Here is a 72,089-nt window from a genome sequence, read left to right as displayed (position 1 = left end):
AAAGATAAATGCACGTGTGCAAGGTGGATCCCTGCAGTAACTGGGTTCAGACAGTCTCCTGGATCCCAATCTCCCCAGTTGCTGGCACCTGGGCATACAAGCCCCTGAGGCTGCAGCCCCGCTCCAGTTGCTGGTACAGACCATCACACTCTCCCACATGCACACACACAGAGACACACCGAGCTGGCCAGGGCTCTCCCTGGTCCCATAGCTGATGCCCTGTGCTTTCCCACCTGGAGACGTGCGTAGGCACTCTCAGGCTCACAGCTGGCCCTTGCAGTCCCACTCATCCCTTTGCTCCCAGACCACTTCACCTACGCCCCAGCTCGTCTGGCTGATCATCACTAGCACCATGCACGCATTTGCATACCTGCACTCACTCCGGACACTGCAGCACAGATACACAGGACCTCCAGCCCATGGCCTGACTCCGGGTGCTGCACTCATACGCACAGGGATTTAATAAGAGGACAGGGCAGACTGCACTGCCTGAAGGCACAGGACGTAGCTGGAGAAGTGCACCAACTAGCCAAATCGTATATTTTACCAATCTTTTTTATTCCCTTATCCATCTATTTCCCACACTTGCTCCTCCCCAAGTCACCTAAATCCCTCCCTTTTTCACCTTTGGTTCCTCTCTGAAACCCCATAAGGACTCCTGTGTGATCCCAAGATGTGTCCCACCACCAGGTAGCAACTCCCTCGTTAGTCTGAAAGATGATCTGGAGACTTGCTTCCAAGGACTCATGGTAATGGGTTTCACACCTGGATATCCAGGCTGAGGGTCTCCCGGGGCACTGGGGCAGTCCTGGGGGGGGGGGGGGGGTGGGGGGGCGCCAAGGCATTTGCTTCTCCAGAATCCTCCTGCCTCCCATTGTGCCTCTGTGCTTCTCCAGGTTTGTGAAGATGGGTCTTTGCTGGGCTGATGGCTCCTGTGATGGGCCTGACAGTAGCCCAGCAGGGTATTATTTGGGGTCCCCCAGCCTACCATGGCCTCTCTGTGATCTTTGTGGGTGGGAAGATGAGTGTCTATCACATAACCTGACATAAAACAGCATAATGGGACATCAAGCCTCTTGGATGCATAACAACATCTGGTGCATAATAGCAGCTTTTGAGTGTCTCAGTACAAAAGACTGTGATTGAAAATCTTACCACCTTAATTTTATTTCCCCCACAAACATATATATACAGTGTTGTTTGCATGCTAATGCCATTTGCCTCATTTCAGTGTTTAGATTACTAGAAACTAGATTTACTGTAATTTTGACCAGGCTATTTCTTAATTACGAATTGATGCTTCTGCAAGGTGTTCTGATGCTATTAGAAATAATACAAATGCAATGAACCCTGAAGTTTTACTTTCTGTTGTTAAAAGTGAGGCGAGGTCCAGAAAGACTAACGTTCAACCATTAGAGACAAGGAAAGCCCACAAAACAGCTTATGCCAGTTTCGAACACAGGTATATTTAACAACGATCGGCTGATAAGAGGAATATGAAGTGAATCTATAATGAATAGATTATTCAATGGACTGCACTTTCTATTGAAGCATTGCTATCTGCTTGGAATCTATTCATTTCTCTAGATTCTGCAACATCATTATTTTTTCTCATGCTTCTACCTAATCTGTGTTGCTCAGCAGTCACAACAAGCTGGAGCAGCCAAGAGCTCTGCTCCACTTGCCAGCCACATTGTAAATGATGATTTTTATTTAACATATGCTTCAGCAAAGAATAACAACAATTTTTTAATTGGCTTATGGCACAGATACTTAAATTATGGCTCCTTCCAGCTTTCCTTCCCTGCTGATTTAAATTCACGTAAGGCCTGTCAATTCAGTGGGGTCTGTAGCAGTAGGACGAGGGGTTATGGTTTTATACTGAAAGAGAGCAGATTCAAACTAGGTATAAGGAAGACATTTTTTACAGTGAGGGTGGTGAAACACTGGAACAGGTTGCCCAGAGAGGTGGTGGATGCCCCATCGCTGGAAACATTCAAGGTCAGGTTGGACGGGGTTTTGAACAACCTGATTGAGATGAAGATGTCCCTGCTCACTGCAGGGGAGTTGGACTACATGACTTTAAAGGTCCCTTTCAACCCAAACCATTCTATGGTTCTATGAATTAATAAAACCAAATAACTAATATTTGTGACCATACTGTTAGCTGAACTAAAGCGTGCTACAGTGTGGCTTGCAAAGTGCCCTAACTAGCTACCCTTTATTTGAAGGACTCATCCTTATTTCAAGAGATCACTTGTATATCCTTTGTTGGTAGCATGAAGGGAAAAATCACACTTTTCAGGGTAGCATTATACACTATTATAGAGGAAATCAGCCTAAGGAAACCTAGTCCCTTAATAAAAATCAAATGCAAAGCTCTAAAAAATGTTCTCCTTTTATGTTGTCTTAAATCTGTACCTAAAACAAAAACCATTGATGTGGCTCCCTGGTTTGAGACTCTGCATGTAAGAACTTGGTTTTGCCCCAAGGTTCTGGTTTTTTTATATTTGTAACCAAGGTAAGGAAACTGGCATATAAAAAGAAAAAAAAAACTGGAAAGGTTAATAAATCACTGTGTAAACAGCTGGTATGAACAATTGTACATTTCACTACAAATGTGTAGTGAGTATCACATATAGGGTAAAACTTTGAAGAGGCTACAGGAGGACCTCAGTCTCCTGGGACAGCCTCCACCGTCTTGTGTGAAACTACTGAAGAATCAAAGGACTTCAAAACCAGGTACTGGAACCAGGCAAGAGGCGTTCTTTCCTTGGGCTCACAACTAAGACTAAGTGTGTGTTACAAGAGATTTTTAAAGACAATTTGAGATGGAAGACTACTTCCCTCCTACTCTCCACTGTTGCAACTGGTCAAGAACTGACAATCTGGCTGGTGAAGCAAAGAACTAGGGAAAAATGGTGCTGTCTATCTTAAGTGAGGCAGAGGCCCCTCTGACAGGCTGCATCTAGGCTGTTTTAGCCAGTGACTACACCATTTTACAAACAAATATGGTACTCGATATCAAGTACTTCACGTGCATACATCTCTAAAGGACAGGAAACCTTCAATTTCTTTAGCTTTTTTTTTTTTTTAACAGAAATTATTAAATCCATCATTAAAAAAGATTCTTTTAAAGATACATTTCCAGAATACAAATCTGTAAGTGGGATAACCCAATACATTCGGCTAGTTAGTGAGTAAAGATTTCTTTTTTTGTATTTATCATAGGGTAAACGTTATCCATTATAGACTACACTGTCTGGGGACTCTCTCTCTAGTATCAATCAATTACAGAGACTGGCATGGCAGTAAGAATCAAGGTAAAGCCAGTTATTATTTATTTTTATCTCCTCAAGTTACACCATGGATGATGAATATGACGTTGATGAAATATTATGAAGTGATGCCCCAATGAGAAGATATACTTTCACGTGACTATACTTTACTCTTTCAGTAATGACAAACATTTTGTGATGTGTATGGCTATACTTTTTACTGTACTGTATGCAGCAGTTTCACTGTTGCTCACAGGGACTGTTTGGAGTAGGACAGCATGCAGGCAATGCAAATCCTCCAAATAATTCCTACAGCATCAAGGAACAAGCTCTTGGTTTTGTGTGTTGGTTATTGATAAAAAATGTGACAATGCAGAAGCTCACAAGGTGGCTGCTGCAAAAACAACTAAGTTTACCACCATATCATTTGGAGTCATCCATATGAATGACTTGATTATAATAATAAAGTAGCATGGTTTTCTAAGAGCACCCGTGTCCAAAATGTTACCTCTTCATATGACAGAGCTTTCTTTATTGCCAGTTTTCTTTTAACTAAGAAACTCATTTAGAATATTTGAAAAAAAAACCTGTTTTCCTTACTGGATATTGGTACTTCAAACAATAAATCTATCAAAATAATTTCTGATAGTCCTAACTTATTACTATTTAAAAAACCCAAACACCAACAACCAAACCAAAAAAAAAACACACACACACAAAAAAATCCCAAACCAACCACAAATCCACTATTTGATGGATTACTTTCTTAAAAAACTATGAAACTGCAGCTAAAATTTTGAAAAAATAAAAAGCATTGTGCATTCAAATGGTCTACCCTTTGACAGAGAATTATTGTCTCCAGCTGATAGTGGCAATATCAACTCTGTGAGATATCTGCCTGCAAATTAATGGAGAATAAAACCAAATATTCACTTCCAGCTAATTGTCCATTTCCTTCAGAGCAAAATACACCATAAGACGTAAAACGATCCTGACAATGATGCAACAATACATTTCATCTTCCTTTCTCATCTTCCAAATTTTCAGGATAATGGGAGCTACGTCATTTTGTTAGTTTTAGATACTTAGAAATATTGTGCATATCCCTTTATCTCTACGGCTGAAAGCAGCTTAAAAATGTTTTGTCACTTTCTAATATTGCATTTGTGTCATGAGAAGAAACTGTAATTTTAAGTCTTTCTAAAGATTAATAAAACAGATTGGAAGAAACTTTCCATGACTGAGAACTATTCTTATTTCTTTAATGACATAATGTGTTAATTGATGGTTAAGTTCCAAAGGAAAGTTAATGACAAATTATTTTTTCACAAATTTAATACAACTTGAAAAACATACAGAAAAACAGCAACAAGAACAAAAGGCAAAGAGATTTATGTTAGCAATATACAGTAGCTCTCAAACTTAAGATTCAGTTGTTTAGCAAAAAAAAAATTCAAAACCAAACTTTAATATAATGTAACCATATTATTTTAAAAGTATTCAATATTTATTTTACTTCTCATGAAACTATTAGGATTATTATAGGGCTGAAGCCTGACAAAAGGACTTACTATGGATTTTTTGTGTAAGGAATATTTTAACTGTGATTCAGAAGAGTATGAAAATCAGGAAATGAATAATTGTCTATCTTTAAATAAGATTTTCTCAAGTTCTTAAAAAGTTTAAAATTTACATCTATTCCTACCTCAAATGCAGGGCCAAAAATATTTATTTTCCTAGTCAATAGTCCTGGAAAAATTGCAGAAACTTGCTAAATATTAATTGTGTTAAAGCTGAACATCAAACTGATTTCCACTACATGTGAGTTATTAACTATTTTGAGTTTTTAAAGGTTTGAAATATATTACAACTGGAAACCATTTTAAATAGCAATTTGAGAAGTGTGACTTGTATATATAGGAGGAAGAAAAAAATAGATATAAGATAAAAAGTCTTAATACCCTGGAGGAAATGGTGGATTTTCCATAAGGACCTTTTAAACATAATCTAGTCTTCAAATTTCTTTGTATCTTTTCACTTTTTTCTCATCTCCCTGGAAGTCTCCCTGGGACCTCAGCAAGACCTCAGTATCTCTGACAGCAATTCCTAATCACACAGACACTGATTTTCAGTGTTCTGTGAATTAAGAATCAGTCAATGACTCTTCATTACTGCTATATTGTAACTTAGCAACATTAATTATAGATCAGGAATCTGATTTTACACCTTTTTTTCTCTTTAATACCAATGTCCATCTGCTTACTTGGTTATAGGTAATAGGGATGAGCGTTTTACCTCAAAGGACATGTTCATTGCTCCTTTCAGCCAATACAAACCAACCAATTCAAGTCCAATTTTTCTCAAAGTGCCATCAGTATCAGCTCCTGACTTTGTCTCAGTTTTTGGCATATGCATAGGCATACATGTTTTAGTACCGCCATTCATTTGATGTCACAACAGAAATACTATGAATATTATATTTTTCAATCTTCAAGAAAGTTACAGGAATAAAATCTCATATACCTCCCTGCAACAGTGTAGGGATCTCCAGGCTTGCTCTTTTCAGTAAAGTTGCGGATAATATAAGGAGCTTAAAATGTCAATATGGGCTGAGACCATGCTGAGTGCTTTTGGGTTTATACCTAAATAGACAGCTTTGTCCTCTTTCTGACATTACCTAGGGAGTGTACTGATTCTTTCATTTTTTCACACTTTCTTTGAATACCAAAGGCAGCAGACATCTATCCATTAGTTTCTGCATTACAAAAAAGGAAAACCTCCTGAGAACATGAACTGAGAAATTGGAGGATTTCATCGGCTACACTCTGGGGAAGCAACATTTTCACAGCAAGTCCACTACTCTGCTCTTGCTGTCCTTTTGCAAAAATTGTAATCAAATAGTAACTAAGGTTTTGAGAGTCCAGCTAAATGTTACTTCCTATTACAGCCATACAAGCATATGGACTATGAACACAATAGCAAACTTACTATGTAAGTATATATTTTACCATTAAAAAAAAAATAATCTTGTTAATGAGCAAATAAAACTAATCAAAGCTATGGTGTATTAGGTTTATAACATTTATAAATGTTTATTCAGCACATTTGTAAGCTAACCACTAAGAAAGTTTTCAAATCAATTTTCCATATTAATGAGGTTTGGCTGTATTTTCTATAATTTTCACAAAGGTATATGTTTGAAAATACCACATGCATATTGACAAAGGAGACATAAAACTGAAGTTTAAGGATTACTAAACATGATGCAAGATATATAACCAGTGACTTTAATTTACAAATATATACATCAATTAATTGCCTTGGAATAAATAGATATTTCAAGGCCTTAGTCAGAGAAGAAGGTGGTTTAAAAAGAGGCATTTCAGGCTACACCTAACCCACCAGAGAAAAATCTTGTGATAGAAGAACCACAAAGGCTTTTGCTTTGTTAGAAAGTTAATTTTAGTATACTAGTAAAATATGTAGTATTTTACAACTTACTTCCTAGAATAACTTAGCAAATTTCCTGAAGCAGTGAATGTTATTAAGAAGCAGCTGGCCTGTTTCTATGCTGTCTTTATATAGCTTTCTAAAGTGTGTCTTGTTAATGAGACCAAAAAGAAATTGTCATATTTTAATTCTAAAAGTTGAGTTTCTCTGCTTCTCCCCACCACTGAACTTCTTCATCATTATTTTTCTTTATATTTTGGATATTATATTTATCCACATATTTCATTTAAATGCTCCAATAATATGTGTAACTCTACTGCAATAACAAGCATACCTTTTCCACAGTAAACTGAAAAAGTATTTGTGTTGTGGGTTTTTGTCTTTTACTGCACACATTATATCTCTCTGAGGTAAATAGGATTCTTCTAGCAACATGGGCCCATTAATTAAATATGATTTTTTTAAAGCTAGTCTAATTGCTTTTTGCTGCACTGGTGCTAATCTTCCCAAGGTATCTTCTGAGCTGGAAGATTCTCTTTTGTCTATGGTATACATACTCTGCTGACTCTTGTAGTTATGCTACCATTTCACAGACACCAATATTGGCTGATCTTATGTTGATCGGTGTGATTTTGTCAACAGAACTTTCTTGGACTCCAAATTTGAGTTTTCCTTCCCTTTTTTATTCCTGATTCTCTTTTCTGCTTGGGGATACTTTTTTTTTTTTTTTTTTTTTGTATTCTCTCATATTCATGCTACCCAAGAATTTAACTTTCTTCAGTACATTTTCCTGTGGGTTGACAAATTTCCTTTGCTTGGCAAATTTTAATTACTTCAACAAAAATTGGTTCTTTGTGTTTGAGATCTGGGACAAGTCACAACCTGATCTTTTATAAAACCCCCAGCATTCTTGCATCATTAGGTCAGCTGTATCCCCTTTTTCTATCTTGCTTTTATACAGAGTTTTAAAAGGTTCAATTTTATGTATACCATTCTAGTTTTCCATTACCTGAAAAAAAAAAAAAAAAAAGAAAAGAAACCCAACCCACCAAAGTGCATATAAACTATTTTTCCATTTTTATATATGGCATTCCTAGAGGAGTCAACAGCTCCATGTATGGCACCTTTGAAGCAGGAACAGATCACAAATGTTACTCTATACCTCCTAACTTTTCTTTGCTGCTGCCTGCTCATTGTGCTCTTTTACACTGCAAGCTGGTGTGAGGGATGCACCCACTCTACGTGAGAGAACAGCGCTGTGGTTCAGTTCATCATCGACACGTAGGCCTGCCTGAAAGCAGCCCTGCTGTGCAAACCAGGAGAACTGTGCTCGGCTGCATCTTCTCAGGAGCTAATGAGTCTAGGCCACATCCACCAGGAGCCAAGAGCAGAAGCCTGAACTGGGACTAGACAGAATTTAAACTGCTACAGCTGCACACCTGCACGTACACCAACGGGCTGGGTGGGGGGTGCCTACAAGTCAGTCGCTTCATGCTACAAAAACCTGCAGCCCCTCCAAGCCCCCTGAGCTCTCCTGTACAGCAGCAGGCTGTACGGTGGCAACCTCCTCCTGAAGCAGGGATACCTCTCAAGGTTACTTCTTGAGGTTGAGAGATCCTGGCATCTGATATCTATAACAAGGTAATCGACATTTTACGTCAGTCCTAGAAGTATATTGTATGCTAGTGACATTTGAATATATACCCAGCTATAGCTTAATTATTAGAAGTCTAGTAAGTAGCAGAGTGTTTGACTGCTGTCTGAATCGTTGTCTCAGTTATCACCTAATCAGTCTAAATTATCATTTAAATCACTGTCAGCTCATTCTCAAAACATTTTTAAATCACTGTTCAACTAACATTATATTATTGCTTAGTGACCATTTCATTACCATTTGATTTTCATTCATTAATCATTGATTAATTACCATTTGATCATCATTCAATCATTAATAAAACCCTTTTCGTTAAAATTGTAACAATGACTTCTCTTAATATTTACCTGCAACAGACATTTTTTTGAAACAGACTGATAATTTAGCTTTTCTTATTTTACTAGATGCCCCAGGCAAAATAAAACCTTTAGCCAAAATATGAATTTATAGTGTGTGTTGCTACCAGACACAAGGTGTTTTTCATGATTATTTTGCTCCTTTCCCTGAGGCTTTTATACAAAGGTTAGCAATAAAATATAGATTCTGATGCATTTTAAACCTTCAGAATAATAAAGCACTGGATCTACAGAGTTCAAGACAGACAAGGCATCCACTGTAAAAATATTCATGCAAAATGTTCAGACAATACATATATTGTAAATCAAACAAGGGAGGAAAGAAATAGAGCTGCCCAGTCCATTCTAAGAGAAAAAACATGCTATTGTTTTCCCATGGCATTGTTAGAGACAAAGAATGCTAAGTGATGAACTTAGCTTTTGTGTGATTAAGTGCACCAGCTGTATTTCCGAATTTCAACAGTCAACTGCATGATTTGCAGAAACTTTTGTAATTAAACATTTGCCTTAATTCTTCGATGATGTTTTCACACAATGTAGATTTGAATAGCCACATAGAGCAGCTACCTATTCTAGAACAAGTGAGAGGTTTTTAATGTTGTGTTGCTTCAAATCAACATCATTTGAGATATCAGGCATCACTGAAATTATGCTTATGGAATATGATACATCATAAATTAATGCAGAACAGCCTAAAAAATATCAGTTTTCTGAGTCTTTTTATTACATGTTACTGGCATTATCAAAATAGGCTAGGACTTTCCTGTATAAAATCAGGAGAAACAGCCCTTCCCAAAGGGCTATTTCTCTGAACAGTAAATAAACAGAGAAATGGAAGAAAACAAACCTGACTACACAGGAGAAATAAAATTGTCAGGGAATGTTCCCCACACAAATAGGGTTCACAAATTATTCACATATACAGGTACACAAATACTGCATAATATTAATTCTATCACAACAATTTTTTTACTTGCTTAGGTTTAGTTTCCTCAGTTGAAGGCATTTCCTGACAAAGGAAAGAAAGAACACCATAAAGCTCCCTGGTAACTTACAGGGAGAAACATCTTTTCTCCAAGGGGAAGAATGGCTACATTTAATTAGCTGAAGGCCTGCTGGTTCCAAGGCTTGTTTTTCATATGCAGAATGAGGATAGAGATCCTTCACTGTAACCCTCTTATATAAATGTTTCCTTCCCTGAGGCAGTATTCAATTTAGAACTGGAATAATGAAAAGCCAATAGAGGTCTGACAGGGACAGGCACACATGGATAAATTTCTGCCCTGACATTATTTTAGTTTTGGTGAAGCTTTGAGAAAGCTTTTGGAAAAGCTTTAAATTCACACCCAGACATCATATCTATTTAGAATAGCAAGCTGAAGCAGACTTTTTCAGCAGATTCCAAACTGCTGAACCCCCATCAAAAACACAGAAGCAATGCGAATGCCAGTTACCTTGTACAAAAATAAGGACTGGTTCAGGCTTGCCTCTGCTTCCTGGGACAGCCTAAATATCTATGCCAATGCCGAAGTGATGCATTTGATGAAAAAAAATCTTTGAATGATGGAAGACACTTTATTAGCAAAAACAACCATTTGGAGGGGTAAAGTGAGGACCTACCTTCTGATTTGCTGTGCCTTGAAATAACACAGTAATATCATGCTTTATCAGAATTACTTCAAATAAAATCAGACACTTATCTAATTCTTAAGATTTACTAACTAAAATTAAAACTCTTCATACACAATTGGATTGCATGAGCTAAATAAAATGAAAGAACTTCCCACATATTCAGGTTTGGTTGCTTTTTCTTTAAAATGAAGTTGATACAAATCTATTCTGCTACTTAGCCATATACTACAAGGGGGGATCTTATTCATAGTAAAAGTCTCACCAATAGAGAAATCTGATATGTGTTGAAAAAAAGTGATTATAGAAGCCTCAAAAGTTGTGTTTTTAGTAGAAGATAACACAGTTCATAATTCTTCCTTCTTTTTGTGAATTGTTAAAAATTTGAGATGAGATTGGTTCAATAAATTATAAATTCCCTCTATAAAAACCACCTCCCAAAGCTATCACCTCTCTCTCAGAACACTGTTTGAACAGCTTTGTATATCATAAGGAACAAGCACTCAACAATCTTTTGATAACTGTTCTCCATCTGGAAATGAAGACCAGCTCCACAATATTGTCTTTCATTGCTGCAAAAACAGCAGCTGTTGAAAAACTCAAATTTAAACAGTAATGCAAATAGAATTTAGGGTGAAGAAGAAAAACAAGTAATCTTTTGACAAGCATGAGAGTGGGGAAAAAAATCACACACTTAACAAAAAATAGAGTGGTTAAGGCACTCAAAACTCTCAGTTAAATTTCCAGCTTCTTCACAGACTTTTTATTTGACCTTGCTCAAATTTCAGTGTGCTCCAGTCCTCTATTTTTGAAGTAGAAAGAAAGAATCATTTTTTCCTTTCTTCTACCCTGCTGTGCATGAATGATTCAGACAAGAAGATATTAGAGAGATACATATACACCTGTATATACATCATACATACACTAATCACTTTGTATAGCTGCATGAGGTGGGTACCATGGTCTACTTTTTAGTGATGTCAGTGCTGTCAGCACCAGTTAGCTGTTCTCCAGGGCGTAAGATTGAATTACTTTAGAGCTAAGAGCTTCCCTCTTAGCAAGGAAATCTTTCTCTTGAAACTGAAGTTTCATAATGAATATATGTTTGCTGAGATAAGGTTTGTGGGAGAACTTTGTTTCATATACTGTTGAAAATACAGCTAGCTGAGCATATTTCAGAGTATTTCCTTTCTCTCTTCAGTGGGGGCAAAGGGTTGAAGTGTTCTCTGTGGAAAAGAAACATAATGTACTTTTTTTTTTTTCCCTCCAGAAGCTCCAGGTGACAAGTCCTTGAAGGATGCAGAAGTAGCTGTGTGCCAGTAGACACAAACTCTAGACTGAGTAGGGCTTAGGCAAAAGCCAAGGATCTCTGAGCTCAGTCAGGGTTTCTCCTAAGTATCTGCAGGCCCTAATTTTAGGTATACAAGGAATTCCAAGGACGGTCAAGGAGGATGAGTAGTCTGTGGAAAGCCACTCCACCTCAGACTTGAGCAAAATTTAGATACTGAGGGTCAAGGTAAGGCAGAATCTAGGTGACATGGATGTCAGTTTTACTATTATGTGTATGTACAACATCCAAGACATTGTGGGGTCCAGACTTCTTTTGAGAACTCCTCACACTGCAAGAAATTAATAGTTCTCACCAACAAAGACTATCAATGTACTTTTACTTTCCGGTGCATATTTTACCTCACATCATGAATATGTGGGGATTTGTAGTTGCACACCAGGAAATTAAATTTATAATTTTGGTTCTATAAATTAAATTGCTTAGACATTGCCTACTCTGAGATTTAGACAATATCTCAAAGTCTGCCCAACACAGTTCTCTCTCAATGAAGATTGCAGCCATAATGTCAAATGTCTACCAATTAGTCTCTTTTTAGATTAAAAGTACAACTAACCATCTATCTTAATGAAGACTGTTGTAGCTACAAAATTAACAAAAGGACATTATCTGTGCAAAACGTTCACATATAACCAGCGTTAAACACTTAAGGTGTAGAAACGTTGCTGTTGCTGTTTGTAAAAGGATTTTTGTAAATGTATTCATTTTCTGATACAGTTCTTTGACATTTCATAATTAAGCATTGTAAAGCCCATACTACAAATATACGCTCCATTTTGGATGTAGTTTTAATTTTGAAAATGTTTTCTACAGTAATTAAGTGGATGATCATAAGTCTCTTAGAGTCATTTGAAATAAAATAAGTGTAAAAATTGAGAGTTTATCCCCATCTAAGGACAGCTTTCAGCTGAAAAGCCCTGCACTATACTGGTAATAGATCTGCTAAATCTCTGAAAACTCCGATTTTAGAGCAAGCTTAAAAACGAATGGTATTATCAATGTATGCAGTAGTTGTTAAGAAACCAAAGGCAGGGAATTTTTAGGGGAAAAAAACCCTAGGAAAGACCAAGCTTCTGCTTTGTCCTCTGACCACTCTACCAAAATCTCAAAAACAGTATTTCCTCATCCCCACTGACTTTTAACCTGCTGCCTGTGCAATCATGTCCTTTCTTCATTTTTGTGAAGCAGTGTTCTTGGTCTCTTCCCAACTTTTATAGGATGTTCTTTAAAGTAGATTGCTTAACTCCTGTCTTTACCTTCCTAGAGTTCTGTCCTTACTCTCCTTCTGTTGTCCTTCTATATCTTATTTCAACCATGGCTCCATGGTCTCTCTTCAAAACATTTCTAAAATACTGGGGGGGTTGGTTGGGTTTTTTTCTCTGCTTAGCCATGCAATCAAAAATTTCATTAATGCTCTTATGAATTACCACAACATTCTTTTTTGGCTTTGGCACATGCCCTGCTTGTTCAAAGTCAGAGTATTGTTAAAATAATAAACTTTCTATCCCATCACCTTGATCGCATCATTAATTTCTCTGCAGTCCTGTATTTGTGGTTTCACATGCAAACCTTCTAGACCTGAGATGGGGCATCTTTACAACTCATCTTATTACCATCCACTTTCCCTTTCTTTTTATGAAGTCTTTAAAAAATGAGTATTTAGGCTTTGTCTATGTTACAATTCTTGCATATTGGGGAAGACCAGGACTGAATTACCCAACTGTGTTCTACTGTCCATTGTCTTGATCCTTTGAATGTAAGCTGCACAAGAAAACATCTTGTTCTGCGGCTGTTTTTGTACTGTGCCTAGCCTAATCAGATCCTGATCTAGGATCAAAGCTTTTTCATGCTATTCTAATTCAAATCACATTTTTATTGATATTTCTAGCAAAATTCCAGTTTCAAAAAGGAGGTAGTTTTGATTATGTGTACTGATTATATTCTGTTTAAAGAATGCTGAGAACTGTAGTTGCTTATGAAACCAGAGTGAATAAAACGGTCACTTTGGACATCAGCTTCAAAGGTCTGCTTTAGCAAAAGCAGAAGTAAGACACATTTGGCCTACAAATTGCAAGTTACAAGTCTGTGCTATTCAGCCACTTATCTACTTAATTAAACTTTTATTGCCTTGAGATAGCTAGCATACACTGTCCAAAGGCTCTTTTCAGATGGAGTATGCTCTGCTGCTCCACTGTCATATAATTGCATACCGCCTCTGGAAGGTGGATATTCAAGAGTCATTTTATATAATTTTATCTGTCTGAGTGTTCATATCTCTACAAGTACAATGAAATTCTACACAGCATAAAATGTCAATGTTTAACCTATTGTACAATTTTATTCCCCTGTTTATCACAATAATATCTGAGCTCATTGGAAAAGCAACTAAATCTCTTACAGGTTCTTCTTTGGTAATACTTTCTTTCTTGACTGAAGAAAATGTTTGCAGAAGGATTTTGTGAAAGTTGTACCTTCCATTTAGTTCTTGCCTAAATTTGTGCTGTTTTTGCAGTCTCCTTTTTCTTCCCATCCTACAAAACAATACCCCATTAACCTATGGTTGAGAAAGTCATCCCTGAAAGATTATTGTTTCTTATGTTTTTTGACTGACACAGTTCTCCCTAGGAACATAAACAGACAAAAAAATCCACAGTCACAACAGAAAATTGACCTGAAAGTGGGATTCCTATGGAGGCATTGAGCTTGTGAGTGGGCAGGCACAAGGAACAGTTACAGAATCTTCCAACATACACTCAGAAATAAAACAGCAAAACTAAACAACAACAACAACAAAAAAATTACTATCAATTACTTCTCATAAAACTAGTTTTTGGAGGAAAAGATTCACTATCATTGATACAGAATCACTAAATTACTTGGTTTAGGAAATAAATATTTTTAAGCAGAAAGCACCAATACCCCAACTGCATTAATCAAAACCACAGACCAGCTTTGGGCACAGCACTTATAAGTAATGAATTTGCTTCTTTTAGACTGTCGGGGAAAAAAAATAATCATCAAATATACACATAGTACAACAATGAAAATATTTCTCAGTAAACAGGCAGCTGACTTAAACTCAAACTCCAAATGTTCAATGTTGCCCTGACTGCACTAGTCAGGAATTACATTCAAACAGGAAAAGGCAGGAGCAGGGACCTAAACAAAAGTTTCAGTAGATGGTATCCAAAGAAAAAACTGAGAACTCTAAATGCCTTGAAAACCAGGAAAACTGCATATGTTTAACTGCCACCTACTCACCAACATTTAAAAAAACTACAAGCAACCCACAAGCTTCTGTTATTTGGAAAACTATAATTAGCCACCATCCAAAATTGAATATTTTTTTTTTAATTCCGAACTGATAATTGTTACCCAAGAATACTGAACAGAAAGAGATACAGAAAGGGAAACAGGAAGTAAAGCTAATATACAGAAACACAACAGGCATTCCTGAGTTTTAGAAATTGCTTTAGAGAAAGTTTTAGAGGTGCTGGCACAATACCGAGAAATCTGCCTAAAACCCAACTCAAGGGTTGTGCTAGATTTGGGATTAGGAAAAGATGTATTTTCTTTGGTTAGACAGACAGGGCTCTTGTGTTTCTTGGCTGGTTAAAACTGCTTTGGCAGTGAAAGATAAAGTACACAGGATGACTGTGGCACATTTTTTCTGTCAAATTCTCTGCATCTGCAAAGGCACCAGGTTTTGGCAACTCTCACAGTCTGCTTCTCTCTTCCCTGCTATACACTGTAAGTTTTGGTAGTAATTTTAGTAAAAAAAAAATAATAAATTAAAGATCTGTGTTGAAAGAAGGTCTCTGCTGCATTGCAGAATGAAGAGCGGAGAGGACAGTTTTTGGACAAATCTCTGCTTAAAGGTTTGTACATAATAGTAAACACCTGGACTTACTGACTCCAGTCTTAGATGGGTTCCACTCAAAGAGGTGTGAAGGAAAAAACCTGAAAGAAAGTCAGGATTAAAACCTTACAAAATTTTAAGTCTGTATCAATGACAGTCAAAGAAATACAGGCTGTACATTAAATACAAAATATGGCTGCAGGCTGAACCCCTGGGAGTATTAGTAAGACAGAAAGGCATCAAACTAAAAATGAAAAGTGGACATTGCACACAGATATATACTGAGAGTAGCCTATCTATTATAGGGGTTACTCACCACTTTGGACAGGACATTTTCAGTCTTGGTTATAACTGCCCATGTTAACCATTTGACCTCTACATTTCAGAATCGTGTGAGCTTCAAAATGTACTTTAATGTCACAAGAAAATTATTTTTTCCAAAAGTTGTCAGGGTAACTCCAACCAGAATAAAAATAAATCTGATGGGATCTCTTTAGTACACATGCTTTGGATGAGGAACTGAACTAGCCACTGAGATTTAAATGTATTCAAAACCTTAAAAGTCTGAAAACTACACATGCTTAGAGAGAACAGGGGAGCTTTAGCAACAACCACTTCTGAGATCTCATTCTCACAAAGCACACTTCAGAGCAGAACCAGTAGGACTTGTCACTAACTACTTAGCTGGTACCAGCCCTGGAAACCCGAAGTTTTCACCTCTTTTGCTCTCTGACAGCCAACTCTATCTGGCACCAGACTGCATGGAAGAGGAAGATGCAAAGTTCAAATGCAAAGGAGACATAAGCAAGGGTAGGGTTCTGCTGAGAGGAGGACATTGGCTCAGGCTGTTCAAAAAGAGATGAAGAGATATGGTGACAAGCCAAAATTACACTTGGCAGTTTTCAAGAGATGAAGTGAGATTGGATTGAGCCTCTGATTTCTTTGTTCCACCATATATTATTAGAAAGCGGCAAATCCCATGATCCAGAGAGGAGCTATGTTGAATACTAGCAGAAAGAATGAAGGACAACTAACATCTGTGGGGACTGCCATGAGAAACGTGAAGACGGGAATTGGGTTGAAGATCCAAGAGGATGAAAAGATGGAGTTAGAAGAGGGCATGAACAACATATGTCAAGATTCTCCAATTTTTGGTTTTCCACTGTTGACAAATAGTTGTGGAATCAAGAGGTAAAATAATATCGTAGTCATAAAGTGGGTTGGGTTGGAATGGCCCTTTATAGATCAACTAGTCCAACCCCTCTGCCATGGGCAGGAACAACTTTCACTAGATCACTAGATATCCATTCACATAAGTAAACACACTGAAGACCTATGTAGGTATCAGAAATGTCACATGACAGTATTTTTTTTTCTTTAAAATGAACAGATTCCATATACCATAAATAAAAAATGTAAAGAAGCTAAGGCTGACAAGTCAAGCACTCAGAAAAAATTATGGTTAATGCCAGAATTCAAGATGTTAGTGCAATCTTAATTTATTCCCTTATGGCATATGCATTATAATAGCATTATATTATTGCAATCTATTTTTCCTACTTGGAAGGAAGCTTTATATTACAACATTAGTAATGTATTTTTAAGCACAGAAAATGCTACTATGGGACTATTATTCCTACAAAGTTTAGAAAATGTATAAGCAAGCAATGAAGCTGACAGTGGAAAATGAGAAAACCCAAACATGTTGCTATTAAAGCGCTAAGAAAATCAGACTTCTTTGTACTAAGACAATGCTAGAAGCCCCAAGGGAGAAAAAAGGAGAACACATCTGTTCCTATTGACGTCAGGAGGCTAAGGGCCAGGCTCTACCCCTGTACACGCACAACTTCCATTACCTTCAGCTGAAACAACTTGTAACTTAGGGTAGAACTGGGTCTGGCACATAAAAGTCAAAACATCATTGTAGAGACACAAGTGTCATAAATTATTATCAGTGCATTTTGCAAGCACCTAACAACATTGTACAAACTGAAACATTGACAGTTCCTGCCCTGAAAACCTGAGTATCCTAGTCTAAGAAAACAGGCAACTAGCATTAAGAGGAGGATCCTGAGAAGCACTGTCAGAGGCTGTCTGCACCCAGAGTTTGGTTATTCTGAATTGTTTACAACAGGATCATGTTACTTGAAAATGCCTGTTGCTGAATATTAGAAACTAATGTACTGAATGCAGCATGACTTGTTTGCTTTTTAATTCATATTATTTTGACAGTTATCAAGTAATCAATCAGAATTTACTTAAATAAATATTCCCTCCCAAATGGTTTGGAAATGATTGTAGATATATTTTCTTGATGATGGTTTTAGTTATAAGAAAGTCTATTGCAGGGGTCCTCAAACTACGGCCGGTGGGCCAGATACGGCCCCCCAGGGTCCTCAATCCGGCCCCCGGTATTTACAGACACACACCCCCGGGGACTGGGGGGGGAAACCAAGCAGCCGCAGATGACTGCCTGCCACTGGATCCGCGCGCCGGCCCCCTGGTTAAAAAGTTTGAGGACACCTGGTCTATTGGGTATTGTTGACATTGCAGTTCCCCTTGCAATGTTCTTCATCATCACACTGCTTTTGGGTCACTACTTCCACCATACACATTGCACCTTATAAATGCAACCAACTGAAAAAAAGGTATTAATTTACTTAATTTACTTAAACGCGTATCTATACATAACAATCTATAATGGCAATGAAAGAATAAAGGAAGAAAGAGTAAGGAATTGAAACACTGGTCATGCAGAGACAGCTTAGTCTGTCTTTAAAAAGTAGCTGTTGAAACAATACTTCAAACACCAACATTTGTAAGCACTGCTTCTGTTTGATTTATTTAATTAATTTTATTAATTAAGGAAATAATTTCATCTGTGGGACCTGAAATTGTTTCATCTAAATGGTGTCAGACGGATGAGGTGGACATTAACTTATTAAGAGGGATAACTTAGCGTTCTTATGATGCATCCTTACATTGCATTTTAGATTAAGATTGTTCTGATATCCAATAGGGACTGTACTTAACTATATTCCCCATGGGAATTGTAAAGCAATGTTCAGTATTACACTTCCATTACACTGCTAGTGACACATGGCAATTGTTTTTTCTGTCAGTTTTTTGTATGCTAATGTAAAATTTTTCCCCAAATCTTTTACAAAAACTTGTAACATTTCATTATGGCAAACTACAATAAATAAATAGAATATATAATGTTCTCCAGGAAACAGCACATTGGCTTGCGCTGCAGAGACTCCAAAAGCATTATAATAATGGAACACACAAAAAGAACCTAACATAGGTAACTGCCACAGGTCCATAGGAGGTAGGTTATTTAGGTGGCAAAAAGTGGATGGGAGATCAGAGCTCTTTTTTATACTCAGTACAATTGTTTTTCTTTGTTTCAGGAATATAAACTTAAAAGAAGCCTTTGTGCAGTGGTCTTCATATCTTCTTATGTTCTTGTATTACTTCTGGCTGGGGTAGAGTTAATTTTCTTCATAATGGCTTGTATGGTGCTATGGTTTGGATTTGAAATCAAAATAGCATCAATACCACAGAGATGCTTTAGTTATTGCTGAGCAGTGCTTATACAGCATCAAGGCCTTTTCTGTTTCTCACCCCACTCCACCAGTGCATAGGCTGAGGGTGCACAAGAAGTTTGGAGGGCACCCAGCCAGGACAGCTGTCCCCAACTGGCCAAAGGGATATTCCTTACCGTATTATGTTGTGCTGAGCAATAAAAGCTGGGAGAAAGAAGGAAGAAGGGATGACGTTTGGAGTTATGGCATTTGTCCTCCTGAGGAACTGTTACATGTGATGGAGCCCGGCTTTCCTGGAGATGGCTGTACACCTGCCTGTCATTGGCAAGTAGTGAACGAATTCCTTGTTTTGCTTTGCTTGCATGCACAACTTTTGCTTTACTGTCTTTATCTCAACTGTCAAGTTGCTTCACTTTTACCCTTTCAATTCTCGTAAGAGAATCCCATTGTGAGGGGTCGTGAGTGAACACTGTGTGGGGCTGAGCTGCCTACCTGGGCCCAACCACAACAGATCTCCACATAATATATGTACTTCATTAGTACAACGTCTTGTAAATCAGATCTACTTTTACCAACTTTCATGGTCTGTGCTGCTTTTACCACCGATACCAAGCAAAGTGGTAAAAAAGCAAAGTCAGCTCCAGGAGACTTCTTTTTATTAGGAACTTCCTGGAGCTCCTAATGCTCATGAAAAGTCTGACATACTTTCTACATAAGTATATGCTCACATATGTATATGTGAGCAAGAGTATGATGAAGTATTTCCTAACAGGAGAGCTTCAGAAAGCACCCACAAGCTATTAAATACTGCTATACAATCTAGGGCATATATTTTTGATGCATTAAATGCCTAGGTAAAATTGAAATGAAAAGTAGGCCCATGGGAGTTTTACTTTACTCTGTCTCTGAACAAAGACCAAGAACTGAGGAAATAGACACACATTCTCTAAGTTACAAAGACACTGAAGTCAAACCCAGAGGCAATATAAATGAAGGGATCTTCTCCACTTTACTGTTAAAATTCACGGCTCATGTATACATGCATACTTGTCCTGTTTACACACTTCCTACGAATTATTCTGTGAATGGACTTGCTTCTTGCCATTTTTTCTTATTTTTCAAATTAGTGTACAGCTGGCCACATATTTACCATTTGGCCACTTGATCTAAGTGTGTGCAAGCCACTGTTTAATCCCCCCAAAAAATAGCTTTCTGTAAAGCTATTTGTTAATTGTAACACACTTTCTACTGAGAAGTGTCACTGCAGCAAACTCAAACAGGTAAGCAGAGATACAGCTAGGTCAACAGAATTCCGTATCTACACTAGCCTCAGTTGATACGTGAGAAAAATACATTTTCCTTTCCCAACACTTACGACACAGCTAGCTCAGAATCATCCTATGATCATGTAATAGTTCTGAATCTTTCTTTCTTTTCCTTTGTGATTTCCATCTGATGAGTCTCTAGTGTATAGTTAATATTTCTGGCTTTTTTTTCCCATTAAAACTTCATCCCAGTCCTGTGATTTTACTCCTCACCCAGTTAGTATGTTATTCAGAACATCCTGTAGATTGATAGCGTTTCTTAACCAAATTTAATTAATTTCTACTTACTTGCCAAGACTACTATGGCAATGCTAAATAAAATCAAATCCAAGATCACTCTTTCTGAAATGCTACCCCTGATTTTTCTCCAGGATGATATCTTGCCTTAAGAGGACAACTTTTTGCCATCCCTCGTATTCTTTTACTCGTACACTATACCTGCCTCACACCTATCCCTATATTCTGTACCTTATCAAATGAGTTCCATAGTAAAAGCATCCCTGAATTTCAAGGTTACATGCTACCACCAACTACCTCATGTAAATGAAATTTCCTATGTCCGTTCTCATTTCTTAAATACTGGTACTGTCTGACAATTTCCAGGAATAGGCTTACAAAATTTTCTTGAGATTTCATACCATATTTTTTCCATTACATTTAGATGGAGATTTACTCCTCTGACTTGAACACCCTCTTTTAATTTCACTGTGAAAACACTAACATCCATTTTTAGACATTCATTCATTCACCTCTACCCTTTACTACAGCCAGCAATTATCAGGAAAGCAAACTACTCCATTTGAGGGATAGAGCCTAGATTTTTTCACCCTATCCTCACTAAGAAAGACTCAACCTTCTTTATATTTTTACAAGTGATGCACTTTTTACTATTTATTATTTATTTTCACAAGCTAATCTAATTTGAATGTCGGCAAATCTCACCCCACCCTTGCTATTTCTAACCTCTAAGACACAATTTTCTCTTCATTTGTTGGTTGACAGCCTAACTCTAACATTTTGTTTGAAGTCACCCCCTTTGCACTTGTCTGGAGTTCTTCTCACTTATTAAAGAAATTTCCAAGCCTTCCCCATACTCAGCTCTTCAATTGATTTCACTAACTAGTTCCTTCCATTTCCCCGGCAGAGTACCTTTTTATGGTTGAAATGCTTAGATTTCAATCAGTTTGAATTTATATTTGCATTTATTTTAAACTATTGAATCCATGATTAATAAATTTAAGATTATATTCTCTGAGCAAAACAGGGTCTCTGAATGTTGCTAAATGATGCACACCTATATGTTTTTCTACTAAGATAAAATTCTATACGTCTCACCTGTGTCCTTCCTTTTTTTTTTTTAATTATGTATATGGAATAGTGCTAATCAAAATTCTTAGGCCAGGAGCATTTACTTCTCTTAACTCTGGAATTTAGTGCTACCAAAGAAATAATAATAATTTAATAAATTTTTTTTTAAATTTGCACTTTTTGCATAGATCAAGGATTTTCTAGCACATTAATCATTTAATGGATTGTGTTAGGAGTTGCTGAACCATGTAACCCAACAGAAGAGAGGCTGCCATGTCTCCATTTTCCTAGGTCTAGTCAGTAGCAAGTCTGAGCACATATTCGAAAAAGGCACACACACACAGTGTATGTATACACAAATATATATACACATATAAATATGCACATGGCCAACCACACAGATCAACATAGACACAAACCTTCAAGCAAACACAGATGGCATGAATGGTGTAGTCCTGTCCTCCTCTCTGGCATGCATCCCTATGACTTGAGGTGTGACTCTTGCTGCTGGCACTTACTACCCCATACACACACATGCAGTGAGAACAGGGAGTACTCTTACCGAGTAAGTCAGAAACACAGTTTAGGAAGAAGACAGAAGAGTCTGTGCTGACCAGGCACAGGGCATAGCCAGACAAGAGTACTGACCAGCAGCCTGTTTACACAGGGCTAGCCCTATTTACCTCCTCATCCCACTGTTTCTCACACTGGCTCGTTCCCATATCACCTTGATCCCTTCCCTTCCTCAACTTTTCTTCCCCCCAATAAGCCTTGTACAATCCCCAAACGCTCTTCCTATTATGCGTTCAACAACATGTCCTGTACCCTTGGGCAGTAACCCCCTCAATCTGTGAGGCGACAGACACACAGAGCTTTTTGGTTGACTGCTGGGTGTGTGGCCCCCGTCCCCTGGGAGGGGCTTCAGGGGGTCCCTTTCTCCTCTGACCTGGTTATTGGAGCTCCCCCACCTGTCCACATGCCCCTGAGCTCCTCTGTGTATGTGGAGATAAGCCTTTCATCACCTAACCTAACACACTGTAAACAGAGATTAAATACCACTGCTGAAATGCTGCCAGTGCTGTGCATCCAGGTCTGCAATGCCAATCAACAGAAGAGGTTCCAGGCAGGGAGTAAACAGGAGCAGCCCAAAATTAGTGCAACTGTAGGACTGCACAGGCAGGAATCAAATCAAAGACACTGGCACAGTTTGAAGCCTTACCATAAACACTACAAAAATAAACACAATGACTTTCCAAAAAGGAACTCAGGCTCTGAGGGTTTATATTTCATCTCAGAGACAGAAACTAAGATCCTTACCTTAACAGACATTACCCTCCCCTTTCCTGCTTTCCTCCAACACCACAGGCGACCTTCCCATCCATGCCCAGGCCACTGTAGCAGCCTTTCTCCCGTTTCAGACCCCATCACCATGGAAAATACCAAAGTTTCCAACTCGGGTCTACTCCAAAATCTTGCTCAGGCACCACTGGCCTACCCAGTCAACAGAGCAGGTGCAACACCTTGGAAACACCTCTGCTCACAGCATCTGAGTTTTCCCAGGTTGTCCAGTAGGATTTTTCTTGAACAGACACAACCCTGCCTTGCCTGTGAAATACGAAGAGCTCTGAGAGGACAACAATTTGGTGACAGGCTTTATCTATCTGATCGGGCCTGCCTGGTGTTATTTATGCAGCAGCATAGCTGTGCTCGTCCTGCACACGGGATGGGTACATGGGATTGTAAACTGTGACAGGAATCCAGCCTTCTTTATGAGCCTGTCAGTTACCCAGCGCATGCACAGCGCTCTGTGAGTAACAAAAATAGACATGCTGCCTTCTGGTGGACCTTAAAAATATCAGGACGCCCTTGGTAAGGGAAAAGTGTGTCCTGGTGACCTTGAACGCCGTGCCTTTCCCATGGTCTCCCCTCCCAGGCACAGAGCAAGAGCCACCGGCAAAGAAACTCCCCCCCCCCCCCCCAACCCTGGAACAGCTGCATTTTTCAGGGCGACATGCTGCGGAGGGCTTGCCCGCCCCGAGGCCGGGAGGGGAGGGGGAGAGCTGGGCGCCCACACACCAGCACGGAGCTTTACAGCGGATTTTCCTTCATAACAGACCCCCACCCCCGGGGGGAGGCTCTCCTCTGACTCCGGCCTTGCGGCGCTGCGGGACCCGGCCGGCCCCCCCGTTCCTCGCCGCTTAGCCCGGTACGCCCAGGTGGTGCAGGGCGGCCAGGCCTCGGTCCGGGACACCGGGACGGCGGTTGGCGCTGGCCGTACGCCACGGGCCGTTGAGCGGCAGCACCGCGCTGCCCGCTGAGGGGACTCCCGGGAGGGGAAGGCTGGCGCGGGGCGGAGCGGCCCATCACGCTGCTGCGCCCAGGGAGAGACCCCCGGCCCGCAGCCGCGCCGCCGCGGGTCTGTGCCGCCCCTCGCGGCCTCCCGGGCAGCAGGGTACGTGTAGAGCAGCGGGAGCGCCGGTCCCTGCGGCGAGAGCGGAGCGCCAGGGCCCTGCGGGGCTCGGCCGGGCGGGCGGCGGGGCCGTCCCCCCCTCCGCGGCGGGAGCGGAGTGCGGCGGCCCGGGGAGGGGGCGGGGAGGATGACTTCATGCCGCCGGAGCGCCGTGAATTTAGTAGCAGCAGCTGCCGCCGCGGCCGGCGGCGGGATGTGGGGGTGAGGTGACAGCGGGAGCCGCCGCCGGCTGAGGGAGGGGCAGCGCCGGGCATCCCGCTCCGCCGAGCCCAGGGGCTCTGGGCCGCCACAAGCAGCCGCTGCGGGAGGGAGGGAGGAAAATGCGCTGAGCCGGTCACTGGAAAGGTGAGCGGGAGCTGCCGCGGGCGTGTGCGGGGGCAGGCGGCGAGCGCTGCGGTGCTGCCCGGCTGGGGGGCCGCGATGTTGCCGCCTTCAGCCGCCCGCCCCGGCTCGCCCGGCCGCCGGGGCCGCTGCCCGCCCGCTGCGAGCGCGGGCAAGGCCGAGCTGGGGAGGCAGCCGCCGTGCTGCCTGCGCGCAGGCAGGCTCTGGAGCCGTGCTGGGGCATGTAGCTGCCTTCTCCTGCGGTTCCCTCCTAAAGCAGAAGGGCTGCCCTCCAGGAGCGCCACGGCGTTGCGTTTTATCTCATATTGCCAGGATGTGCAGTGGCTCGGCGCCAGCGCTCCGCTCAGGGCCGGGCTGCTGGCTCTGCGCCGGCTGGAGGGGTTCGCCGCCGCGGCGGGGCCGTTCGCCTGTGGCGTAGCGCAGGCCGGGCGCCAGCGCGGGAAGGAGCGCGGCGACAGGTGCGGGACCGCGCTCCCGCGGCCCTCTTGCTCCACCCGGCCCGATGTGCGTCCCTCAGGTGGCGGGGAAGACATCTTAGGGCAGACGGGTTTCGAGGAACGGAAGCAAAAAAGCATGTCGTCTCCTTCGCGTTTCTGGATTTGGAAGTCGCTTCGCAGAAAACTGAAGGGAATGTAGAAGTTGGAGGACCAGCCCTTATACCAGAATGGATTCTGTTGACTTTTTGGGGGGACTTCTGTGTCTGTGTGTTTTCCCTTTTTCCGTTTTTATCATCTAGCACAAGGTTTGGGGCAAACAAAATAGCAGCAAAGTTCAAATGCCTTTTTGTGCTAAATGAAAGAATTAGTAAGTTGCTCTTCCACCATATCACCTGTAGAAGTGGAAAAATTAGTACTTGCAGCATTGTAGCTTGGCCATTGACATTGCACATTGTTTGTGGTATGTACACAGGTCTTAACATTAGAGGAATGGTCTTTTGAAATTGAGTAGAAGGGAAGAATCTGCCTGGCCTATGTCCCTGTCTAATACGCTGGTGATGTTTGGGTCTGTTTTTCTAGAGCAGAACAAAGAAAAAGGTTGTTTTAAAGCAGGCATGTCAATACAGGAGGCTAGGGTTGGCATGCAGAGGCAGATCATTAGAACAAGCACTATTTGCGTGTAGTAATGGTTAACGGCTCTATGTGGTTTGGATTGGAAGCAAAAACTGGTTGTGCCTTTGTAAGAAAAGGATAGGGTATTAATGTGTCTTTAATGAAAAAGGAAGCAGGATATTGGAAGCTGAAGGTTATTTTATTCAGTGTCTTATTTGCTTATATGTTCGTCTTAAAGGATCCTGTTATCCCATACATTCACAGAGCAGCTCATGTAGTTGTGGGATCCCCAGTTGCGGTTGAAGCCTCTGGTCATGGTGCTAGAGCAATAGAAGTAATACTTGAGGAGGTAACTAGCAGCTGTCTGGCCTGTTGTCGTTATTTATGGGAAGATTTTTAATTCATTTATTTGCCTCAGTACTGTTGCTGGGGATACAGAAGGCAAATGATGGCTACAGAGGCAGGAAATATGTATAAAAGACAACTGAGGCTTCACAAGGCTGAAACAGAGTGAGTGGTGAATTGCAGTGTCAGGAATCAGTTCAACAGACAGATCTTTGCTCATTAACTATGAGCCTATATAAGCTTGTTCCTTTTAAGCGCTCTAGGGCACATCCTATGTATTCATTTCAAGCTAGAAAAAAAATCTCTTCTATCAAACCTGTATCTTTTCTCTACCAAAGATTTACTTTGTTCCTGTAAAACACATGGGAGTGTGAGGTAGGACATCTCTACCACTGTTTTTTCCCTCCTAGAAGAGAGCGTGACTGGATGTCTCCGCAGTTGCAACGTTGTAGTCATTTGCTGATTTCTCCTCCAATTGCCTTTGCCTGGAAAAAGAAACCATGTAGCTGACTTCAGATACTTCTCAAATTAGTCCACCCATTTTATATAAAGTAAATTTCTTCACTGAAGACTGCATCAGGTAATTGTCTCCCATTCTACTGTTGCAAATACAGGGTAGTATCAACAACTAATGTTGATGCAACGTTAGCCCAGTAAAGTTAGCTGTTTGGGCTTCCTGGCAAACCTAAATAATGTTTCAAAAGACTGTTGGTTAACAGTTTTTAAAACAAGGTAGTGGCAGGGGTAAAGGAGGAGTTGACCAAGAGCCATGCATTATCATAGATACGACTGTACCCCTGATCGGTTTGACACTGAAAACTTGAATTGCTTTTGTTTTTATCTTATCTGTCCTCCAAAGATAGATGGTATAGTCATGTAAAATGCAGGACATGTGCACGTGTCCATAGAAAAAAGTATATATCTAATTATCAGTGTGAATTTAATTCAATGGAATAACTGATGTAAATCCACTTCCTGCAGACTTCTCTCTCAGAACTCCTCTTCCTCCTGTTACAGTAACTTCCATACCTCTGCCAGGCAAAGTGTCTTTATTGTGGTTAATCTGGGGCAACAGCCCCGCTGACTGGAGGAACAGCCTAGTTGGCCAGCTGGTTGAAGCCAGACAGACTGGGTAGCAGCTGAGATTTAGTTGCCTTTTCCTCAGAGGGTCTGCTATTTTGGAACTCTTCATCTGGGTTACTACTTCAAATTTGTAAGAGCTTAATTATATTTGAGAATTCTAGACTGCAGTCAGCCTTTGAACCATCAGGTTAATTTGACCAAATTTATGAGTGGGGGCCAGATGGGTATATTTGCGTAAGGCTTGTTTCCTTAGGAGAACAAACTGGAAAACCCAGTAACCTTGAATGCACTTAAAGTTGCAGAGATTTGATTTCACTTGTGGTCCTTTCCAAGGGTTGAAACAAAACAGTTCAGTTAAATATATTTTCTATTATTATGAGAATGTTTAAAGTTGATGTTTCTAAGCGCTGGTTGAACTAGCTGAAACAACCACATTCCAGAGCAAGCATGTAATTTTTCAGTTTTGTTGTTACTAGGTTTTGAGTTGGAGTGTTTTCCCTAAATTAAGAATTCCTTAAAGGAAGGCTTGAGCAGGGTGTGAGTGGATAGATATTATACAGTGAACTTAAAACTATGTACTTCAGCATGTGCAAACAATCAAGAGTATTTTAGCAGTAGTGACACCATTTTTTCCTTCTGAAGAGCAAGTGTATTGACACTTTCCAAATGCATGGCCTTTATGTGCAGTAGCTAATATTTCTAGGTAAGAAAATTTCTGAGAAATAAATGCCAGGCATAAACTTAAATTTCGGCTCCTACTATCAAATGGATTTCATGTTGGACTCTTTCGTTATTGTCACTAGAAGATCTTTGTGTGAGTGGCCAGTCAACTGCAAAGGTAGCAATTGTTAAGGAGAACTAAGGGTTTTATCCATTTATAATGTATTAGTGGTGAGAACAAGACAGGCATTGAGTATCTTTTTATCTTGAATTCAATCTAATCAAGTAAGTCAGCACTACAACCAAAGTAATGAGCCCCTGAGTTGAATACCTGAAGTCTGGAGATAGAAGGGCAGAGTTCAAGTATGCTTCCTGCAAAAGCAAGCTGATTTAAGCCCTCCTCTTGAAGAGGACTGCATGTGACAGCAACACAAGCATGAACCCATTTATATGTATTAGTTTCATGATGCATTGAGAGACTAGTTTCAAGACAGTCATCATATTGTATATTCTTACAAAATGACTGTATTAAAACATGATAAAAGAAAGGATCTGATTCTTCAAGAACTGTAAGCTAATAGTATATTTCCCTGTCTTTAAATATGAACATATCAAAGGAGAAAGTAACACAAAATGGACCGTCTCATAGGAGAATTGCTGCAACTATCCCACCGAAGTGACAGATCAAATAATTCCATTTTTTTTCCTTTAATTTTTATGGTAGAACCAATAAGATATGATAGTGGGTTTTGTCCTCCCTAACATACTGATGGTACGCTGCATTTCTGCATTGCTGCAGTGGTAAAATAATTCCAGGGTATCTCTGCCCTTCTTCCCTGGGTGAACCAATCACAAAGCGTGAACTCCGCAGAAGAGCTGTAGTGGAAGAATTTCCAGTCAGCCAGGGTGTAGTTCTCTCTAGTATAATATGTTTTGTTTTCTGACCTTTATTAAAATTTTAAAATTGGCTACTTTGCCCATGAGTCCTGTAAAGCCAAAGAACAGCAATTTAACCTGCCTTGTGTTCAGAAGTACTTTAAAGCGACTGGTAGGTCTTTGCACAGTTATGCATCCCTTTATGCACTCATGTCCCAGTGATTCATCAGATGTGATAGGCAAATAGGTCTAATTCCAACATGCAATTTTTGTTTCGCTGACTACTTTTTTTGTCACATCTTTGTTCTAGCAACTATTCCAAAGGTATATCAAAGTTATATTGGCAGCTGTTAACTAGCCTGTAAAATGTGCTGCAGCTTTAATGAGATCATATACATCTTAATATATCTATATAATTATATATATTATATAATATATATATATTTGCTAACTATTCACTCATTTGCCTTCTACCTCCTACAGAATTTCCACTTACACATATGGTGAGCACATAACTGTGGTGAAACGATCTCACCACCTGTTGTTTTAAAATAGCACAGATGCTTATTAATGGTCCTTCCATGATACTGTTTATAGTACATGTTAAACCTCACTGAAAATACTGTGGATCATATTGGTAAGGGATATTATTACTCCAGGAACAGCCTTAAATTGGTTCTTGTTGAGCATCTCTACTTGTTGATTGTTTGTAGATAGGAGAGAGGTAAACTTCATAGGAGAGTCAAAGCTATGATGCTTAGTGAGAAAGCTGTCAGTGAATCCTGTATAAGGTGTTCCGTGAAAATGGCTGCTGCTGTTTGGATAGCTGATCAACCTGAAGAACCTGAAAAAGTATGAGTGCATAGATTCTTTACACTCAGAAGTCTTGAGCTCAGTTGATGTGAACTCCTTGAGGCCAAGGCTCAAAAGCAGTTTTCTCACACTTCAAAGCAAGGGAAAGTAAATAATAGCAGAAATTGAACCTTGATCAAGTGTGCCTCCTAGTACTTTTCTTTTTTTTTTTTTTTTAATGGAAAACTCAGTTTTAAAATGACTAAACTAAATTTAAGTAAACAAATGTTCTATTAGTTACTGGGGGTTTTTGTCCAATTTAAAGAGTGATTTGGATTCTCAGCTTTGCTTTCGAAGGATTTCTAGAGTTCTGCCTAATATTTCTGGACTGTAACTCTGGATTTGTCTTCAAGTTATTTTTGGTTTTTTTGTCTACCCTGGTCAAAGTAGAAATTAAAAATGTATTTCTACTTTGAAATAGTCTGTCCACAAGTGGACCAAGAAAAACAAAGACAAATTATTGATGTTAAGTGGCAGTTCACTATCATTGTCACTTCACTGACATGTAAATTTAAAAGGGCAATCAGGATAAACAGAGTCCACTACTTCTAAACTTCCCAAGTGCTTCCATGAAGCTGAGAAAGTTCTTGATATCTGCCTGTTGCTATTGAATTCTAAGAAAACACTATTATACACTGCAAAAAATACATAACAAAAAAAGGAATGAAAGATGTGTCTTATTTAAGTTTTTAAGTTTAGCAAAAGCTCTTAGGAGCATTTTTTTGTGATTTTTTTTTTTTTAATGAAATACGTGTAGAGACTTTATAATTTTTTCCTGTGGTCCATGGAAAGTGTCATTGGTCAGTTTTGTTTAGTGTAGCTAGTAAGTTAAAAAAGTAGTTGCTTGCACTGGAATGATGACTGTCAGATGCCTATTAAAACTGTACAGAATGGACAAAACCCTCTTATTCAGAAAAGATATGTGGCATATTACAGATGTAGCCTGTAAGAATATAATCTGCTATTAAAATAAAACCACTGGTGAAATTCCAGTAAAGGAAGCTTAGAGAAATAATGCATAAATTAAATGGAGTCATCATCTGTTAATAGAGTCTCCCAGTGTTTGGTGCTCTGCATTGCTTAGGAGTTCCCTGAGCATAATGTTTGCGCAATTATGTTTAATTGCAGGGGGCATTGTGTCCTCACTGAATGTGTTCGGTTGATCTTATTTATATTCTCAGCCTCCACTGTACCTTTGGCAGTTATATGATTCAGTGTATGTGGAGCACATGTCTCTTTGTTTTGCCTTAAAATTTGTTGCCTAATGATTTAATTGGGCACCCTTTTAATTGTCATCATGTGAGAAATCTTAAACAACTGTTTCCTTTTCAGTTTCTCACAGGTCATGATTTCACATATGTATCACATTCTCTTTTTCTTCAACAACAGAGTTGTCTTGGTCTACTTACTCTTTCTGTATATATAGACTCTGTTCCATGTCTAATCCATTCTTTGCCACTTTTTTATATACTTCCTACAAATTTTTCTGATGTGCAATGGTCAGAACTTAGGAACTCGGTTTAGTAGTATTATGATTTCTATTTCTCTTCCATTAGTTTCCCAGGTTTCTTACTATGCATGTTTTTTCCAGTTACTAATTACATGTTTCATTTGGGCTGATCTGTTGTGTCCCTGTAAGGTTAATTTTCATTGTAGGATCAGTACAATAATGTGTTTGTATGACTGGAATGAACTGGTGTCATTAGCAGGAGACATAAATGTTGATAGCTGGGTATAAAAAAAATGTGTAATTTAAATAGAAGAAAGACCAAACTATAGTATGTAGCTTTATAGATCAAGAGGGATTCAGTCATAAACCCTTCCTTTGTTTTGTGTTACTCTTGTTTTAAAATAATGGGATGATGGCAGCTTTACTGACTTGGGCTAGTGTTTGTGAGTTCAGACATGGCAAGTAGAAAATAAAAGAGAATAGGATTTGTTAATGTATATAAGAATTGGAGCATGTGAAAAAATTTCAGACTCTAAAAGGCAGGCATAATGTGAAACACTTTGTTTTGTTGGGTATTTTTTCTAATAGAAACAACAAAACAAACAAAAACCTCAACCCGAAAAACAGACTGCTGCATTTTGAGTAACTGTTACTTGTAAGGTCTCATGGGGTCAAATCGTGATAAGAGATGTGAGTGGAGCATGCATGAATATAGAAGCTGTGTGACTTGAGAAAGAGGCATAGTTTATCAAAATTGATTACAGCATGCCTTAAAAGCCTAAGGAAACCACAGCTTTTTGTCAGTGAAGTAAGCCCATTTTATCATATATTTGTTTATGTACAGGCTGCTAATGTTTATGTTCAGTTCTTAGAAAAACCTTTCCAAGCAAAATATTTATCCTGAGTGGGGGGTCCTCTAAGTTATCCTGAATAGCTAGAGGTGTTGTTGAACACCGTTTTAGTTTTTCTTTTTCTTTTTTTTTTTTTTTAATGTTTATTTGCCTACAGGGAGTTCAGGTGTTTATCTGTTGAATAGCAAAGGTAGTAAAGAATTGTATAATAGCACTGTCATTCACTCTTGAATGACAATGTGCAAAAATAATGCCACCACTGCTGCGTGTCCTTTTAGAGTGTAATTTTTGTAACTATACCTAATGTGGTACTACTAGGACCTGACTGGGGCAATGACAATGTTCTCTTTAATTTTACAAAAGCAAACCCACTCATAAATGGTGAAAAACAGATGCAAAGCCTTCACCCGTCCCCAACACACACACAAAGCATCTCCAGAACAAATGAAGTCTGCATGGGTATTTATAGAATATGAACATGATAACCACGCACTCAAAGGAACACAGATACTGTATAAAAAATTTAAGCATGTCACATCACTTCCTCACTGATACTTCGGTATTCATTATATGTTCGTGTAACAATAGATTTTTAATACATAGAAAGCTAATCATGAGGAATGATTTCATTAGCACATAAGGAAGGAATTGCATGAGAGTATTTTGCATGGTATGATACATTACCTAATTGTCACTCTAGAAAAAGATACTTTTCAATTGTACACTCTGCACATTTATACAATTGCCGTACAGCCCAAAGAGCAAGAAGCAGCATTTCTGTTACCCTCTTTTTCTCAGATACTGGGGAAATTTATTATTTACGTAGCACCTTCCATCATGGAAGACCTCAAAACACTTTAAAGCACTTCCATATTCATTGACAACATTTGCAAGTAAGGATGAAAGCTGTTATTTTTGTGTAGCTGATAAGACTGCAGATAAGGGAGTTACTTGTTTATGCTAATCTCTAGAAAAAGTTACTGGTTTCTGATCACTGCTGCAGCACACTGAACCATGCTGTTCCCTTCCAAGCAGAAAATTCCATTTCCTGTCACTTTTGTGCCTCATAGAAGCAATTTTTGAAGGCTGTTCATCCGTTACAGACTGCAGCCCTGCTTCTTAAGCAGTGTTTCTAGTGGGACAACACACTGTGCTGTAAGTCCACTCTTTGTTAGCATTTCTGTTCTTCCATCCTCCTCTAGCCATCTTGGTCTAATTAAGCCATGCATTTTGCAAGTTTTGCAAGTGTATTTTTTTTTTTTTACTGAATTTTGTCGGTTTATAGTTTGATGTCTCTTGGTAGCACAGTATTTTATAAATATGTGTTCTTAAATACTGTCATATGTTTATTTGTAGACTTAACAGGTTGCATACCTTAAACAAATGCATGTGACTTCTTAAGCAAAGTACAAGTCAGAATCTAGAAAGAAAATTTTAGCACTGTTCAGGGTTCAGCATCCACATGACAGTCTGTCTTCTTGTGGTGGTATGTTGCATTGATTTCCTACTGCAATGGGAGGAAAAAGTGTCAAAAACATTCCAGTTCTCCCCTGCTTTCCAAGCAGTGTAATATGAGCCAATTACTGAACATGGTGTGTTCTTTGAGCCTTAGGCAGCACTTGAGCACCTTGTTTTGGTGTCTAGGCATACTTTGGGCAAGTATGCTCTTATATCCAGCTCCTCCTGAGAGGAGCAGTTGCATGTGTCTCTGCACTTAGTAGTGACGCGTTACATTTTCCTCTCAGGGCTGCTTTTCAGCATCTTCTTTAATAATTCTATTCTTGTATGAATTTTGTTGACAAGTGTGGGGGATTTGGGGGTTTTTTGTTTCTATGGAATGGGTATCGGCAGGATCAAACTTGCAGTCTTCGCTTTAAGGTAAAACAGTGTCTGTGAATACTACTGAGCACTGGAACAGTTTCATATACAACTTGTTAAACCATTGCCAAGGATTTTGGCACATTTTTGGCTTGTGTCAACTCATTCTTCTGACCAAGTCCAAAACTTGGTCTGGGAATTGGTATGGGTTAGGTGCTACTTCCTGGGGGGTAATTTGACTGTTGTTTAGAAAATAAATTCTTCTATTGGAAGGTTTTTAGTTTACCTGACTTTCCCTTGATGTAATTGCCATTGAGGTAGGCCAGATTTTCAGTGAATTTATCTGGCTTTTCTCTGTTCAAAGTGATGGAAACAGTGGAAGCTTTCTATGTGTCCTGTGAGAGATGTTCCTTCTGTGACGCTCTTCTTGAACATGTACTAATCACATCTGCTGTTTGTTCTGTTGAAGAAATTTCGGTTTCCCATCCCCCTTTCTGAAGTATTCCTGTCCTGCTCAGAGAGCAGTAATTCTAGTGAAGTGTTCTAATTTAACTCTAATCTCTGAGCACATTTGAAGGCCTTGTCAAAGAAGGCAGATATACAGAAATAATTTGGAGTATCGTGGCTTTCATAGTAACCATTGTAGAGGCTTTCAATAGTTTTACTGTCTACACATGTTAGTTTTATGTTAAGGATGATGGGAAAATCCAAGAGAAGTCATAGTTTAGCACCTCGGTTTTGTTGATTCTCCCTTTGTAGTGGTAATTTATAAAAGTAATTAACATTCTGATAACAGTGGCCAGAATATACTAGGCTTTTATTTTCACCAAGGGTTGTCTCAAGAGATTCATGTCTAAGTAAGGACATAGATATGGACAAGTTGGAAAGGATAACACAAATAGGAGTTAACTGCTACCACAAGAATGGGAGGGTGGATCTAGTGAGGGTCTTTCTTGGTAAGTCAAATACAGAACTTACCAATATTAGTATGGATATACAAATAAGATGGTTTTATGTCAGTTGTTTGTTCAGTGGATAAGTTTTTCCCTCTTCCACACAAAGTGCCTTCTGTGTGGAGCTAATGACTGTGAGACCAGTATAAGGGAGTAGTAGTTCCTTTTATAAAGATTAGTAATAGCAAAATTCCAGTAACCAAAAGTAAAGGTAGCTGTGATCTCTACTCTGAACTTTTCTTCTCCTTTTTCTTTTCTGCATGTGCATGTACTTGGGTAATAGTCAGGTTCTTCTATCTTACAGTTTAAGGATTTCTTTACAAACTGAGGAACAAAGGCTTCTGTGTTGGACTTTGTTTTGTTTTGTTTTTTTCTTTTAGTTTCCCACTTTCCTCCCCAACTAGCCAGCTCATTTAAAGCTAAAGTCTTACACTTGGCATGGAGGCTGTTTATATTCAACTCAGCTGATGTATTGCTAAATCAAAAAGTATTCAGGGAAGCATGAAAATATTCAGTAGGATTAAATAGAAAAGCATAAGTGTTTATTCCGTGCAGGAGCAGCCTTTGAAAGCTAAAAAGTAAGCTAAAGAAAGGCATTAATTGTGAGAGGTTAACATGTAAAATGGGAATCAGAAGAGAAGATTCTTCAAATCCTTTCAGCTACTGAAAGCATTGAACCGGAGGTCTTCAGTTTACAAGTGATCAAGTGTAAAGAGAGACAGAAAAGAAGCCTAATAAGGGTAGAGCAAAGAGAAATTGCTGAAGTCGCTATTAGGTACCTCCCCATAATCATTTGTCTGTGAAAAGGGTCTCTTCTTTCTTACCCTGTGGTGTGGTTTTAGACATATTTGATGAAAATTGTTTGTTATTTAAGGTGGTATGGATGACAACTGAGAGTGAGACACAGATGAAGTCAGTATCCATGTGCTTCTATAAATAAAGATTGCATGCAAGGCCTTGCTGAAGGCTGTCTTGTCTGTCAACTGAAAGGGCTAACTAATCACAAGTTTGATCCAAGTCTTCTTCCTTCAAGTGCTTTTGGTTGTTCAAAACCTAACCAAAGCAGAACATAGGTCACTTTCTCTTTGTTTCTCTCCTTCTGTATTTACTGACTGCTTTGAGACCTTCACATAGAACTTAATGAAAACACATTCTGTTTTTTGTAGTCATGCACACAACTATATCTGATAAGAACCAGTTACTCCTGAAGGATCCTTTTTTGTCCTCTAGAAATCCTTTTGTCTCTGAACACAAGAGCAATAACCCAAGACTGGAATAGGCTGTAAAATGCCAAGCAGAGTGCCTCACCATCTGCACTTGAATCGTCCACAGCACACCTACTTGGACTGCACAAGTAAATTTCCTTTCCATGGAAACTGGAATGGTGATGCAGAGAATGGGAATATCTAGGGCTCATCCTGACATTTAATCATGACAAATCTGCAAAGTACTTGTGAAACATACAACTTCAGTGTAACTAGGATCTCTTTTTTTGGTTTCGCTAACTGGCATGTTTTGCTGCTTTTTCTACGGGCAAGGTTTTTTTTAGTTTCTTCTCATCTCAAAATGACAGGAGCTACTCTACTACCTGCACCGAGCAATTAGCCCTTTTATTTGCAGGAGCAGCTGCAGCAGGATCTATCAGACAGTATGGCTTAGCCCTAGCCTTCTGATGAAAATACCTGTTTTGGCAAGTGTTTTCTATTTCTGCAGTTGCTTGGAAGAGGATGTGCTTGGTGTTTTCTCATCTGTCTAAAGCAGAAGGAAAAGTACATACACATGTGAGGCTTGTCTCAACATGCAAATGTTCTGCCAAGTGCTTTGAGGGAGCTAAAATAGCTTTACTTCAGATAACTGATTTTGGAAAGAAACTGGTTTACCAACTTGTCATTTATAGTCATCACTATTTGAAGTGCCTTTCTGACAAGATACTTCATGTAATAACTGAAATAATTTTGACTCCCTCATTAAGCTTCTTAGGAGAAGGCATAGGCAAGAAAGAATTTTTATCTCCAAGGGGGACTTTTCTACAAGCCTTTGATGAAGTCCATTTATTTTTGTGGAACTTCTATGGCATCCTTCTTATTTTCTAATGACAATCTGCTAGTCTATTTCTGTTAACTATGCTTGTATAAGCTACCAAAAGAGTGGAATTAGTTTGTCCCACATTGTTGGGTACAACTTGTTCCAAAACAGCCAACAATGCCACTCAAATTTAAATTAAACCTTTCAGCATTCCTTCTTCCATGTTCCTGTACTCTTCGCTCAAATATTTTGGAATAGCAGGGGAATTACAGCAGTCAAAAGAAAGCTAATATATATCCTTTAATAAAAAGGATAAATATAGTGACTTAGTTACTGAGGTCTATTGATCTGTTATGAGTCCCAGGCAAAACAGTTGAAAGTGTGATATACTTTTCACTTATAGCTTTGAAGGACAGGATTATAATTAATGCAAACCACTGATGATTAATGGAAAAGAAAGGTCCTGTCAGAGACTCTGACATGCTGGATTTATCTAGTTTGGAGGTTACAAGTTTTGCTAAAGGAAATAGGCTTAATAGTGTGTTTGACTCAATGAAAACTGAAGTTAATGAGATTTCATGCCTGCCAACTGAAACACCTTTTGTATGTTACCTGCCAGGTTTGCTAGTCAGTTCCAAATGCCAAGCAACATGGTCATAGATAGTCACAGCAGAACATATGTGTTGAGTTCATACCTACATCTTACCCACTGGAACTGTTTTGTACCTGTCATATAGATAGGTGTGATGAATGTTTTTCCCAACAAAATCATGGTAGTGTTTAGATCAGTACTGGCCCAGACTGTAAGCAGCTGCTTCTGAGTTCGCTGTGAAAAGGTTTCTAAAAGATGGAGTAGTTACAAGAGTTTTACCTGCTCAGAAAATGCCAAAAATCTTGTGACAAGTATCTATCTGACAAAGAGTATCTGGTATTCCCTTTCTTGCTCAGTCTCTGCAATGGTCTGCAATACTTGTGGGTGTTCTCTTACCTTCCTCTGTCCTCCCTGACCTCCCCACACACCAAGAAAGGCAAGGGTGAAGTTTTTCCTATAGTTGAAAGTAGAAATGGAATCCAGAAGTGCTCTAAAGAGCTGTGAGTTTCTGGAAAACTACATGATTTCATGCAGTTTCCATATTTTGCCAATGGAAAAATTTGTTTTCCTATTGATAACTTACCTTGACACATAAACATTCAGTCTTTCTCCTAAAATAAAACTTTGAAACCAAAGAAATGCAAATTAAATTTACTTGTTCAAAAGAATTGGTAGTCAGAACGTTGTTTATATGTAGCAAATTTGTTAACAGTACCCTGGAATACCTCTTCATAAGGCTCTTAGATTAATTCAAAGACAGGACAAAGAGGATTAAGGGTTCTACCATGCCATCTTAAAGACCTTTCTGACTAGTGCTTTTTTGGCTGTTTATATGCAAGGCATCTGTCTTCATGTTCACTGCAAATTTATGTGTGAAATCCACTGAAATGATCACTTTCTTGCTGGAAGACTATGAAACTGTTGAAACACTGAAACTGGGCATTCCTGTTTCTTTCCGTATGACTCATCACTTTTGTTTGCCTCATTTAAATGAGGCAAAACCTCATTCATTCCTTGTGATTACATTGTGTGTCTTGGTTCTTTCTACTTTGTTTGTATTGGACAATATGAACTTTGTCTTTTTGCATTTTGAACTTTGGTACATACTGTTCTCCGTTACAGCTCCTTTTTCCATCTACAACAGGGTAAGGTTCTTCCAGAAATCAGCATGTTGCCTGATAATCGAGAAGGGAGGTTTAATGTGACATTTTCTTCCCTACTTCTCTTGTGGTAGATATAATGAAGACTTGACTGCTGTGAAAACAGAAGACTGCCAGCTGTGCCATGTGCATGTTACCTAGTAGCATTAAAAGAATATCTTGTATAAGTTTCAGTCAGAGGATGCTTTCAAGTTAATGTCTTTCAAGTTAATTATTGAAAATGACATGAGAAACACAAGGTGAAGAAATGCAAAAAGAGGCCACCTACTGTAATGAGTAAGATCTTTTGAGGAGTCTCTGAGAAGCAGCTTTTAAATATAAAACAACAACAAAAAAACCCACTCTAATTTATAAACCACTTGTTTTTCAATGCTGTGGCAAGAACTCCATGTGTGACTTGCCTTTGTAGTATCCTTTGTCTTCAGCCTCTAGCAGTTCCATCTCACTCTGTTCTTGTACCACTCCCCTTTCTTTTTGTTTTCTCTCAAAGGACAGATGTGAAAGTCAGCTCTGTGCTCTGGACCATATGTCTGAGTGGTTGCTTCATACTATACATCTGTTGGGTTTTTTCCTAGTTTATTTACAAATTCATGGTTTAAAAACAAACTCAGAGGCTTTAAAAGTTCATAATTGCAATATATTGATGAGGAAACATCACTGCGAAAATGCATTATGATATCACTTTTTCCAGATGCTGCTAACAGATAGAATTTCTTACTGCTTTTTTATTTTACTACTTCAAAAATTGATTTAAAACTAAGATCTTATCTCAATGACTGCCTGCCCTGTGTATTCCTAAGGCTTTCTCCTGTGTGCCCATTTATAATGGAAATCATCATTCTGCCTCCTGTAGTATGGTACCCAGCTTCTAGATAAGGTATGCATATAAGACTTTATTAGATACAATATGTATATGTGTTAGTAGCAAAGTACATAGCAGTGTTTCTCTTTCGGCTGTCATCAAGCTCAAGGCCAAAGAATGTGTGTTCTTGCAAATCTAGAAGTTAAATATGCAAATCTTCATTTTCTCTTGAGAAATTAAGTATTTTTGACTGTATGGATAGAATCTGATGAGAATTCAACCAGTGAAAATTCTCCAGTAAAGTTAATTAAAGCTGGTATCCTGAGAATGCTCTGCATTAATTTTGTATCAGATTATACTTCTACTTTCTGCAACATTAATTAATCAAATCTTATTGGTTACTTAATCTGTAGCACTATTTTGAGCTTAAAAAATATCAAGGGACGTGTTCCTAATTGAATATTCGTATCTGGGGATGGGAGGAGTAGATATTGGTCCCCGTCTCCAAAGGGGAAATAGACTGAAGTCTGAGCAGGGGGGAGAGAAAGAAGGAAAGGGTGGCTTGTCCCTCAGGACAAGAAATAGCAGCAGAAGGCAGGCAGGAAAGTAATTAACAGGTCTTTCTCCAGAAGAAAAGGTGATCTTTACTGTGCCCAATTACAAAGACTTTAATTTAAAACACGCTGTCTCAATTGCACAGATGGATCTTTCAGTGCCTGGTTCATGCAAGGTTTAGGCCTGTGAGCAGCTATCTAGGTAGTCTTTACCTGAGATCACAAGCTGAGAGGACAGATTGCCTTGTGAAGAGTCAGAACTCTCATCCTTTGGATTAGTGTTGTGAATTAATCCTTTGTAGATTAATGGCTTTGGCCTGTAATGTTAACATCTTGATTTGTACCAGGATACGAAGGAGTATCAACTTTAGACTAAACCTGAACTGTTTTCCTCCAGCAATTAGAGCTAAAATCTGATTTTATAAGCTCTGTGCAGATGTGTGATTAAAAGGAAAATATTTGGTTACTTGTATTATATATGTTGGGAACAAGCAAGTCTAGAGTAGGCTAAACTAATGTCAGGGAATCATCTTGGCAAGACTCCGCTGTGTAAGTTGAGGACTGTATTTCACCTACGACATGGTGATAGTGACAACTTTTTAAACTCACTCATCATGGATTAGACAATGTTTCTGTCAACCAGTACCCTCTGTTTCTACAGTGCTTTTAATGAGACTGGGCTCTTGAGCCAAGAAAATATCTGGGAACTACACATACCTTTTAGGAGACTGAATTCAAGACTCTAATCTTTCCAGTTACTTAAAAGCTATAAGCATCTAGAACTGCTGGCCAGACTTTTTATGCACGTACTGTCTGTCACCTAAGACTGTTTATGGTATGGTAACTAGAACTCTCTGATCCTAAACTCACTGACAATGAGGCAGCAATGTGCCATTGCAATCATTTGAACCACTGGGTATGAAAGGGGTATTGACACACCAGCTCAGGTTTAGTGGAGGCTACCAAAGCCAATATGAGGCTGGAGCACATGATGTATGAGCAGGGACTGGGGGAAATGTATTTGTTGAGTATGGAGAAGATGCTACAAGGAGATAAAATGGTACTCCGTAAGGAGGAGTTATGGAGATGATGTAGACTTTTTCTTGGAGGTGTACAACAAAAGGGTAGGTGGCAATGGTCACTAGTTGCAATGAGAGAAATTCTGACTACATGAAAGGGAAATCTTTCACTGCGAGAATGGTTTAGCACTGGTACAGGTTCTCCAAAGTGCCTGGGGAACCTCCGTCCTTGTGAAAGATTCAAAATTTATCTGGAGTCCCTGAGTAACCAGACTGAAGTTTGAAGTTAGCCTAGCTTTGAGCAGGTGGTTGTTGGACTTGATGGCCTCCAGATGTCACTTCCAGCCAAAGTTTTTTCTATGATTCAGTGGGATTTGTTGACTTACTAGCTGTGCCTATACAGACCTATCAGTCCTGACTCAAGTCCTGAGTTGAGCTTAATACCTTCTGTGTAGAGCTAGGGAAGAAGAGAATCTCATTGCTCATCTTCCACATAATAGTCTCATGTCAAGGAAGGAGGAGACCTTGACTGCAGACTTTCCTGAACCTCAGAAAACCTGAACCCCTGTCCAAGCAGAGGACAGAACCACAGTATTAAAAGTATGTTGAAACTGGTTCATTGTGTACAAGCACAACTTCTTTCCTTCTGGTCCTGTGCCGTTTTGCAGAGAAGAGGATGCCCAACTCTGTAGTCTTATGATTTGTATGCTAAAAAATAGGAAGCCTCCATTTCTGGATCACGAGCCTGGATTACTTCTCTTGGTTTTAATTGACTCTGGAGTGAAATATGTGAGCGGTTCTGAAAGTCCTTCTAGCTCTCGGTGTTACGTACAAGACAAGCTTCTCTGTCACTGAGTGCTTATTTCACCAGAATAAGCTAATCTAAGATCATGCAAGAGACAGAGCTTCGGTTAGACCTGCCCCACAGAAAGTGTCCAAATTCAGCAGAACAATACTCAGGTGCCTAGACAATATGGTTCTCAAACTTCCACTTGAGGAACTGAGCTATGCCAAGCTGGTATTCCACTGAACCTGTAAGACATGAGCACAGTGTTCTTTGTGAAGAAGTGTCTTCTGTTTTCCTTATGCCGCTACGTGAAATGAAATTCTAACTAAGACAATGAGATGCAAACAAAATAAGCAATTCCATATTTAGGTGTTAATGATTTTGTCATTGTTTAATGTACCTTACTCTGGTGCAGAAAAACACAGATATGTGGCAACAGGCACTGAAAACTAAACTTACCCTTCTATCAAATCCACCCACGTAGAAGGTATTCAAGGAAAACTCCTATCACATGGTGCAATCTGAAGCAAACCTGGGAAGTAAATTTATTTAAATTAATAACTGTATATCATTCAAACTGTACTGGTGTGGGACAAGAAACTACAGAAATCAAGCGGAATGTAGAAGTTCACAGCTTTTGCTGGCTTTGGTGTTGGATGTTTTAAAACTGTCAGTGTTGCAAACACTGTACTCTAGGAGACTTTGTAGCTTCCTCTTCTGAAACATATTCATTTTCAACAACTGCCAAGTCTTTCTGCGCAGGCTTGTTAAGGAAAGCTGGTGAAAAATATTTGCTCTGGAGAGGAAAAATAACTTTTTTTTTCCTGAGAATCAGAAAAGAAGGTATATTTGCCAGTATTGTTCCTAGTGTCACAACATGAAGTAATCACTTTATATAAAGCACAGTCTGTCTAATCATCCTGCACTATAATAGTTTATACTTTGCTTATAAATATTTAAAATTCTTACTTTCTTGTAACAAAACTAGCATAGGATTGTAGCTGCTAAATTCTATGCCAATCTGTTTGGTGTTAACTGTGATCAATACAATATTTTTAAGATTTCTTCACAGCCAATAGAAATAGCCTTGCAACATAGCATTTTTTTGCTGTTTTAAGGAAAAAGATGTTTAGCCTTGTAGTATACGGAGAGTAATTTTCCTAGTGAAGCGTGTGAGTTGACTTAAAGCTACTTATTCTTCTAGATGTACCTCATCAGCCTTTTGTTTCTAAGAAAAAAACTTCTCTTTATGCAGTATCAGGCATGGTTCTGCCTCTGGAGCTCCTTTGCCCTGTCACTGTTTCTTGGAGTGCCAAAGATCAATAGGAAAAATGCAGAAGAAAGAACCTAGTACAAAGCTGAATGGAGGCAAAATTGTCTGAGTCATAAAGTTTAGCTCTGAAATTATTGATGTGTCCAAACAACTGAAAAATGTAATGCTGTGGACCTTCAGAAAAACTTTATATGGTTAACATTAGAGCTCACTGGAGTATTTGATTTCATGCTTAATAATCAGACTAAAACAGTTTACCTTTGTTGACAACATTATCACCGTCTGTACTTCATCAAATTAGAGTGGTAGTTTGTTTTGCTTAACTTATCTGGGTTGTTGGGGGTTTTTTTGTGTGGTGATCTTTTTGTTTCTTTAAGTTATTTGACTGGAAAGTTGAAACTTTCAGATAAGCTTCATTGGATAAGAAGCTTTGGTGTGTGTGTGAGTGGGAGAGGTGTGCTTGTGTTTTTACGGGGAGTGTGGGAGTTTTGTTTGTTTGTTTTTAAAAAACAAACCAACCCCCTTCTTTCTGCTTATATTCCTAAGGCGAATATGTTGTCTGCCTTTTTCTATACTACTATTATTCACATGAGGATGGTATGGCTCTTCATTTTAATCCTGTCTTCAAACAATATCCTCTTTGAATTGTCAGACTTGGAGAATCTGCACAGCATTCGATATATGTTCTCTGCAGTCCAGTTGTATGTTTTTCAAGAAAAAAAAATATCTTCTCTATCTTTTTGTGGGGGAAATTTGATTAAGTTTGGTTTTACTCACTGTTGAACCCATTAGCTTTGGTAGTCCTTTAAATGGCATACTGAGGTATGCCAAACAGGAGAACAATTTACTTTAAAATAGCTTTAAATGTGATGTATGTGGAGTTTCAGGCAAATAGCCAAATTCCCATTGACTTTACAGATAAGTTTGCCTCGTTTGGCATACAAGTCAAATGGCTAAAAAATCTGTAGTGATTCCCAGAAAACATCTTGGCACATGTAGATCATTGCCGTCTGGATACAAATGTGCTATTGCAATAATGACATCGTGCAAAATAGCTCTGTGGAAATGAGGGAACACATGTCAAGACATGGATTCAGCAGTGCTTCACACAGAGTTGAAGTGCCTAGCATGTGTGAGTTTTCAACCAAAGGTCAGCTCTTGGGGAAATAGTTTTCTATTTCAATTAGCCCTCCAGATTTTTGATTATTCTTTTCCTTTCAGTGTTTCCCATGTTTAAACTTTTTTAAAAGTTTGTATTTAACAGTTAATAATAGAATTAAATATTTTAAGTCTTGATTTATCTTTATATATGAATAATCTCTGTAGGGGGTTGAGCAAGAAGAGTGGCAAAATACAAAAGGGGGGGAATATCGCTTGATTCTGAAAATCATGCTTAAAGATGTTCCTGACAAAGCGTTAACAAGCACATTGCTTAGGAGGAGGAGCTTTTTAGAAAGCCTTAGAACAGAAAGACACTGAGGCTGAGCAGGGTATAGTTAAGATCTCTCTCATCTGAATGTTATTTCACTCAGACTGTGCTGAAAAGCTTTTCTGAAATGAAGATACCTCTTCTCTTTCTGTTTTTAGTTCAGCTGTGACTTCATTGGAGTCTGTGGTGAAAACAAATATAGAATATTATCTGTTATGCAATTATCAGTACTGTTTGAAAATACTGGTGCTGTTTTTGTTGGCTCATGATGAGGAGGCTGTAGGTATAAGGTATGTAGTAGCAATGGAAAATTTTAAGGGAAGGATAGAAAAGATAATTTTTGGTGGTTGGGATGGCAAATCTAAAAGATATTGCAATAAAAGTTAAAATTTACTTACAAAGATTGGCTATGAAGCACATGTTCAGTGAAGATTTTAATCCAATGTAAACAGTCATATTGGAGAATGTAGGCATTAACTGCTGAGTATTAGAAAGAAAAATGTCTTTGTCTTTCCCCCCCAACCTTTCTTCCCTTAATGTTCTTTACGGTATGGGTAGATTTCTGACTCTGCTGAAATAAACGTGTTTTTTTCATCAACTTCAGGTCTTGAAGTTTGCGCTGCATCCTCAAATTTCTAGTGTCTTACATTTCAATAATGCATTAAGTAAAATTTTCAGAAGTGATAAGAGGCTTGGGTTTGCTGGTTTCTTTCTGTACTTATCCCAAGATACTTTTTAAAAAGGTTGGTTCTTACTAATTTCTGAAGCATGATGTCCTTTGTGGTATCTCAGGTTGGTCAACTGAAGCTGAAAATGAGTGTCTACTTGGTATGTCACTTGCATATGAGCACATCTTTTTGCCTGTGGTTCTTCTCTGTTACTTTTTAAACAAGCTAATCCATGCTTAGGGTAAATCCACAAACAAACATGTCACCTCTTGCAACATGCTTGCATCCTTACTATTTGCTCTTCTGGAAGGCATTAATTCAACTGAATAATGCGGTGTGATCTTGAAAAAAATTCATTATTTTCTTTATAAGGCAAATGCTTTCTTGGAAGTAGTCTATAGGCTTGAAATGCTGGTATATACTCCTCTTCTACCTTTCTTGGTACAGAAACCTAAAAATGCCAAAGCTAATCTCATGTTTAATTATTTAAAATAACAGAGAAAAGATTCCTTGTCCTGTGTTATGGAAAAGAAGGGCTTCAGTCTTGGGGAAAAGCACATTGCTTCTGCTGTCTAAAAGTCATGGCTAAGTGATCGTGATCTTTGAGAGCACTGAGATTTTCTTGGTCTGTGATGTGAAGAATGGTGGGTAGAGAATAGTGCCTATTATCCATCTCTCACGGTATTAACATACTTGACATATATAGCCTTTGCTTGGAAGGAGACTGCCTCATATCAGCTGTGGATATCAGAGATGGGTAATGGAGGAGATCATCACGTGCCTGCAACTTCCCAGTCTTAAGTGAAAAAGGGCAGTCTCAGCAATTAAAAAGTTTAAGGAAGACACTGGAAAGCATAGTAAGTGCTTCACCTTGCCATTTATGTCCACCTAGTACCTTTTGATGAATGTGAATTTTATTGGTGGGTATATCAGATGTTGGTGTCCAAGTGTTGGCAGCGGGGGCTGCAGGGCAGTCTCTGTGAGGGGCTACAGGGGCTGCCCCGTGCTGGGAACTGCCAGCACCAACAGACTTATCACAGGGCACAGCTGAGCCCCTCAGCCGGGATGGTGGTGGTGCCTCTGGGAAAACATACTTAAGCAAGTGGAAAAAACCCACCACAAAGGTAGAGGAGGAGGAAACAGAGTGAGAACCAGTAGAGGGAACACAAAGGTTGAAGGAGGAGGAAGAGGAGGCGGTGCTCCAGGCACCGGAGCATAGATTCCCCTGCACCCTGTGGAGAAGACAGCAGTGGAATGCCTGCCAGTATGTGCACACCAGAGCTGCCTGCTATTTCCTGAAGGACCTGCAGCCTGGGGAGAGCCCACATTGAAGCATGTGGGAAGAGCCCATGGGAAAGGACCATGCTGGAGCAGGGGAAAAGTGGCAGTGAGGAAGAAGGAGCAGCAGAGAGAAACTGTTATGGACTGACCTGACTGCACCCTCCCATTCCCCATCCCTCTGGGCTGCTGGGTGGTGGGGAGGAGGTAAAGCAGTAAGGAACTGAAGGAGTGAAGTTGAGCCTGGGAAAAAGACAGGGTGGCAGGAAGGTGCTGTTTTAACTTGTCTTTGTATCTCGCTATACAAACTTAATTTAACTGGCAGTAAATTAATTTTCCCTAAATCAGTTCTGTTTTGCCACTTCTGGTAATTGGTAACAGGTCTCCCTGTCTTTAGCTTGATCCACTGGCTCTTTCATCTTATTTATTCCTTCTGTCCTGTTGAGGGGTAGTGAGAGAGCAGCTGGGTGGGCATGTGCTAGCCAGCCACATTCAACACACTACAGGTGTTCTTTGAAACTCATTATTTTGGGTACCAAAAGATTTTTTTTATATATATATTTTTTTAATAGACAAACATTTGGAATATAAGGCAGTTCTTGTACAGCTTACAGAAAATCTACTAAGCTCACAGACTCTACTAGTAAGTATGTCTACATGCAAGTTGTTATGCAGATGGAATGAATATTTAATGGTACCCATCTTGGCAGGTATATTTTCCATGGATAGATGAAGTAATTTTCAAAGTTCCCTGACCAGTCACTGTTGTACAGGAAACCTTCCTGGTATCTACTAATTTTCTCTGGTGTTATGGTCATTCTCATGTTGATCTAAGTCCAAGGATGGGCAGTTTTAGTTGGGATGAGGTAAGGCTTACAGCTAGCTGTCAGCATCCTAAGGTCTTTGCCAGGAGGAATAGCAGTTATAAAGGTTTCTTTCTCTTCTTTGCCAGGAGGCACTTAACTGATTGTTTGTTTCTTCCTGCTCAGTCTTAAGAGTCCACTTGAGTTTATTTTTATGCACTTTCTTACCATGGTCTGCCTATATGTCTTTTCTCTTCATTGGTTTTCAATTACGTAATTTTTTTCTTCTATTTCCAAACTTTAGATTTTTTTTGAACAAGGCACTTCTGTAGTGACTATGAGATGTATGTGTGTTTTTCTGTTGCTTTAGATTTGGAGCAACATCTTTTATATACTTCTTCCTCTTTGAGGTTATACCTGCAGCTTGCTTTTTATGGAAAAAGTGCTATCTAGAAACCTCACATCTGTGGGTGATTCTTGAGAGATTTTTTTTCCTTTTGCCAGGATTTCAGAATTGGAAGACAGGAAATATTTTGTCCATGAATACATTCTACCTGTAAGCAGACAGCTGCTACTTCCTTTCATTATCCATAACACACCAGCAGATAGAAAGAAGGAAGGATTCTATGCTTTGCACAGCCTCTGAAGGATCAGGTAAGGTATTCAAGCCAAGTATGGAAGTACTCAGGTAGTCTGACAACATGGAATTCTTCTCAGTAACTTTGTTACAGGAGTAAGGGTTTCTGTAATTTCTTATGTTTCTGCTCATACCTGTGTGTTTATGCTCATATCCAGAAAACATGGCTTGTACTTTATTCCATTTTGTTGTTTTTATGCATGTATGAAGAAAGAACTGTATATTCAGCATCTTCTTAGGCTCTTCTAACATTTCTTAGTACTCAGCAACTGCTGTGAAAGGGAGAGTTATGAGCTAGATTTAAGAGTTTGAGCTGCAGAAAATATGTGTTTGGTTGGATAACTTTTCTTGGCATGATTATAAAATGTCTACTGTATGCTTTTTTAATAGGCCATCACTTAAAGTGATTGAGCAATTTGTTATGGTTGGCTGAAATCAATGAGCTCTGTGTGAGAGCCAAGGAATTTCTGCTTTATGTGCTTCCACCACCCCCTCTTGTAAGTTACCCACCTGTTACTTTCCTCCATTTGGCCCCTTCTTCTCTTAGATGAAGAATTGGGACATTAGAGAGATAAGAATTAAGTATTTGAGCTTTAGTTTGGCTTGAAATTGGGGACAAAAGCAGTATTTGACCCTCAGATTCAAAGCTGTAACTAGCACTGATTTTAAGTAGCTTTGGTTTGCAGAGCCTGTATCTTCCTCAGTTGCTGTTGGGTATCATATTCATCAGGGTACCTGCGTTTGCATCTAGAAATTAATCTTAAATCTGAGTGTCATGGACAGATTTTGTAATGCAGCACAATTGCTAATTAAATATTATTATATGCAAGCCATTTTTTAGTTTCCATCTGGTACCAGCACATGGAAACTTGTCAGCATTGTTAAGGACAGCTCTTTGAAGTTCACGTTTTTCAGTCCCGAGTGGTCAAAATGATCCTAAGTCACAAACGATTATTCAGGAAGAAGGGTTGTTTTCTGTTTTGCTTTTTTCCTCTTTGGTTAATTAGATTATTTTTTAAATGAGGACATGCAAAAGAGGTTGGTAAGGTTCCAGTCTTCGAACTTATGGCAAATGTGAGGGCTTTCTTTTTGTCTTTCTGTGTTATAAATTATTTGACCTGTCTTTTAAATGTCCATAAATACTGCAAAGTATAAAATGCAAACCGAACATACTAAAGGATCTCCTCATAAAAATTCCCTTATTAATGCTTTTCTCTCCTCTAGCTGATAATGCATCAGTTTCAGCTTTCAGACTGTTTGCTTACCATAAAGGAGATTATTCCAAATGTTGCTGTTATCCAGGTCTTGACCTCTTTGCTTTCAAAACAGTATTGATACTGATTTGAGTCTGAGCTGTACTTTTTATGTGGTTTTAAAGAGTAGAGACTTGAAATGCATCACTCCGGGAAAGTCATACTCATTAAACCTTGCTGAATCATATTCTTGGATAGCTTGGCTACTATGCATGTATGTGGCTACACATACGGATATGGAAAACAACCCCTTTACACCACCTCATGCATTTGTTTTTGAGAAGCCCGTTCCTGTGTCCACCACAGTCTACTCGGTTTAAGAAAAAGTCATCTTTAAGATTTAGGATCTTAACAATATAAAATTGCTGCTCTCTTCCTGCTCTGCCTTTAAAAGACTGCAGGTGGACTTGCCTCTGCAAAGGCCTTAATTCAAACCTTGTTCCTATTTTTTCTGAGTCTGGGAAGCATCCTTCCTCTCTCTACCTCAATTCTGGCCTGACACACAACTCTCCATATACACAGCTGCTGCTGAGCATGCTAAGGTAGACAAGGAAAAGAAAAAAGCATGAGGTAAAATACTTCCCTTCATTAAAATCTCTTTTGTACTATTAGATCTCCTTTCTTTGATCCCTCATCCTGGCTGCATAGAGGCCATTTGGCCCTCTACTGTTGATGAATGCTTTAACAAGAGCCTTGTTGTTTATATTGCTATACATATTGTTACAGAAATGAATTAAGATTCTCAAATAAGTCAGAAATAAGAAAACACACATTGGTCCATCCTTGTAGCAGCAGCACTACAAGGTTGTTAGAACAAGAATGCTGTCTGAGGCTGGAAAGACTGAATGTTTCACAGAATAGTTTCTCAAGGGCTGCTCGAAGGTATCTCAAAAAGCAAATGCAGCCTCAGTTCATGGCATCTGTAATATGATTTTAAAAATGTGGAACATTGTCCTAAAGAGTTCTGAAATCAACTTATTTTATACTGAATTGCAGCATAGAATATTTGCATATAAGTTCCTTCTGTTGAGCTGATTAAATTTATGATAGACTTTCTATAAAGAGGGTTTGTTTTTTCCTGACTGGCGGCATATTCTACATCAGATAGATAACTTTTTTCTTTTTTTTTTTTTCTTTTCCCCTTAAATCAAGTTGAGTAAGACAAATAACAATTAAGATATTTGTTCCTTATAAATACATGGCAAACATGTAGCAATATTTGAGATATTTACCTCTCTGTGCTAGTGCAGGAGCTATGTCCTTAAATGTGCAAGCAGTAACGTCATTTTTTGCCATCTTAGGTAGCTACCAAAACTTCCCAGGTGAACACTGTCTAATATTGTGGTAAGATCATCTGTGGTCCATTATAAAGAAACAGCGAAGTATTCCTTCTGGAAGCAAGTCTAAAAAAAGCACGTTTGAGACAATTATTTCAGGAAGCCCTAAGTAGGCTATGCTGTTGCATAGCAACGCAGCCAGGCAGTCCTTAGGCTTTAAAGTAGTCAGTGTACACATGGGAACAGAATGCAAAAATGGTGGAAACCTTGAAAAATGTGAGGCTGAGACTAAGAGAATCTGAAGTGAAATGGTATGCAATATAAAATGTGAATTTATCATATGAGGTATAATGTATTGAACTGCTTTTAAGTTACAAAACCTGAAAGGTGTCAGCCAAATTGTGCCTTTTTTGTAGCTTCTAGATTATAATCAGAAGAAAGGCAGAATGTCTGGTAGCTGGAAAAACAAATTCAAATGTAAAGTAGATGTTAAATACCTACCACAGGAAAAAATTTGCATGGAAAATTAATTTATTATTTATGAGGCAAAAAGCTGACCATGAATGAAAAGCTGATTAATGTATTGTGACACAGTTTCAAATACTTACATTATTTAAAAGCTGCTTGTCTTATATTTATGGGTCTCCAGGCTGGCCCAGTGGTATTTATCTTTGTAAACAGTGAGAGGTATGGTGTGATTTGGTCTATTATTGGCGAACTCCAAGTTTGCACATGAAATGTGAGATCTTAACAGAAGCATATTATACTATAGCAGCTTTTTTTTTGCAAGAGGTAATTGATTTTATTAGAAGCAAACACAGGAACCAATATTTGGTAATACACAGTTGTGGATGATCTTGCTATCAAAAAAGGCAAATCCCTTCCTTCCAGTACTGTTTTTGCCACTGCCAAAGAAGAAACAGTAATAAGCTCAAGCTCTTCTGTTCTGGATGCTGCAACACATGATGAGTCATGACTGCATGATTTTAAAAGGTAGTCACATGCAGACAGTTGAGCTATTCCACCAGAACTGCTGAAAAGATACGTAATACAATAAATATTGTGTCTGTCCAGTACCTTACAACGTCTTAAAGATTTGAGGAAGGTATCCTGGAGGGGACTTTTTTTTATTAAATACTAAGGAATAGTTTAAGGCTAGCTAAACTGTGGAGATACCTTGAATACTTGATAGATAGACTACATGTTGCACTGAAATATTGAACAGTCCTGGCACATAGGTCCGGAAGAAACCTCGTGAAAATGCTGCTGCATCCTCCTGTCCACACAGAATAATGTATAACCTGAGTTTTAAATGTTCTCATGATACTGTTATCTAGACACTTTCTTTTTGCTGTTCTAACTGCATGCTTTCCCTTTGAAATGCCTTTGTTACCTACAAACTGCTGTTGTAGATGCTGTAAACATATCAATCAAATTGTCAGCATGCAGAACATTGCAAAATACAAACTTTAGTTAACTTGGTAATGGGAACAGTGTAATAGCAAGGATAAGTCTATTAAGCCAAATCTCTTGCAGTGAGATAAGAAGAAAGGAGGTCTTCTAAGACAGCCTCATGCATTGCAATTTCAGAGGAAAACGAGTAATGTAGTGGGAGGAGTATTGCCTGGAAACAAAGTATGCACCATAATTGTGTTACATATTGGTTCAGCAGCAAGTGGTGGAAATACTTGCTGTTCCAAGGATAGAGAATTAAAATGTTTAAGATGGAATCCTTCAGGAAGAGTAAAGTGATACCTGTTTTCTTAGTAAATAAGCTCCACAAAAGCAGTGTTTTTAGTGACTAGTACATACAAAGATGCCACACAAAGAATTAGTATACTATATTTTTGAGCTGACCAAGTTATCTTTCCATTGTAAGATGTCTGAGGCTTTCATCTCCTTCCCATAAAATGTCTTTTCAGTGAGCCAAACCCCTCATTCAGATCAATGGCCCTGTGTGAAGTCATTGAGTTCAAGTTAGCCCACCTCTTGGTAGAGCAGCTCCACCACAGTGGAAGCTGCCTTTCCGTTTGTACAGGCTTAACTGGTTTCTGTAACTGAACTGAGTTCTCTAAGGCAATTGCTGCTTCCTCCACGTCTCCATCTGCTTCTTTTCTTCCTGGTCTTGTCTTTCAGACAGAGTACCCTTTTTGGATGATATCTCCCCACCTGAAATCTGATTCTTCATGCCCATATTGTGGTTTTGTAATTCCATCATATTCCCCCAACCCACCACATGCATAGATAAGTCTTGGCAGCGCTAGCTAATACCTTCTTGCTAACATTACCTTTACTCACATTTTAAAACAATGAAGAGCAAGGCTTACATTAGTTCTTATCCTAGCATAAAAAAGCCAACGTATTTTATCAGATTGGGCATGTATTAACATGGAAGAGCTGGTGTCTATGTTTCTTGGCTTGTAGCTGGCTAAAGATCATGAATCTTCACGTTAGTTTCGTAGTTTGCTGTTAGGAATTGCAGCAACTATAATAAATTACTTAAGGACGCTTAGCAATTGAAATCTATAGTTCAGTTGAGTATTTCATCCCTTTTACATGAGTGGAGGTTGCCTTGCACCATGGAGCTATTTCTTAAAGACACAGCTGGTTCCCATTTAACTGGAAAAGTATACGACAATGTACTGCATACTGTCAGTGTGCCATTTCTTGTTTGATTTTTTTTCTTTTGAGAATGAAGTCTTACTTTGCTCTGACCTTGAAAGCATTAGTACTACTAAAGTAGTATCTATGAAGATGTTTACCTGCAGGGAAAAAAATAATGCTGAGGGGAATAGGTCTTACATGGATAAGAATTTTATATATGCTGAATTTAAAAATTCATTGGGCCAGAATCCTTTTAGGTCATCTAGAGTAGGATTAATGTCACCTAACTTAATGTATATATAATTAAGATCTCTGCTCACCTTCTAGACTTTTCTTTCCTATTCAGTAGGAAGAGATAAACACATTGAAGTTGCTGGTTGTGTTCATTCTAAAACAAATCCCTAATGTGGATTGGATGATTCATCTCATATAGTTACCTACCTACATATGTGTACACAGGGATTTAAAATTACTCCAATGAATCTCATTCTTAGTCCCTTCCATAGCATTAAGCTTCTGCCAAAAATTGGAAATCTGTCTTTATCCAAGTGGCTTCCACAATTATTGCCTTTGTACCACTTAATTGTTTAGAAGGCTCATACTGGTATGCAGGTAGTTGACAGAACTATTCTGGTATCACGCCTTAAAAGTTGACTAAATCTATAATTTTTTTCAGTTGAAAGTTTTCTATGAAGATTACAGTGGCTTACAGCAGTTTGGCCCAAAACTTTTTCAGACTATTGATTGTGACTGTTCAGTTTTTTGTTCTTTTTTTTGCCGTTAAGCCATATACATGCTGTTGTACGTAGCAGTGAATAGACATGGTTGTTACAAAAAATCACTACAGTGCTTATAACAAGTTCTCTAAAGAACAGACATCAGAGGCCCAGCTGTATTTTCTAATAAGTACTGTGTTGATCAGTACCTTTAAAGCACTAGCTGTGCAGGCTGGTGCTTGTTGACGGAAGTGTCTGAGAGAAGAAACTTGCTTATAGCATGAACCCTGAAAAGGGCAAGGCTAGGAACATAGAGATGCTTTGTGAACAAAGCCCACATAGCTTCCCCCCCACCACACACCCCTACTAAATGTCCTGATGCTTAAGCAAACATCTACTCAACATTTCTGCAGAAGGCTTCTCATTTTTGCGCTACACATTTCCAAACTGCTAGTCCATTGTGAATCCTCAATAGACTGGGCTTTTCCAGTAATTCAACATTTGAGGAAGAACTCCTCTTTCCTGTTGAGGGGTGTATTTTGTGTCTTCATCCCCTTCTATGGACTTGCCTCTCATGTCATCTCTCTGTTCTGAAAGGAGTGAACAAATGTATTTGTTCAGTGTTGTATTAACCCTGCTCCTTCATTCAGAGCACCACACCATCCTAACCAATTAAATTACAATGCTGCATACCTAGCCTCATCCTCCCAGAACCCTATAACATTAGTCACCCCACAGCTCAGATGGATGTGGGAATGCTCAGCTGGTTGCCAGATGTGTGTCACATGAGGAGCTTGACAGCTCCCATCTCGCTTGAGGCCCTTCTCCGTCTTTATGGTTACAAGGTGCTATAGCAATAGATTTTATCGTTCATAGAGAGTATCAGTGCATCCTGAAAAGTGATGACTTGACTCCCTCCTTTCCTTCAGAAGCCAAGAGGTCCATTCACCAACTGCAAATGAAAAAGTCACACAGCATTAGGTACCTCTTTTCTCAAACACATTTTGTCTGCCATTCAGTATTCTCTTTAGGTTGAGCGGTGACTAGTGATGGTATGTGGTAGCTCACCCTCTTCCATTCCCTAACATAGAGTCCCCATGTGGACACTTGCAATGTTGTGATTTGTTTCCTCCATAGGGTGTTAATTTCGAAATAACAGAACGTTTATTGTTACTTACAATTAATTCCAATAACCTCAATAGTTGTCTGGGAATGACAACTTCTGTACTGTATCTTTTCAAAGAACCAAGGTCTCTGTAGTATTGCTTCATTGATTATGTTTGCTTTTTTTTTTATTGTTTGCTACTGTAATTTCACTGCTCATTTTTATGCAATAATGGAAGATAAAACTGAATTATTGAACTAAAATTAAGTAGTAGATGAGATAAATCCTTATGGTCATGGGCATAATGAAATTTGCCTGAGCAAGGACTTGGTAAGAATTTAACTATTTGGCTTTTGGTTCTTTAGATCTCTTTAGGTAAAATATAATTTAGATAATGCAGAAAAAACATATTAACTGTCTTAGTGAATGATCTCTTTGTATAGGTTATGAGCTGAAGGATAGCCAACTTTATAGTGCCTTTTTTAATGCATATTTAAAGCAGCTGCTTAATTTTTTTTCTAGTTAAAAAAAATCTTAGGTTGTTATTTTCTTTGTTCTGCTTCATTGTTAAACCAGTTGAATTTCTCACTAATTTCCATTAAGATCTTACTGGTACTAGGGGTACTACATATACTGTGTTCACAGTAAAAATATATTAACTGTCAGAAGGTGCCCTGTTCTACATAATTATTTTATAGAGCTGGTCACTTCAAAACATCAGACAGACAAAAGTACATAAGGGATTTTCAAAGTGCAGATTGAAATACTGTTCAACTTGCTAGCTGGCATGAACATTTATATTTCCTTTAATTGGCTTTCAAGAGTTAACGCTATTTTTTTGCTCATCTGTGTCTGTGCAAAAGCAATACTGTTGAATAGCACAACAGACATATTCTCCTGTGGAAGAATACATTGTAAAAATGATTCCTCTGTTTCTGCTTTCAACATAGCAGACCATGCATAAGGTGGGAATTTTAGGTACAGGTTGCTGTGGAATAGAGCAATCTCCTCACTGGAAAGAGCCCTCCCTCTAAGCTAAGCCTAGATTTGGAACTGAAATTTATTTTAACAGCATAATTATACACCTTCTCTAAAATAGACATGCTATTAAATGGCAAGTTCTCTTTTTTTTTTCTTCCTCTTTTGTTCCCTTATGAAAGCTGAATATAGATAATTATATTTAAATAATGTGCTGATCGTGATACAACATTTAGCAGCCAAAGCCTGGGAGAGTTTTATTTGAAAATCCCTTGTTCAATGTCACCATTAAGCACATATGGAGAAAAAGGGGGAGTAAACATTGAAGGATCATGCCTCTTAGTTTTACACTGCAGGTCTGCCAAGAAAATGGCAGCTCTCCTGTACTAGCCAGCAACATATGCCAAATCCCATAGACCAGTCATGCATCAAGTGCCCATTCTTATTCTGTCTTCCTTTTAAAATTGTAATAAATTCCAATTAGTGAAAGTACTTTAAATGTGTTTGGGCTTCTTTTAGGTAGCTAGACCCTTAAATAAGGTAAATGCAATAACCCTAGGTACCTTTAGCCCCTAAACTATGTGTAGACACTGATTTTTAATTCATGCTGGTATGCCACATAATTTCTGTACTTTCACTTCCAAACTCCTAAGAATTATGGCACTGTGTAACGCTTGGTTTCACTGAATGACTATGGAACGCTGTCTAATTGGGATTTTATTTGTGAAGCCATCACTAACTTTTTAGGTTTTTTGAAGAGTTCTTTCAATAAAACAGAAGTACGTAGAAGGAAAACAGAGAAATTTGACAGTTACCTTCAGGAACTTGGGGGATAGGATTTTTTATATACATCATGGAAATGGAAAATTTAACACAGAAATTGGATTGTGGAGACCAAGGAGTATTCCAGGAATTCTGATTCTTTTTGTACGTATTACATTATACTGTTCTTGTCATCCTTATTTTCTCTTGTATTCTCTGGGTACTAATTTACTCCTTATGATGCTTACCTGTAAAACTTATTCAGTTGCATTAGATACAGAAGTAGGCCTTTTGTAGGTGTAGCAGTATATGTTATCCAGAATATTCATTAATAATACAGATATCTTGTTAGACTCGATAAAATCCAAGATAGCAACTGTGCCTACCAACCTTCCTCATCCGTGCTTTCAACAAATTTTCAGCACAACTTTCTTTGGGAAGAAGGAGTTGGGAGGGGGAAGAGACAGGAATATAAGATACCCACATTTCTAGAGGTTTCATGAAACTTTAGAAGCTGAGGAAAGGAAAGGTGCCGTATGAGAATCCCCAGGGCTGTATTGCAAACTCTAACCCATTATCAGGCAGAGTGACTCTACATGGGGGGAAAAGACAAAGCACAGCTGGGGGAGACTTCAGATGGGATAGTATCTTACCAGTTACCAAGGAATCCAATCCTGCAACAGCAGGTTTCATTAGTTCTTATGGTCACAGAACTTCTTTCTTGAGTTTGCTGATTAAGTTGGCAGAAGCAGTAAGGTTTGCAGCTGCCTTATTTCAGTTTAATACCATGTAGCAGAGTACTGGTTTTGCAATTAAAAAGAAGAAAAATAAATTAGTAGAACTAGAGGGACTGCAACCACAGCCTTGAATGCAGGAATATCCTTTGATGCAATTAGTTAAGAAATTCAAATTCTCTTTCACAGAATTATTAGCAAATTCCACTCCTTCCACAGAGACTGAAGGAAAAAAGGTTTTTTGGAGTGAATGGTAATTTCTTAATGACTGGTTCAGTGAATAAGTACAGACTGCTGGGCACTGAGCCATTCATTGGAAGGGGAGCTCTCGGGTGATGTCAGTGGAGTTCCATATTTATGTAGTAATGTCTCAAGATAATGCCAATACAAAACAGAATGGTGTTTGATATTTAGGAGAAGACGCAGAGAGGAAAACTTGGAAGTGTTAATAAATGGATGTTTGGTAACATTCTTTTTTGATCAAAAAGTTGTTAGTAATGCCATATTGAGCCTATAGAAAATGAACATTTAAAGTTCAACACAAACTCACATTCCTGTGGCTTTATAGGTTGTTTCATAGCTAAAATTAAATAAGCTTGAGAATTTCCCCTGGTGCTGTCCGTGTTTTGTGGAATGTTTCAAGAACAATATAATGTTACAGAGGAGTATTCTGTGGAGTGCAGTTTGTACAGTCCAGGAAATTGCTCATGGAGTACAACATTGCTCATTTTGCCAGTCTTGCAGCCCTGTAGCAGTTCCACCTTGGTGATAGTCTTCTCTGCTTATTCTGTTCCTGATGCACTGATATATAGCTTCCAAAGTAGCAAAAGAATATTTTTTTTTCTCCGTGGTGTTTTTTCTATGCTAAGATGAAATTAATGTCTCTGTAGGAGTGATAGCTATAATGACTTTGGAGTGGTGCTACACTAATGAAAAAATCCAAGCCTGTACATTGATGACTTTCAGGTTTTGCACTTCCTTTTCTACAGGCCCATTGCAATAACAGGCATGAACAAATTTAACTCATTGAAGTTTCACTTAAAATCTTTTTTCTTCTGATCTTGCTGTGAACAGATCAGATAAGAAAACAGCACAAGTTTCCAGACTTACCTTATAACATGTGTGTGTGTGTGTGTGTGTATATATACACACACCTTATAACTGTCCTCATTGTTACCTTTGCAAGTTATGCGTCATTACTATATGGTTGATACACTTGGCCTTGTGATGTCTGCACCTTGGGCAAAGAACAAATGGTTGACTTCTCATTTGCTTCAGTAGTCTTGCAGCGTTTCAACAAGAGGGCAGGCATTTCATGGGAAGAAGTGCACGTGCTCTTATGTAACATTTGTTAATTGAGAGGCAATGTACCATTTCATGTGTCAGGCAGGCTTTCTGACCTCTTTCCATTCCCTAGGTGTTTTTTGTTAGGTTCTGTGGGTTGTTTTTTGGGTTATGTTTTGGTTGGGTGTTTTTTTTATTTTGGGTGTATTTTTGGGGTGGGTTGTTTGTTTGTTGTTGTTTTTTTGAAGTAGTTTCCTGTTTCATAGTGGTTGTTCATAGGAGTCAAATTATCCTGTCATCTATTCAGCATTTGGCATGGACACCGCAGTTTGATAGTAGTGAACTTACCTTAAGTTAGTCATTCTTGTAATGATACTTGATATAGTTATATTTAGACTAAATAAAATATGGTGTAGAACCCTTTTCTTGGCTTCTCAGATATATTATACAAACACCCTCATATAGCTGACTGAAGATGGGAAGGTGAGGACTAGAATGAAAATGGACAGGATTTCTGAAGTTATTCAGAACTGAGGGTGGGGAAGGGTTAGCTGTTGTCTAACCGAGTATGTATCTACTTTTAAAATAAAAAGTGTTTATTAAAGGTGTGGTGGTTTTATTTTTATTTAAAGAGAGAAAGCTGAATCTCTTGCTGCTTTTAAGTGTTTGTGATGACTTCAGCAGTTTCCTCGGTGTCCAGCAACTGCAGTAGGAACTGATTAAAAGATGTGTACGCTATACAAATGTGAAGGTTCAGCTACTTTAGCAATGATAGCTAAAGCTTCTCACTGGATGCTGCTGTGCAATGTCACCCTTATGGCCACGTCCTCTCTTTGCAGTGTGCAAACCCACAGAAATATTGCTTAGAAAAATGAAAGAATGGAAGCAGCATACAACAGGGGGGTGCTGGCTTTGTTTAGTGGTTCCCTAGTGCTGCTTTTTGTTGTAGTACTGCCCTAGCAGAAAGCTTCCCAGATTCCCCTACTACATCCAAATGTAAAAACATAAGGGAAGCTGCATTGGAAGGATGGTAGCCTAGCTTTCTGCAGGAAATCTTAGATGAGTACAAATAGAACTACAATAAAAGCAGTGAGATCAGCAGGAGAAAGTGTGCCCTGCCCCCCACCCTGCCCTGTTTACAGTTCTATAAATTAAGAAAAAGAAAACAAAATCCAAATGAGGTAAGATCTATAGCAGATACAGCAGATCTTCAGCAGGGATCTTTCCCTTACTGAGGTCAAAATAGGAGTTTCCTTGTATCATTGGCAGATCTTACATTAATGTATTTTATCACGTTCTTCCATCATAGCATGAGAAATATTTTTTTTCTAATGAAAAAAAAATTCTGAGTTTATATCTAGCTTACCAAGCACTGCTTTTCTAAACTCTGCATTACAGTTTAGCCGTTCTGCTTGCTGTGTTTAGCATGTCACTCATTTCAGTGACTATGGTAATGCATTTGCTTTGGTGCAACAGCCATACCAAAATAAATTAGTTGAGTCTGAAGAGGGCTATATACAATACCAAAACTAATCATACTAACAGAAACATAGCTGTGCCTGTGTATGAGCACGGTGCTCTGCATGCAAAGCATTATCAATTTGTACTTTCTTACTCCTTATGCTGTGGTTTTTGTGCAGAACTTTGTTCCACCCCCTACCTACCTCCTACTTCCTAGCTAATATTAAAAGCAGAGATGGCTCTATAAAGAAATTATGTTGCTGAGGTCATTGCTTTTATGAAGTACTCACTAGTGCTTTATGAAGTATGAAAAATGAAGTTGTTTAAAATACTGTTGAATACAGATTGCATAAAATCCATATACCTTTTTTTACTCTCTACTCTGTTTCTTCTCTACTTTCTCCAAATTTTGAGACTGAGGCATCTTTTGCTGCTTACTGCTATCTACTCCACAAGAACTTTTTATTTATATTCCTGTTCTATAATGTCATCTGTTTTTCTAGTGGTCTAAGTGTTGTTGTTGGTTTTGTTTTTTTCTCTCCCCCCACCCCATCCAGGTACTGCTATGTGGATATTTGTTAGCAATGACTGATGTGGAATCTACATATGCAGACTTTATTGCTTCAGGAAGAACAGGTAGAAGAAATGCGTTACATGACATACTTGTGTCCTCTCCGGGTGGGAACTCTAGTGAACTAGCCTTAAAGTTATCAGAGCTTGATATAAACAAAGCAGGTGAGTATGTTTTGGTCTTTTATTATACTTATTTAAAATTAAAAGTATAGTACACAAAACATGGTTATATGCACACATTATTCCCTTGTCCCTCAACAACAATAATACTTTTTCTGATCAGCAGGGGCTGCCTGCAATAAGCAGCCCAGACTTCATAAATGGCAAGGGTGGTTATTTGCAAGTAGAACATACATACTACTGAAAAAAGAAAAGTCATTCTGCAGTGAGTGCCTAGTGGCAGGATCTATATCAGGATAAATTTTATGGAAAATCAAGTATAAGGAAGAAAATAAGGAAGTTTTTATTAAAATCCAGCTCTTTGTAATATCCTCTTATGGAAGCTCTGGTTTGAAGCCTGTAGGAGAAGCCATGTGTCTGCTTGAAAGCTTATTGTGGAGATGAATTTTGTTTTCAGCTGCCACAGGACAAAGCAATAGCAATTAACTGTTGTTTGTTTTACTTGGATCTTTTTTTCTGGGCAGATTGTCTCTTTCCCCTTTCTGCTGATACTTTGTCCTTCTTTTGAGGTGACTAGCACTAATGCAATCATAAATCTTACTTCATCTCTAATATTACTAAAATTTTAGCTAGTTGTGCACCTTCAGTTGAGAGGAAGGAAGGACATTGTATGATAAAGAGCCGTACGTTAAATAAAAACAGTAATATGACTATGTAATTATTTTCATGTTATGTGGGTGGGGATTTAATAAATGGATGTTAGAGATATTTGAAAGCCCTTTTCAGATCTTAGGAAAGAGGTCTTATGCTTATTTTAATAATAGCAGAAGAAAACAAATGCAGCAAAGAGCAAACTTTGTGCCCTGATTGTCCACAGATTTTTCTCAGAAACGAGTTCTGAGAGGCAGTCTCATCACTGGACAATTGGATGGGAGCAGTGTGATGTTTGGGTGGTTGTAGTGCTGTTTGGAGGGGATGATTCTTTTTTTGGCTTTCAAACTAATGTACATCCTAAGCCTTTCCTTCTGCAGTTGCCAGTTTGGGGCCTATAGCTTCTAGATGTGTGCAGTTCTAGCTGTGCAGGATCTTAATTTTTTTTTCTATTTAAAAATAAAAGCTTTATTAGTATGTGTGTAGATGTGTCTATTTTAATGTGGATATACATGTAAAATGTTGCAAAAATATAAAGTAGGTGGCATTTGAAATGCATAATGCCAGCCTTCCTTCTTGCTTTAATTTTCTTCAGTCTCAGATTTACACTTATCAAAATTATCTTTGATCTTGTCCATTTAGAAGATATAAACAATCCCTATTTTTAAGTTAAGCTGTGGTGTGACTGTAAGCCAGAACTGTTATCTTTTGTAAGCTATAAAAAGAATGTGACTTTGTGCTTGTGATATATGTTGGTATACATTTTATATGTGCAGTTAGTTCTGCAGCAATGAGAATAGTTTAAATTATCGTTAGCCTAGTTTTTAATACATAATTCAGGAGTTTTACTTGGTTTTTCTTGAAGACCTCTTTTGCAGCTTGGTAGATTAATCATTGCAGAAAAATGTACAGAGTTGCTTACCTTAGGTAGTAGATACATAAAAATGCCTGCATAGTTCGTCAGGAGATTATGCAGTTTGAATTAGATATACTGAAAATATATTTAAATTTTGTATTATTAGTACACCTAGGTGCCAGATAAAAGCCTCCAAACCACAACTACTGGAAAACGCATTGTGTTATCATTCATTTATTAGTGTTGGTGTATTATCCTGTCACATCTTTCCAAACCAAAGAGAGGCTAAAAAATATTTTGCATTCCAAATTCCAGTTGAGAATATACTAGTGCTTGTGGGATGCATATATGCATCACACCTGATGGGATTAAGAGGAGAACACATGTTTGGAGTTTATATGGTATTTCTTGCAAGGTGCATGTCAAATAATTTATGCTAAGTACTACATAATTATACAAATATGACATCACATTTCAATTATTTTTTTTTCCTCCTCGTTACAGCTATATGCATTTTCTTGCAAAAGTACAAATACATTTGCTTTCAACTGCTTGGTGTAATGACACAGTGAGATAATGCAGATTAAAAAAAAGTTTTTTATAAAACGTGTAAATTAAGCTACCCAAGCATATTTAGTATTTTGATTTTGAAAATCTGCAGATACATTTCCTGTAAAGAACAGGAACAGCTTGGAACAGCACTAGGCAGTGAGACCTTGTTCAAAGACCATATATTTTCTGTCATGCACTATTTGATACCTGAAGTGAGTGCTGGTTAATCCCCTCGTTGATGAGCCAAAGACAGATAATCAAGAGTTTACTGCAATGTTATGTATAATAAGTATAATTACTGTATAACACTCTCCCGTAAAAATAACTGCTCAGAGTTTTTGTTTTTGGGTTGGTTTTTTTGTCCATAATAAACTAATAACTTGCTAATATCTATGGAATGGATATATTCACCAAACTTGAAAATACAGGTTCCAAGTACTCTGTGGCAACTCATTTTATCTAAATTTAGTAAAAGCAACACTGTGTACATCAGATAAGTAGAAAACTTCAACAGAAATTGTAAGACAAGAAAGCAAAAGAAAGATTTTTAGTACAAAAACCCGCAGGTGTATCACCTGCTCAACCTTCTCAAGGTAACCAATGCAATTCCAAGAAACTTTATATTCAGATCATCTTTCAGGTGATTGTAGCTAAATAAAGTAGTAAGGAAAAAGGATGATGAAGAACGAGGACCAGTCTCCTCTGCAAGTCTAGTTTCTAAAACAAAATGCTGCTTTCCTAGGTGTCTGTAGATACGCCACAGATTCAGTGCTGAGTGGAAAGGAGACTTCTCTGTCAAAGTTGTAACGGTCCAACCATCTACAAAAACCTGGGGATAGGAGAATCATGGAAGTCATACAGAACTGGAATGAAAGACTGATTATAGAAATTTTTGATTAAAAGTTATTTTAATTCATAGAAATGTTTTAGGTGTAAGTATTGGGAACAGTGATAGACAACAGTCAGTGATGTTACAGGAAGAATAATGAGAATAAAAGATGCATGTTAGCAGAACATGTAACTGTTGCTACCTTACCAACTCACACAACTGTATGCTATGTAAGAATCACAGCTCTTAAGAGCTTTTAGCCATCATGTTTTGAAAGAAGAATAGTTCTTGAGTGTGCGTAGGCAATTTTAGGAGTCTCAGAGCTTAGAAGAAAAGTTATTTCCGTAAACATATTTTAAGGCCTTTGGTAGGAAAGCTCTGCCAGCAGAAAGACAAAGTCTGTAGTAACAAGACAGGGTGTTATAGATTAAATGGGTTTAGGCTGGCGAGTTTTTTTCAGTGAGTTGAGAATTCTTTTAAGAAGTAGTATTAGAACTTCAGTGTGCTTTCTCTGAATCTTTGTGTGCTGTATTTAACATTTAAGTAGTGAAATGTTTGGGCTTCATGTCCAGGGTGATTTTTCTTTTAAACGCAAATACCTTGCAAGGTTTTTCTCATCAGTTCTGTCCTTTTTTTGTCTCTCTCTTTGTTTGTTTGTTTGTTTGTTTGGTAAGAATTATTTCAGGAAAACTTGACTTGCCCTGGTAGTATGAGGGGATATTAAAGACTTTCTAGTAGTCAGAATAAATGGAGTGCAGAGCAGGCAAAAAAGGAATAAAAAAAATCAGATTCTACTCATGTGGATTTTTGCAGCATCAGAACAAATGTAGGAGGCTTTGAGGAAAGCGTTTGGATGACTTGGGGCTTCTGTTCAATAGGAAATAACTGCATGTAGATCCATCCTGATAGCATCCTTCATAATGTGGGAGATAAAACTGAGAAATAAAGAGTTTTCTGAGAAAGTGCCTTGCAAAACAAATTTTTATTTATTCTTCAACCCATAATGAACAGAACAAACCTCACTGTTTAGTATGTTAATCAACCTTTCGTACAAATTTTATCAGGTTGAATTTGGTAATTACCAATACCCTCGGAGGCATTTTGCTGCCTAAATACTCAGTGCTTGCACAAAACACAGCTATCACGTCTGAGCTTTTTGCAGTATTCATTGCAATGCAAAGAACTTTTTTTCATTAGCAATGTGCCATTTCTTCTAGATAGAGAAGAGAAGGTGTTTATGGTGCTTATTTCTATAAACAGAAATAAAGCTGCAGATGTATGGTGTCATCTGAAATGGGGGAACAATAAATATCTGTATTGAGAACCCTTTATTCTTAACATCTGTAGATTAAAGTTAAGAGGCACTCCATCTGCTTAGACCTTTACAACTTAGTACATGGAATTTTCTTTTCTTTACTGTGTCAAGCCACAAGTTCAATACAAGTTACTCAGAAGGCTTGCAAGTTACAAGAAGCAACTCTATGTTTTAACATTATTCCTTACCTAACGTTATTGCTTATTATGTACCTATAGCTAATTAGTCAGTGTTCAGGGACTTCTGTCTTCCTTGCCCTTAGCTTCCAGCTTCTGAACCTGTTAGCTCTGTAATCGTTAGGTGAAGTACAATACTTTGCATATAGGTACTAACAGACCATTGTCAGTGAGCTTCTTGGCCTTCTTTAAACAGGCTTTATGAGTTGTTTACTCAGTGTGCCACTGCAACATGTTTTCTATTCCTCTGATGGTTCTGTGGTTTGCAGTGAGACAGCTGGACTTAATACCATGGGGCATGGTACTGAAAATGGATGTACAGAACAAACACAGCTTTAACAAACTATTGCTTTTATTGGAGTTGCACCTCTTTATAGTAAACTCTGTTCAGGCTTGGTGTAATGAGCTTTTTTTTCTTATATTGTCATAGTGAATAAATTGTAAAAAATACTGTACCATTTTTGTTAAATTCTTAAATTTTAATTTAAGAATTAACTTTTATCTTAACTTTTGTTAAATACTTAAAATGATAGTGAAGATTGCATCTAGGAATTTGTTTTTGAAGATGTCTTTTGAGATGCCAGGTCTGGCTAACAGTAGTAAAAGTTTTCATATTTAATGTAAGATTTCAGTTTCAGTTTCTTTTTACTTTGTTTTTGAGACTGGTAGATGAACAGTTGGGATTCTGGGAGTAAAACCTCTTTGTTTTAGGGTACATCACTCATCGTTTTCTTGTATGTTATAGAAGGAGAAGGAGATGCACAACGAAATCCAAGTGAGCAAACTGGGGAGGCCCAAGGGGAGGCAGCAAAGCAAGAAAGCTGACATCCGACTTTGACCGACTGAAGCAGCTGCTGGATGTTTTCAGACTACGAGAGCATGCTGGAACAAATCTGTTTCCATGAGCAGGCTGGTGGAAAAGAAAGTGCATGTGTCTTCACTGCTGGAACTCACTCAACACAATGCTAAAAATGGGGGTACAAGCTGTGGCAGAAGACAGAATTTTCTCTACCTCTGTCATTAGCAATGGTTGAACATGTATTGATTTTTTTGGGATAGTGTCATCAGATGGATCCCTTCGTAATGACTACTTGATGGGAACACTTCTAGAAAGTAGAACAGGTAAATCTTGTAGCAAATGGCCTTTGAATTGTCAGAGGATCTAATTGTGTATCTTAAGCAAAGGCTTGTGTGATCCTCAGAGTTTAGAATTCTGTGGCCAAAGTGTTCACCCATTAAAAGAACTGTAAAGAAAGCACTGTTTTTAGAACTTTGCGTCTGTTTTACAGCTCTGTTATTTACAGTGTTTTTTGTATTGTACAACTTAAATGCTCCACACTGCCCCTTCTCAACTGCTTATGAAGAATATTTCTGTTACTGTGAATTTTTCTACCACACGTTTTGAAAGGGCTGGTTTTTTGCATAATGTGGTGATGTGCACATGATGGATTTAAAACGTCAACTGCTAAATTGATTATGCCTAAACCTAAATGACTCAGCAACACTCTAATTTGTTACTAGATGAGCCTTCAAAACGATTTGTTAATGTGAATATTTCAGCGTGTTTTGTGTCCTTGGTACAGTTTTGCCACTTGCCTGTAGTTAGTTGCATATCAGAGACTCAAATTGAATCTTTTATGTTACTCTTCCCCATTTTTCTAATTTTGCTCCCAATTTCTTAATCTTTCTCCAAGATATTTTTTAAAAATGTTAGTCCAAGTATTTTATTGTTATGGTAGTTTTAAGAATACATTTATAACCTTATATGGGTTAAAATTCAAACAAATTCCATGGTGCTAGAGATTTTCCTGGTTCACATTGTTAAAGATGGGCCTTGTTTACACACGGGAAAACAACTGGCATAAGTTATTGCCAGTTATGTGTTCTGGAATGAGTTTGAGATTGCAGGATAGTCCAACTAGTGGATCATGGACTGGATCCAGCCAGGGGGCCTATTTTTTCTATTCCTTGCCTTTGCCTCAGTTGATCAGGCTGTTGACTGCACGTAGCCAGTAGCTTGTTACAGATGCACCAGGTACATCCAAGTGCTAGAAGCTGCTACAGCAGCCTTTTGGCTAGGAGGTGGAAAGGGAAGTGAGACTTGGCATCTAGCACCCAAAAGACTGAATTTTTCCTATTTCAACTATTTCAAAATGACCGTGCAAACTGAACCTTCATCAAAATACCAGGATAGCTTGTCCATCCAGGAGATTACTTAAAATATCTACAAGTTAATAAGCTATTCTGCAGTAGCTATGCTGATTGATTTCCTTGCCCCAATAGACAAGGCCACACGTAAGGCGGAACACTGCAAAACGGGGCAGCCACATCTCTGTGTGACTAAGGTGAGTAAAGAGAGTGACTGACTAGTAAACCATGGCAATCACATAAATACCAATCACAAAGTCAGAATATTTGTTTTCTTTTATTAACAGGAGGTGATGCCACTTTATATATAGTATATATATTATATATATTTTTGTGTTGTTGTTGGTTTCAAATGTTATGCACTTTTTAATGTTTGTAAACTTTTATTAATGAATAGTGTGATTGCTTCCTGAATATATTAATCATCAGTTAACAAAACATCTTTGTGGCTGCAGCTGTTTGTTTCTACCATATGTACCATAGTACTTGTCACCTGAAATTCTTTTGTGAGATGTGTGGAGAAAAAACCCCAAACACTTCTGATCAGTATTATGAGCTCATTTATTAGTGTTAATAAAAAACAAGCCAGCAGTATGCTTGTGGCTCATTAGTGTAATATTAGCCCTCACCTTTTATTGTTTGGAAGCTGAATGCCTCGCTGTCTTATTAGCTGTCAAATGCCCTATCTTCTTGGTAACAGTAGTCCGTTTGCTTTGAAAATACTGTTACCCTTAAACTAATTATTTATTCATTTGTTTCACTTTGTGTTCCTTTCAAAGTTAACACATTATTATTGATCTTTTTTTAATTATTCCCCTGGCCCCGCTCTTGCTCTTGCATCAGGTCTTCAAGCTGAACTGATTGCCCATTTGTCATGGACTAGTTACTGTCAATCTGGCGTAAACAGCAGAAGGAAATAAGATTCTAAGGCTTTTTGTAGTCTTACTATATTGATGATCCATGAAACATCAGTAAAAAGTTGTGGGAAAAGGCAATGGTGGAATAAGTAATTACAGTACATTAATATGTTGGTTTTCCTTGTTTTCCTTCAGTGCTTTTCTTTATTTCAATATTTTCCTTCTTAATTCTTCTGTGTTGTGAAATAAAATTCATTTCAGCCTTTCCTCTCTATTTTGTACCCGTTTCTTCTATTCCTCCTCCTCTTTTCTTTTGATTTAAAGGAATTATGAAGGCCTCTACTGGTTTATTGAAACACATCTCTCTGTGATTAAAAAATAGTACTGTTAATTATAGTAGAGTAAAAGGCTGTTTATGTTCCTCATCCCCCCAGAAGTGGGAGTGCTTGCTTTATCACTTGAATTTTGCTTTCTATCTTTATTTGGGATATTTCTGTAGCATCTGTAGCTAGGTGTGGTTAGTCTGTGCCAAATCACAGCACTGTATCTTGAGCACTGTTATTACCCAAGCAATTACAAAAAAGCTAGTTCAATTACACCTTCATGTCTGTGTAATTGCATCATGTAAGAGGGACACTGATGCCAAAGTTGGACTTTGACTGGGTTATTTTTCATTTGCTAGTTACATTTTTCAGTAAGCCTGCCACTGGCGTGTGTTCCAGTATTTTATTTACATTTTGTTGTCATGATAGGTAAAATATTTAAGTGTTTGTTTAATCCAGGATTATCTTAGAAAGAGCTTTCCAAAAGCTATATAAATTCAATAAAGTTAGGTCTGGACTATCAGCTCAAGGTTTGGCTTTATGGGCGGGGGGGGGGGGGGGGGGGGGGGGCGGGGAAGGGGGGTAGTGGTGGCATTTTGTCTCTCTTACTTTTTAGTTGTATGCTTTCAGTGCTTCCTTCAGCCTGCCAGTCCTGTCACTTCAAAAAATAGTCCCTTTACTTACGTTCTTGTCGCCCATAATAAAGTCTGTGACTGTGTTCGCAAGCATTGGACTTGCAGGGTTTAGATTCTCCATCCACTTGAAACACAAAGAATTAGAACTAGAATTGAACAGATATATTGGCATTTCTTTCTTCTGCTCATTTCCATTAATTGTTGTCTGTGTGCTTCAATAAGCTACTAAAAGACAACAGTAAGCACACATATACCATTATTTCATCAAACTATCATTTTAAGCCAAAACTTCACCATGGCCTTCCATACAGCCATTATTATATAAACATGAAAAAAAAAAAAGTCATTGTACCTGCTACTTGTCCCTGCCGTTTCCTTTGCCATGTCTTTTCTACAATTTTAAAGTGGGAAAAAGTGTATCTTGGTATGAAAGACAGGTCCTAAGGAGTTAGATTTCATGCAAATGGATAATGAAATTGTCTGGTGCCCAGGAGGAAAACTACCAAAGAGGTTAAGCTGGAACTTGTACAGTATGAATGCCTTCCTCAGCTACGCAGTGAAGAATTCCAGGTGTGCTTAATATTTGCATTTTATGTTTCAGAAACATCAATTAATTTTGTACAAAGAAAGAAAGACTGAGAGCTGCTGTTGAGACTGAGCACAGTAACGTAACCTCAACTGACAAAGTTTGCCTTACCTCAGCGTTATCCCTATGTTAAACTGTTATTTTTACTCTGACTTGTTTGTTTTGCTCTGTCTCTCTTCCTGCTGGTTTATTTTCTGTGCTGTGCTTCCCTCCTGTAAAGTCATACCCTAGAAATACATGGATATGGAGTGCTGTATTGGATTTTTTTTATATTTAACTGACTAAAACCTTGTAGTGGGAAGGTTGTTTCTCCTCATCTTTTTGATCAATGCACAAAGGGGGATCTGCTTCAAAGTTCTCAGGGCAAGAGAAGCAGTAGAGCTAGGAAGGAAGTGTGAGTTTAAGGTGGTAAGCTAGCAATGTAAGGAGGATATGTTTTCTTACTATTAAGGCAGGTAGAGCCCAATGCAGAAAATAGCTTCCTCATTTGATGGACAGTCAGGATGTATTGATCTTAGTTAAAAAGAAGTTCAACTTAGGCGGTATTTTGACCTCAGAACCAACTTCAGGTTTTCAACAGTGATCTAGGACAGAAGCATGCATAGATCTGTGGCACTTACCCTTGAGACAAATGGGAATCACCAGGGTTTAATAAATGAGAATGAGAGATTTCTTAGATCGCTTAGAACACAGGATACCCTGAAAAGCAGAAACCTCTAACAGCTATGAGGAAACGATAGAAATCAAGGTAGGAACAGGCTCAGGCTGAGCTCTTAGTCTTTCCTGCAAGAGAAGACACAGAGGTGGTCAATATGGAAGTTTGGTCCATTTCCACTATTATTTTATTTATGTAACATACTGTCAATAACTGTCAGAGAAAAAGTAATAGTCAAAGAAAGGTCTGGATAAGTAGGTTAACAGGGTATTGAATGGGTTCCTATTGTGTGTAACTAATAAATATAATACTGAGTTAACAAAATATAAGCAAATCTTAAAAGCAGAGAGTAAAGCTAAACACATACATCCCCATCATCTGAAAGCAGCAGGACTTCACATTCTACCCTTTTACATTGATTCTTACATTATGGCTTGGAGCTGCTGATGTTTTAAGATGGAGGGCAGGAGAGGCTGGTCAACTCATGACATGTGTGTACAAATGGTTTCTTGATATTTTCAGGCAACACATGTTTCAGTACCCTGAAACCAAGTGTTCATAAAAGAAACCAGTGCTAGGGATGACTTGCTTATGAGTTCTTAAGTAAGCTTTTAGCAAATAAGCCATCAGTATACATTTCCAATCCTCTTTGCTATTAAGAAATTCTTTGGTGCTGATCCATGAATGTAATGTAATAATAGGTGATAGCCTGATACAGGCTTGACCAAGGCAGATCCTCTTGAGTGCTCCCATAATGTCTGAAACAAAAATGTTTGCAAAAACTCCGCGCTACTTTCTTGAACTAACGAAGACAGGTGATAACAGGGTTTTGTATTTGTTAAATAAGAAACCTATTGTATCAATGATTAATCAGATAATGCTTAGATCTACTTCCATGAAAAAAAACCACCACCTTTTGATCCTAAAAATTAGTCAGTTTTTAACATAAAAAAGGATGACAGATGAATTATTTTTTTTAAAAAAAAGTAACTCAGCAGTAAATTATAGGAAGTAGTGATATATCATCTGAGAGTACTCGTAGGGAGATCAAATCTTGATCAGCTCTGCAAACCACTATTGAGGGAATTAAAGCTATCTGTCATTCAATCAGTACTAGTGTGATCCAAATAACGCATGTGTGAGTCGATCTATTCTGCATCTTTTTTGTTGCATTAGCATTTAAATTGTCTCATTGTGTTCATCAAACATGGACATTGCAAACATACACAGAAGCAGTTTTTAAGTATGAACACATGAACAGTGGCTTCCAAGGCAGTAAAGGAGAAAACTGTTTTTTACCATGTAGCATTCTGACAGATCTATTTCATTTACTACTATGCTTCCATTTGTAAGTCCCATCTTCATTAAAAAAGAGCAGCGCAGGTGTGATTGTGCAAAGAAATTCAGCATTGCAATATGCACATCAGCAAAACCATGCATTTGTCTTAGAGTTCAGTTATTCAGACTTCAAATGGCAAATACCTAGCCAATGTATTAGCCATGTCATCCATTTTCAGTGGCATTTCACTGTGTTTCCTACTAGTTCAGTCAACTCACCTATGAAATTATTTCTATTGTCCATGTTCTTTGCAGTTCAGTGATTTAGCTGGCTATTCATGTAAGAACGCTTACTGTGAAAGTTAAAAACTCATGTACAGTAATAATACCTATCTACTGCTTTAATATTTCTCTTTATCAATACCACAGGATGTATATGAGTCACTGGGGTCAGGAGCTACTCAGAAACATCCTGGGATGGCCATCACTGGTGAGAATCCAATAACTACTGGAAGAGGCCATGCTAGGTTTTTGGTGGAATAGCATTATAGTTACAGATGCATCTAAAAGATCAAGGCTAAGAGTAAATATGGGGAGGGAGGTGTTTGGGCCAGGGGTGGGGTTTTTTGCAGTTTTACACAGGTAGCTTGAAAACCATACCCTCAGTGAAATGTGACTACTAAATTTAATTTGGCAAATTTATAAATCTCTTGGCATTTAAATGAGTTTGGCCATAACCCATACAACATGCCATTGCATTTGGAAATCTTATTCAGGCTAATGATTTCTTCTCAACAAGGTTGGCATGCACTTTGTTAAAACACACGTTG

The 72,089-nt window shown here is 38.4% G+C and overlaps 1 protein-coding gene across 3 annotated transcripts; it reads left to right on the top strand.

Moving 5' to 3' along the window:
* The first annotated feature begins 24,087 nt into the window (after positions 1-24,087).
* PKIA (cAMP-dependent protein kinase inhibitor alpha) lies at positions 24,088-68,054 on the top strand. 3 transcript variants are annotated; one of them, XM_055705617.1, is made up of 3 exons: positions 24,088-24,207; positions 60,263-60,440; positions 65,523-68,054. In XM_055705617.1, the coding sequence occupies exons 2-3, from the start codon at positions 60,290-60,292 to the stop codon at positions 65,600-65,602; spliced, it is 231 nt and encodes a 76-aa protein (XP_055561592.1). In that variant the 5' UTR covers positions 24,088-24,207; positions 60,263-60,289; the 3' UTR covers positions 65,603-68,054. The 3 variants fall into 3 exon arrangements, with proteins under 3 accessions (XP_055561592.1, XP_055561590.1, XP_055561591.1); XM_055705615.1 differs by lacking the exon at positions 24,088-24,207 and adding an exon at positions 24,349-24,570 and having other exon boundaries at positions 65,523-67,519; XM_055705616.1 differs by lacking the exon at positions 24,088-24,207 and adding an exon at positions 26,372-26,541.
* The last annotated feature ends 4,035 nt before the right edge of the window (positions 68,055-72,089 follow it).

This window comes from Falco cherrug, chromosome 3 (assembly GCF_023634085.1).
Source record: "Falco cherrug isolate bFalChe1 chromosome 3, bFalChe1.pri, whole genome shotgun sequence".
In the NCBI taxonomy this organism is placed as follows: Eukaryota; Metazoa; Chordata; class Aves; order Falconiformes; family Falconidae; genus Falco; species Falco cherrug.
The sequence above is the reverse complement of the archived record's forward strand: the minus strand, read 5'-3'. Positions and strand labels throughout refer to the sequence as shown.

Bases quoted from the DNA above. Each gene is read 5' to 3' on its own strand.
- PKIA (XM_055705617.1), top strand. From the start codon at position 60,290: ATGACTGATGTGGAATCTACATATGCAGACTTTATTGCTTCAGGAAGA. The intron at 60,441-65,522 runs GTGAGTATGTTT...TGTATGTTATAG, and splicing joins GCTTGATATAAACAAAGCAG to AAGGAGAAGGAGATGCACAA.